Raw genomic sequence first — 71,700 nt, 5'->3', positions numbered from 1 at the left:
TATATATATATATATATTGAGAGCAACCAATCATTAAGAACAAACCCATCCTTAATATTATGTAAGGTTGATGATTATCATAAGCATTTATGTGAAATCTGAATTGTTTCTGGAGATATTTATGGTAATATCAGGTTATGAAGTTCGACTCTGTCATATCATCTATGTATGTTCTTTCGGTTTCTACCATATTTTGGAGCATCAAAATTGATTTGCATTCACTTAATTTAAAAATATTTGAACTTGGGACGGGTATAGGATTAATCTTTGCTTCGTATGCTGATTGGTACTGATGGCAGCTGCTGTCATCTTGTAGCATAATATTCACCCTGCTCTGTAGTTTAATGATGGTTCATTATTTCAATGATTTTGTCATATTAACAATGGATGTTGGATTAGATTATTTCAATTGGATCAAGCTGTGTAATCTAGCATTCAAGGTAGCAGATGCCTCGAGTTCCAGAACAGCTCCTTGCGGCATAAATCTATGAGCCTCACCAACTCTGCAATTACCCGAGACAGTTTGGAAAAGGGAAAAAGGAAACAAGTATTTGATTTCATATGACTCTTTTTACCTTATGTAGTATTACTCTTCACTGATTATGAAGCCGGAGAAGGGAGTGCAAACACGACAGTGACTTTTGCTAAATGTTATGTGGAACCGAGATATCAGTTATCTTTCATGTTTCTCTCCGTTTTATGTGGAGAATTTGGTTTAGGTGTCTGCTTAATAAAGAATGGTAAGCGTATTCGCCACCCGATGAGCATTACAAACTCGAACTGAACTTTGTTTCCTTGCTGAAGGACCTCACTACCATAAGACAGTAATCGCATCTTTCGCAGTTCGGCTTGTATCTGCATGTATTTCTTGTCGTGTTGTTTTTGTAGTATGTAACTATCATTTTCTTTCAAAATAAAAAGACCGACCGGCTTGTTCTTATCTTTTCTGCAGATTAATACTGCCACTTTCCTGCAATCATGCTCTGAAATTCTTCTCCCTTTGTCACCAATTACTTTCTGCCGCTTTCTAAATCCGCAAATTACCTCCTCTTCTTTTCTCCGAGCTCGTTATCTTTCCGGTTCCGTCCTCCTTGGCCCCCGTAGCTGCCCTAGATTGCCAACTTAAATCAACCAGTACCAGCTCCCTTTTTTTTTTTTTGGATAAAACCAATACCAGCTTAAAATAATACTTTTTCCCGAAAACTTTTGATTCCCTTGGAGCACAGCAGCTCCCCCACCAACCACTTTCTTCCTTTCCCTTTCCGTCCGGCTCACCGACATTTTGTTTGGTGCGTTATCGTACCAAGAAAGAAAAATCCCTGTTGGTGTTGGGTTCCTCTCCTCTGCAAAACGGCCAAGTGTCAAATTCTTTTATATTTTTCTTTTCCAATATTAATAACTCTTTTTTTAAGAAAAAGAAAGAGTTAAAGCGGATGGCTTTTTTCCTCAAATCTATGATGGTGCCTTAGGAATATTGTCTTCCCCGCATGCTGTTTTCACATCACAAAATCCATGCATAAGATGCGTTCTTTTGCTATGCCTTATCTTCTGCGAAAATAATTCTTCTTCAGCGCAGTACCACAGCAAAAGCTTTTGATGCCAAACTCCCGCGAGATCACCACCTGGTCGGGCTGTTCTAAACTTGTGTACATCTCTCTCTCCGGCAGCCCCCCTTCCCAACAAATTAGATGCCACAACATCTCAATATGAATTTGCTTGTCATCTTACCTGATGACTGAAAGTTACGAATACTTTAACAGTCGTGCTGCTTATTAATACGTACATATACATATATATTTATAAAATATATTTGTATTGGTGTCTCTAATTCCTTCAATTGCGAACTATAAGTTTGATTGTATTCTTGTTGCGACGGGACTTCCTTATCATTTCGTGGTTATTGACAACGAGATGAGGAAGCCATCACGGGTTGCAGTTGTTAGTTGCACGGGATAAAAGTAGAGTTCTAGCTGTCCGTACCTTGATCTGTTATGAGGATTACAGTATGGAGGGATGAGGATGAAGCAAGTTTTTTGGTCTCAATCTCTGTTGGATCTTTCGGGGATGCGTGAAGTGTGATGCTGTAGATAAAACATGTTATTGCATAATTGCTGAATATAGAGTATGTATTAAATGTTCATCTCTTCATGTCCCCGATCATAACTTAATTTTTCCCAGTATGCTCTTGCCGGTCTTGTTAGCCAATACTCTGTCGGCTTTTGTATCATCCCCCTGAGTGAATGCTTTCTAAATGTCATGGTGCCTGCCCATCGCACTTACGAGCAAGGTACAACAGACCGATAGCAACTGCCTGCAGGATTACTCGCTTATTAGCGATTATGTGTCAGTGCAACACCTTACCAATTCAAAAGAAAAAAAAAATGTCATAACGAAAGAGTAATGTCCCAGTTGTGGCTCCTCGGCCTAGCCAACTATCCCAAGCTAGCAAGGTCTCCGACAACCTAATCGATCTCCGGCGGTGTTGGTGGTTGGCCAATGAGCCATGAGTCCATATTTTACTTTCTTGGTCCGTCTTGTACAAGAAAGTATCTTCTTCTATAACATATGTCGCATGATTTTACGGGCTAATGCCAAAAATGCATAATGATCTACAATCACCGCAACTAAAAAGTAATTGAACATTTGCGCCAAGGATAAATTGAAAAAAGGTTATATCTCGAACTCATGTATAGAATATATTATATTATATTCAAAACTAACGTAACTCTTTAGGTTTTTTCTTAATATATATCTTGTTACTTGTAGCATATTCTCGTCAATCAATATTTCTCTGTAGCTCTAATACTTGGTAAATAGACGAACAGTATGATCCTATATGAGGATGAATCAAACTTTGAATTGAGCAAATACACCGTTTCTCTAAGCAATTGTTAGAAATCATAAATGATCGGTTCTCCATAGCTCTAATACTCCTTACCGTTTCTCTAAGCAAGAGGTAGAACTAAATAATAAAATGGCAGTATCAAAATAAGTTTCATATAAAATTTAGAACTACATAGCTATAATTTATTATAATATATAATTTATTAGCATACATTATAAGACAAAAATATGACTATATAGATTTTGCACTATCACGTGTCAATTTGGTGTTTCATTATCGATCTCAAGATACTACCACATTATATAATCCCGTTCCCTTGGAAACCTAAATACCCCAAATTAACAAGATTGAAATTAACCGCAAGCCTTTTCTTGCATTCAAATAAGTTGCTATAGTTATTACTAATTGGCCATAAATACCGGTGATTTCTATGTAATTAACCCTCTATTAGATGTATCGTGGTCTATAAGCTAGGAGCCACAAACTAATTGGCTACTAACCCCTTAATTTCTGGTTCTACATCAACATAGAGAAACTGTCAGAGAGACAGTGAAATGTGGTCATTCGATTGTAATTTCAAGGTCTTGAAGTTGTCCCAAAATTTATTTGCTTTAGAACTAATGGAACAAAAAAAAAAGTTCCGAAACGTCCAGAACTAAAAGTGTGCTTTTTTCTTTATTTTTTCGAGGTGGGGTAATAAGTGTAGGTCCGTTCCTCCTGTTTTTGGTTGGACCTCTCCTCCTGGTATGTTTTATTAGACTGTATTGTATCCCAAAAACCTGTTTCGCGTAAGAGAAGAACATATTCCCAAAGCGGACTTCATGGACCGAATAGTCATGGAATCCCTGGCCCAAAAACTTGAATTTGCCCTTCTTCTATTTGGAGTTCTTTTCTTTTGAGTCTTTAGTTTTATTTTCCTTAGTTTCCATCCTTCCAAAATTTATTAATAAACTTCCACATCCACAACATGCTCCTTTAGGACTTGTGTATATCTACGTCGAAGTCCTGCGGTCTCTAATTTGTTGGAGAATAGTGAGGCCCCCCTGACAGAGCATAGGGAAAAAATCACTATTGATACAAAAAGTTTCAGAAAGTGGTCCGATTGGTTCACCAAAAGTACAAAAACTTTTGAAAACGTAACACTTTAGTACAATCTGTCAAGTTTCCACTAATACCGTTAGTCTCAGTTGAAGCTGCTGATGATATGGCACATAGCTGTTGACATGGACAAAATTGAACCCAAAAGTCGAGTGACGGGAAAATTGTTGACTTATCAGTGGAAGGGTTATGGAGCAGTACTTTGTGGTGTAAAATATTTAGTGTTGTGTAACACAATGGTACAAAAAGTTTTAAACATATAACTTGTTTGTACAAAAAGTTTAGATAACGTAACTTGATCACACAAAAAGTTTTGAGGGAGTAACTGGAGGTACACATATGTGGGTGTGGCGGGGCAAAAAAAGTGAGCTGGTAGTTAGAAGAGTGGTAGGATAGGAAGGGATCCATCTGCATCTACAAAAGTGAGAGGCAAGAGTGGCAAGAGGAGTACTAATGCAGGAGCACCAAAATCCTTCAGTGAGTAGCAACCTAGTAGAAAGGCAAAGGGGAAAAATGGTTATGCATCTAGGCCTTCTAGTCAACCCTCACCCGCAATCAATTAGGTCATTGGATTGTGATGATGGTACTAATGCAAACCTATTTCATTTTGTGATCATTGCGGAGTGTTAATGGAAAATGAACACGTGCATTCTGACCATGCGGAATGATATGTAAATGTTGTCATTCTTATGAACAATAATTGTCTGATTCTTTTGAAGACTATTTAGAATGATTTTTGTAAATGTGGTCATCCTTTTATTGTTCAAAGTTATGGGCTCCTTTCATTTTCACAATCCCATCGCCTAAGTATCTCTCATTGGTGTGTGCAATTTCAAATCCAGTCTTAATCCAGCTCAAGCAGATAGATGCAACTTTAGTTTCTCCAACATAATCCTTCCTCAAACTCTGTAAACCCATGTAACAATAATACAATCTTTTAAACAATGTTGTACCTAAAATGTGTACCTCAAGTTACTCTCTCAAAACTTTTCGTATGAATAAATTATGTTATTCAAACTTTTTATACTAACAAGTTACATGTTGAAATTTTTTTGTACCATTATATTACAGAACGCTAAACATTTTGTACCATAGAGTTACTGCTCCAAAACATTTCCACTGACATGTCAACATTTTTCCCGCCACTCGACTTTTGGGTTCAATTTGGTTTCACATAAGCTACCACATCAGCAGCCATATCAGCAGGCATGTGCCATGTCATTTGTCACGTCAGCAGAGACTAACGGTGTTAGTGGAACCTTGACGGATTGTACTAAAGTGTTATGTTTTCAAAAGTTTTTGTACCTCTGATGACAAAACAAAACTTTATGTACAAATCAGGCCAATTTCAAAAAACTTTTTGTATCAACAGTGAATTTTTTCCTCACGGCATGGTAACCCTACTTTTATATAGAACTAGTGTAAATAGCCCGTGCATCGCTGCGAGTTTATTTTACAAAAGAAATTAGACTTTGAATCAATTGAATTCATAATTAGATAATAATATTTTCATTATCATTATATTTCCTTTGTACTTTTTGTTATCTCATCGTTTTAGTAAATTCTTCTTAATATATTTCTCATTTATTATTATTTCCTATATGATTTATATCAAATTATTTATAATGTATAAATATTTTAATTAACTCGTAGATATTTTATCTAGATCTAGAATTTAACAAAAAATGATAATTAGATAAAACAAAGCATTATATAAAAATAAAATTTTAAAATATAAATAACATAAAAATTGAGGGAACTTCCAATGATGTAGCTATCTAATAAATGAAATTATGACGAACTAATTAGAAAATGTTTCACTGAGTTCTTTGGCTTGTCAAATTTTAAGGTTTGTTAAAATTTTAAAATTTAAACTTTGTCAAATGCCTTCAATTCGGAATTTGCTCTTCATAAGTTAACTGCTTGAGACTTATACTTACTATTTAACTAGGAACACAATTGGAATATCAAAAACAGAATTAGGAATGCAATATTAGAATTAGTATTAAATAAATCAAAATTTTATGATCAACTTGTGAAATATGAAATAAAAAAGTTAGACAATATTATTTAAAAAAAAAAAAAAGAGTAGACCTTGTTGGGCCATTGGTGTCAAGTTAAGGGAGAATATTTCTGCTTTAACTTTGCTGTATAGGCTATATAGGGGTTCAACTTAAATCATAACTGTTTGATCAAAGTTTTAGAGAACGATCTTTACTGGCAGAGCGAAAATAACCCTTTTTTTCAAATAATTATTTTATGCTCTTTTATGACATGTGGTCATTGAGTAGACTATCTAAAACAGCGAGAATTCCCCTTGGTATGCATTTCCTTTTTCAGTTATAACGGATCAAATTCCGGTAAAATATGATCGAGTGAAGTATAATAAGTTTGTTGAAAAAATTTAAAAAGAGAAGAAGAGGAGCTAGAGAAATTAAATTCAAATTTATATTAGAGAAAAGTAAAAAAAACCCCATTGTAGTTTGGAGTAGAGACAAATTGCACCATGTGTTTTTGTTATGGACAATTAGTCCTATTGTGGTGTACTCCGTTAGACATAGGAGATTACGGCGTTAATTTTTTTTTTTACATTTTCAGTCCGATATCTTTAACCTTTTAATCATTTTGATTCTAATTCTTTTTCTTTTATCATTCCTATCCTAACTTTTTATTTTGTGTCATTTTAGTCCTATAAAAAAATCGAAAGAAAAGGAGGGGTTGGGGCCGCCGACCGAGGTCACCCGTATCCACGGAGGACACTAGAGACCTCAGTGGAGGGGTCGGGGTCGCCGATTGGCGGCCCCGACCCCTCCTTCCCTTTCGATTTTCTTTGTAGGACTAAAATGAGATAAAATAGAAAGTTGAGGGTAGGAATGATAAAAGAAAAAATATTAGAACCAAAATGATTAAAAGACTAAAAATTGAGGATTGAAAATGAAAAAAAAATTAACGTTGTAAACCCTATGTCTAATGGAGTACACCACATGAAACTACAAAAATACAAGATGTAATTTGTCCCGACTCCAAATTACAATGTGGATTTTTGTACTTTTCCCTTTATATTATTCAACTTAAAAATGGATATCAAATTATAATATAGTCCCTAAAATATTAATTTTTTGAATATTAAAATATGAGATTAATTAATTTTCTATAATATAAAATATCTCTAATGCTTATACATATACTCAAGTAACTAGACCATTTTGTCTTGGAAAACGAATTCGATGGAAGACGTTCTTGCAAATCGTTCATCAAAAGTCAAAGGCTCCACTCTTCTTATTTCCATATTTCAAGAAATACAAAATTGACCCGATTGTTTTTATTCTTTAAAACTGACCTCAATTGTGTGTGTGTGTGTGTGAGATGTAGAGGAAATATTTCAAAAATTAAATGCGACATGAATCCAACATCATAAGAAACACCAAAAAAAAAAAAGAGAGAGAGAGAGAGAAAATGCTGAAGACATATATATTATCGTTTTCAAGAGAATGGAGAAACTCACTACTTCTCGCCCTCGGAAACAGAGTAACGAAGCCGCGTGAATTGAATATGCGTATCCTAAACTTTCTATTCCCTTTTGCATGGAGACCCCCACCCTGCCCCATACATTATATCGTAACAAATTACTAAATAAATCAGTTAACGTTGAAGCTCAGCCGTATCAACTTATTATATATTATCTCAATTATGCCTCGACCCATCCCAGATATTTTATCTTTGAATTCTTTTCCCCAGTAGAGAGAGCAAAAAAGAAATTTCGGTATATGGTGGAGACAAAGGAAGGTGGCACTAGGGGTGGAAATTCCCAATTTCTTTGACTCGTCTAATTATTCATAAAAAGTTTTTTGCAACTTTATTCTTTTATAAAATTTGAAAGTTCACTACCCGTGTCATAACATGATAAAAAAAAATGATAAAGTTATTTCATAATATAAATTTAATGGTTCATTATCTACGTATTAATAAGCACATACATCTATTTGCCAAGACTTTATTTGAGCTTCGTCACTTATATGCCGTAAGATGTTTAGAATGATTGAAGAATTTCTCTATTCAATGGGAATATGGCAATCAACTGACTGCGTATTTAGTAAACTTATAGACGGATATATATTTCCAGAAGTGTTCCCATAAAAGGGTGGTCGAATAGAAAGCCTCTTTTTAATAATTTTGGTATTCTGATCGAATGAACAAATTTGCAGCGGTTCAAAGTATTAAATGATGACATCCTAGTTTAGACTAGTGTTTATTAGGGCCTTTCACGTCGTATGTAATTTAATTCACTCGTAACAATGTTGTTAGCTAGTAAGTTATCAACATTCAGAAATGAGGTTCTTATCTCAACACCTTAATTAAAATAAGAATAGGGTATCCGGAAAGAGAGAGAGAGAGAGAGTAGGAACTCAACCCTTTTGAGGGCTTCATTTTGTTTCTTTTTTTCCTCTTGATAATCAAAGAGGCTTCATTATTGAAAGAGGTAATGCAATACTGCGAATCAATATATATATATATATATATAGAGAAAAAAAGACCATTTTGGTGCTATGTCTATATATATATATATATATGTTTTATTACGATATTAGTATAAAATGGACTAGCTTAAAAGACTCATCAGATTATATATTCGATTTTCAGTAGTGAAACTTTTATGCTTTTTATAAAAAAAGAAAAATTCTCATCTTAGATTTTTTTTTTTGGGGGGCTGATAGTGAAGTTGTTAGGTCTATATAATTGTAATATAGGTGAACCATCCATTTTGAATGTTTAAATGAATCCGTGTACTGTCAGGTTTCTGAGCCTTAGCGGACAAATTGTAATTGCTTCAGTCGGGCTGGGTCAAGGTTGACAACGAGCAATCAATGCCCCTTAAGGCCAACTTGACCCAAGTCGTCCAACAATTCAAACAAGTATTTGCATAGTATGGAAATATCAAAATACCAAAAACTTGACACCATTTTATTTGCATGCTATGTTCATATAAAAGGATTGGTCGAGTTTAAATATATCCTTTCTTACTGCCTTACTATTTTTTTTCCTTTTTTTCCACGATGGTAACGAGAATCTTGTAATTACTTAGAAAAAGGATATATATATATATATATATATAATTACGAGATCGAGAACGTTGGAGAGGGATCCTTTGAAGCAAACTACATTAGAAAGAAGAAATAGATTATAGAAAAACCTAAGCAATAATAATAATGGTTTAGTGAGACACAGTTTTTCATTTATCTTTTCTTCTTCTTTTTCTTTTTCCTGAAAGGCAATTCATCTTACTAAATCTGTTGATTTGTTCAACTTTATTTGGAATATCAGAATTGCAAGATGAACGACGGATAGTAGGTATGTTAAATTTTTTATGAGAGTGGGTACCAATTTATGTCAAAGTAGAATTTGTTTTGTGTAGTCAATTTTTGTTTATTGAATCATTACTTAAACCGATCACTCCTCCAATCTCTTCTTTTTTCTCCCTCCCTCCCTCCCCTTCCTCTCTACCTCCCATTCAATTTTCTTACTAGATAGTCATTAGATATTATCTTCTATAAACAAAGGGATTGGAGGAGTGATCGGTTTAAATAAACTATGAACAATTCGATTCAAATATTCTCATTTCATTTTTTTTTAGAATTTTGTATATATTAGTTGAATAATGGTTAACCCGTATCGACACTTGTTATTTATCTGCATAAAAGATTACGAATAATGTTTTAGATTTGCTTGCATAAAAGATTACAAATAATTAAGAGTTAAATGCACTTTGCCCTCGACTTATCGGGTGAAATTAGGTTTGCCTTCCGACCTTAAAAATTTAGTAGAGTACCCCCTCAACTAATTCGAAATAAGCGACGTGACTCCTAGATCGAATTCCGATCAGAATTCCTGCAAAAAAATGTCACGTGCCGTTCACATGTCAATTTAAAGAGGGCAAAATTGTCAAAAAAGAAGACTATTGAAAATTAGATTTTTCTAAAAATTAGGGCACATATCGTCTTCACCCCTATTGTATACTCATTTTAGCACTGGTTCCGTTCGAGTAGAACAGCGACCTCCCGAGATGAACTTCCCCACACCACAAGCACCACAGTTACGGTGGTCAAATTCTTTGTTAAATAGCTTAAGCTTAGTAATTGTTCAAGCTTCTGGCCCACTATCATTTTCCATTCCACCGCCATACTTTAATTTCAACATTATGTGGCCTAATTTTACATAGATAATATTGTTTTATTAATTTTTACATGGATAACATCGAAAAACAGCGTTGAAGACGATTTGTGGCCTAATTTTTAGAAAAATCTAATTTTTGACAAATTTTCCTCCTGTGACAATTTTGTCCTTTTCAAATTGACATGATCATAGCATGTGACATTTTTTATCTATAATTCGGTGTAAGAGTCATGTTGCTTATTTTGAATTAGTTGAGGGGTACTTTGCCAAAATTTTAAGGTCGGGGGACAAAATGCATTTAATCCAATAATTAATTACCAAAATTTTGGAATTAATTTGGATTCCATAAATAATTAATCAAACAGAAACAAATAAATTAAATTTATATTTCTTGTTGAAACCAAAAAAAGAAGAAGAAGGAAATTTGCCATTATATTTTCAGTTCCGCCATTATTCTACTTCATTTTGTTTTCGTTTCTAGACCCCGAACCAAACCGCCTTAAGTTTCATCTATGCAACTTTTTTTTTTCGGTTACAATAGGAAGCTCATGGCCTAATACAAGGTAATGGAAATGAAATCTAAATAAAGGGGCACGGATAGTCCCACTGATGAAAATCGAATCCGAATCCTTTAGGTTATCAGGTGAGGGTGTTACCCACTGTACTATATCCCCTTTCTCTTCATCTATGCAACTTTCGTTGTCCCGATGATCTTACCTTCGCAACTTTTGCTCCGATAAAAATGGGAAATTTTGAAATGAAGCACCCCGCGGTTGGGGCCACTCATTATCTCTAGCAAAGCAAAGCAAGCCGAAAGCTCCATACCAGCTCCCCCCCTCCCATTCACCCTTCCCGTCAAGATCAAACATCCTCAATTACATCAACAACGTGGCATCATCTCAGGCATGGGCCTCCGCGGGTCCTACCAAGAACGGACGGCTCAGATCCACTGACAAACGCTCCATTCATCTCCCTCTCCACCCTCTCTCTCCGCGGTGTCTGTGTCCCTGCGTTCTCTTAAATGCCTTGCCCATATTCTCTCCTTCGTTCTCTCAGTTCTCACCCTGTCCTGACCTCTCTTCCCCTCTTTGCTCTGTTCCCCCTTCGCTCTCTCTCTCTCTCTCTCTCTCTGAAGCGCTGATTGGGAGTCAAAGGAGAACCGACAGACAAAGAGTGGAAGCACAGACTAGTTTTGACCAATGCGGGTGTCTGCTAATTCGAAGCGTAAGTGGAGCTGAGCTCCCGGGCTTCCATTTCATCGTTGTCTGCTTATTGGGCGATTATTTTCCCGACAATTTGCGAGAACATGCTCCTAACTTGCATTCTCCATGTCTGCAGCATTAAGGGGGTGAATGGAAGTGTCGTCTGTTCTGTTGATGGCTGAAGCTTAGGTAAAGGTACCATCTTGTCCCATGCTGATCAGTCTGAAGTGGGTGGTGCGCTCTGTTTCACATTGTCAAAAAGCCTTTTCTCCTCACCTTTTCGTGTCGAAGGATGAGTTGCGAGTAAAATCCTCTACTTTCTGTTCCCAATTTCCAGAAAATGGTCGCCTTTGCAAAAAAACGTGTTTTTTGGGTCTCGTTCTTGTCTTTCAGTTCTTCGTGGAAAGTTCTTTCTCCTCTCTCTCTCTCCCTCTCTCTAATTAAGGCTTGAGATAATTGAGAATAACACGCCGAATACCTGCGAAATTGGCAAAGCAATTTCTCAAATTCACTTTTGGAGGTTAGCCATTTTTGTTTTCCGCCTGTTATGTCGATTACCGAGTGTTCATGTTCCCCTGATGCCACTGGCCAGTGATCATCCATGGCGAAAAAGTGGTCCTGTAAAAGTTCTGAATGGGGCAGAGGCCACTGCAAGACCAAAAAAGTTGTCTTGAAATCCTTCTATTGGTAAATGAAACCAAAAAGCTCCTCCACTATTTTTTTTTTCTCCATGCAAATTGAAAATTTCACAACTTTACTAGCTTCCCATGATCTCATTATAAACGATACTTAGAGAAAAGAGTGACGCGTTAATCACATTATGACCCATTGGATGAAAGTTCTCTAGTTTAACTTAGTTTTACTTCACCTATTTAAAAAAAAAAAAACTTACTCCTCCTTCCAAGATGAACATACCCTTTTGGCATGTGGACTGTTTAGATCATTCAAGAAGATAAAGTGAAGACCCCTTTGAGGGATCCTCAAAATCTTTACAGTTTGATCCTTCTGGTGTTTAAAAAATCCCTTTTTTAAACAAGGTTTTACTCGGTTTGAAGTTGTTTACACACTGGGAAAGACAATGACCTGTGAAGTTCTGCAGAAAGCCGGGCATTTTTCTTATTTTTCTTGATTTTATCTGGTGAAAAGAGAGATGGGGAATTGAAAACTGGGGGTTTCTATGTCTTTTCAATGTTTTTCGTCAAGTTATTAAATACCCAGATGGGAAAAGAAGATAGAAAACAAGGTTCTTCAATGTAATGATACATACGATACGCCTAGCCTATATTATCGCTTTTTTATTTAATGGAATCATGATAATAGATTCAACTCATATCCAGGGCTCGGAGACCTTTTGCAATCAATTCTGCTTTCCTTCCTAGACGAATCTGTCACCCTGTCCTGGAGGAGGAAGAAGAAGAAGAAGAAGACAAGAACAGAGGCCGCAGGAATAATGATCATGATGAGGAGAAGACTCATTTGCTGCACACGAGACAGAAAAATTAGCTTCGACTTCGATGAGCAAGACAGTAAGATATTTCTCCTTTTTGTTTCCCACCACTCCATTTTTAATTATTATTATTATCATATTTTGGCAGAATTGCTCAAGCGGTTTTGTCTTTATTTGATTTGGTTAAACGATTGTTGAATTAGATGCTTATGTATGTTATATATTTACATCATCTTCCGTGATTGATGCGTATCAGTCACTGCTTGGTCCGTCCTGTTACAATACCTAACACATGGGACATTGGACAAGCTAGTCGAATTTAAAACACATTATTATTCAACCAATAAAAAAAATAGATGAATAAGAAACACAGTGAGATCTTGAATTAGAGAGAAAGATGTTAGTTTTTTTTTTTCCTATTTCTTTTATTGTTCAGGCTGCTCATTTAGTCAAACAGCTGCTGCTACCCTGCCAATTTTCCTCATTTTTTACTATTTTTCTTTTAAATTATTTTCCTGCTTTCACTGATCATAGTCATGCAAGACTTGTTTCTGACACTGAAAGGTTAGTGTGTAGTCTGCATTTTCTTTCTTTCACTATGGAGGGAGTCTATATTTAATCAAGTCCCAACGACACTTCTTAGTGGGACCTAATGCCCATAAATTGTAAATGTAGAGAGTGGAGACCTGCAATGCGTTCGTGGAGGATCCATTCACTCCAGGGCAGAAAATTAAATGTGCTCTTAGCAGATGAGAGTAATGCCCGTGTCCTTGATGACAATTGACAAGACAGGACCAGTTCTTCGTTTCCTAGTCAAAAAAGCCTTTAGAAGTCGGGTCTCAAGGTTTCTGTTCCTTCTATAACTTGAAAAACTACCTGTCATTAGTGGGTTTAAAAACAACAGCTTAGGTTGTTCCGGCCTAATTGCAGTAAAAAACTTTTGATTACTTGCTAATAAACTTGTTAGTACACCAACTGCCAAGTTCTGCTTCAGTCTGACCTCAATATCCTATTTTTTCCCCTCCTCCCTTTTTTTTTTTTCCATTTAGGTTTTTAGTCATTTTGCAGGGAAAAAAAAAAGAAAAGAAGAAAAAAATCCGATTAGTGTAAAGGAAACAGTATGTTCCATATTTCAAAGTCATGAATTACTGTAGGCAATACATGAACTTGACTCGGGCATACCCAGATCTGATTTGAATACGAGACATTAGCTTTTTACTTTGCTCCTAAATGCGTAGCAAATTTCAAAACCTGCATATATATATAAATATAGATAATATTTTTTTCGCCCCGTAAGTCTTTCCATGTCCTAAATCGCAGTATTTGTGCATAGGAAGATCTGCACATGCATCATACATTTTTTTTTTCTTGTGGTGAGATTCCAAATTGGCGAAAAAGTCTCGTGTTTTGAGGTGAATAATTGCTGAAAGGAAATGGAACTATGGACTAACTGACCTTCGGATGGATGTGTTTGGGTGAATTTTGCTTATTTGATACTGCGACAATAAAAGTACGAAGGACCCATCAGTCCTATCGGCTAAGTATGTGTGTCTCAAGCACATGGTGCTATATGCTTTCAACCTTCTGGGCTGGCATTTTCACTTTCTATGACATGGAAGGAACACTAGGAAACTGTTGCAGAATCTTGGGATTTTCTGTTCTGAACAAAGATGGATCATGCTTAAAAGGTGATGGAAGAAGGTCCCCGCCATTACTAGGACCCTGGAAAATCGCATGATTATGTTGATTGAAACCCGTGGACCCTATTAGTAACGGTACCACTTACATTCATTTCCGCCACTCGTATTGCACTGGAGCTGACAACAAATTAACTTCGTGGGAACTCTGTATGTCATTTTCTGCAGGACCTTGTTCCTGAAAAGCAGTAGTCCAATATTTTTCTTTTTTGGTACTGCCTTCCTCGAGTATTTTCATAAATAATTTTTTTATTAGAATTTTTTGTCCGCGAAAAAATTCTCTTTATCTCTCAGCATTTAAAAGCAAGTTTATATGTCTGGTTATCGGGTATAAATGAACAGTTAATGTTGATTCTGTTGGATATTTCAATGAGAAAGCATTGTCGGTGCAACTTCTGGGAAATTTCCCTCCCAGTGGTCCAAAAAATGGCCTTTGGAGCTTCTGTTATCGTTTATGCTCCTTGCAATTTGCACGTATTTGATGACTTTCTTAGCTAATCATTGATATCTAGCTTGTCATATGCGTAACATATCCGATTCTTTCTCCATATCTTTCGGAGAAATCAGCGTTAAGACGTAAACAGAAATGGAAGGAAACTTAGAGCTGACTATGTTTGCTAAAATTGTTCAAAAAGTGGATGCGCATATCTTTACATTCTTGCTGTAATATGATTTGCGTCGGTATAATAATTTTTACCTAACTTGTTTGATAATTCACCATATGAATTCTAAGATCCATTATGATTTTGCTCTGAGAGTTCTGATGGAATAAAGATCGAATTGACTGACAGGAGTAATGACATACAATGGCCTTGAGACTTGCATCCTTAACAACCAGTCCTATGAAAACGAGAGCAGGGCGAGCAGGGCAAGCTGGGAGGACGGGTTCCCCACTGATTTATTGGACGAGGATGACTCGAGCTGTTCTTCCAGCAAAGATGCCTTTGGTTCATTCTCATCGAAGTGGCTGAGCCTTAAGAGGGACAATCATGACCGGGAGGATGACTGGGACCTCGCAGGAAGCTCCCAGCATTTCTATGTCAAGGAGAAGCCAGCCCACTTGATTAAATCTTCTGATGTCGAGACGATGAAGGAGAAGTTTGCGAAGCTGTTGCTGGGCGATGATATCACGGGAGGAAAGAATGGGCTAAGCACTGCACTCGCCCTGTCGAATGCTATCTCGAATCTAGCAGGTATGTCATAAGATTGCTCTCTGTAGGATCCTTCAGAATGTTACAAGACTTCAGCATTAACATATATGTTTGATCCTTGGGCTTCTACTTGATCAGGGTCCGGGATGGGATCGAGCCCAAACTCATGTCCAAGCCCGTCCATCCGGAATAAAAATGTTAAACACGAAATCATCATTAATTAATACTTAAAGTAGAATTAATGAAAGTTAGAGACGAAGAATTGCACGATTTTACTTATTTATTTGTTTGTTATTATTATATTGTATATATATTATTTGTTTTGAGCCAGACAACATTTTACTGCTTCTGGCCAACTTTTATTTCTTGACTAGGCCAACCCCAAGAAACCTTTTATCGTTGAAGCCCGCCCAAGTTCAGTCCAAGCCTCTTGGGCTGGGCAGAGGCTCTTAATCCATTTCCAGCTTTTAGTTAGGTGCAGAAGATCATCCAGCCTAGCAAAGGCACTTGAATAATCTTATTCCCAAGATTGAGCTGAATATTTTGTTGATCATATATCATGTCTCATGGATTTTTGGGTCATAGAGTATATACTCGAACGTGTACCTGGCTGCCTGCATTACTCTATCTAACCGTTCTAATTCAAAATTGCATGTATTACTGTAGAGTTTCTTGAGGTGCAAGAATGTCTAGTAATGTTATATATTTTATATTAATGTTCATGTGATTTATATGCAAAACAAACCTGCAGCATCAATTTTTGGGGAATTGTGGAAGCTTGAACCTCTGTCTGAAGAGAGGAAGAGCAAATGGAGGAGAGAGATGGACTGGCTCCTGTCTCCGACGAACTATATGATCGAGCTTGTCCCTGCCAAGCAGAGTGGTGCAAATGGCTGCACTTTGGAGGTAATCTTTTTTCTTTTCGTGTTTTTCCTGAGATGGTTAATATTATCTGATCCTTGCTGATGCGGGATTAACTTTGTTGTTTTTCCCCTTAATCTTGGAGCAGATCATGACTCCAAAAGCCCGTGCAGACATCCACTTGAACCTTCCTGCACTGCAGAAGTTGGACTCTATGCTTATTGTAGGTGGATTGTGACCTCTTCAATTACTGAGTTTCCGAATCCATATGCTCTTCTTTACTTCTGGACTAATCATCCTTTGACGATTAATTTTTCACAGGAGGCTCTGGACTCGATGGTAAACAACGAGTTCTGGTACGCTGAGGGGGGAAGCCGAGCAGAAGGAAGGAGCAAGGCCGAAAGGCCAAGTAAGCGGTGGTGGCTTCCATCTCCTCAGGTCCCACGTTTGGGCCTTTCTGAAAGTGGAAGGAAGAAACTGATGCATCAGGGGAGGATCATCCACCAAGTGCTGAAGGCAGCAAAGTCCATTAACGAGAATGTTCTGCTCGAGATGCCTGTTCCAACCATCATTAGGGATGCGCTGCCTAAGGTAAGTCCGACTATCTGTGAGCAACTATTTTTGGTTTTAGAAAACACTGTATCTTTATGATTTTCTTTTCTTGAATAACGCAAAAAAAGTTGACAAATTTATGCTTCCAACTATGAATTTTACAACATAGCACGAAATTTTTTTGTCGAGTTCTAATGTATGGATTGTGCTTTATACTGACAGTCGGGAAGGGCAAATTTGAGTGATGAGCTGTATAAGGTCTTGACTTCGGAACCAAGCTCACCCGAAGAAATGCTGAAGTCTCTGAACTTAAAGTCAGAGCACAATGCCCTTGATTGCATCAATCGGTTGGAGGCTGCGGTGTTTGCTTGGAAAGAGAAGATCATGGGACAAGTGAGTGGCAAGTCCCCGATCAGGACGTCATGGTCGTTCATTAAGGATCCCATGTCTGAGCTTGATAAGACTGAGTCACTCTTAGACCGAGCAGAGATCCTCATTCAGCATATCAAGTACAAGTACCCAAACCTTCCTCAGACATTTCTTGATGCCACGAAGATCCAATATGGAAAGGTAAATTCAAGACCGTAGAAACCTAGAACTTTCGTTACACAATATAGGTACATCTTCTGGAAAATCGGGAATCGATCTCTACAAATCAGGCTAAGACTGATTCAATTTTATGCAATCAATGACTGCAGGATGTCGGGCATGCAATTCTAGAGGCATATTCCCGAGTTATTGGGACTGTAGCATTCAGCATACTCTCTAGGATACGAGACATACTGCAAGAGGATGCTTTGAGCAATCCAAACTCGCCGGCAGTATCATGCTGCTTTCCCGGGATAAGGTGCAGCGATTTCTTGGAGAGCCCTGGGATCAGTCACCGGGTTAGGCACTCTCTGATGGATCAAATGAATAAAGCAGACAGACGGTTCAGTGACCCCTTCACGAACAGCACATCCGACTCGGAGACTTCATCTAGTGAGCCAAAGACGAGCTCTGTGGCAACGACACCGAGTCGTAGTCGGGTCTGGTGTATCGGGAAAGACGCTCGTGTTAGTGGTTCCCCCAGGAGTCCTCCTTGATGGGCTACTACGAGGAGTTTTATTGTATATGACTTTTGTTTATGCATGATCAGATATGGAAGTAATTTTGACTGTGCCTTACATCAGATGGTACTCTAGATCATCACGTGTGATCCTTAAACGAGCGAGGAAGAATTTGTACGCAACAGCTCGAACTGGATTCCTTGTGCTGTCATATTATCGAATAGAGGAAGAGCTATTGACGTGGACGCTGCATCTCCATCATCCTCCGTTCGATATCGTATGATTTAATTCCCATCCGAGGTACCAAAATTTCAACCACATGATTCAAATGATTTCAACCACAATTATCTATGGGAATTACGGGTCGCTCGTCGTGTAACGAACTATGATAGCTATTGCATCCTTGCGCCTGAAGGATTATTACTTTAAAAAATTCGTTTTCATTTTCATGTAAAACGTAAAATTTGCGAATTTTCAAAGGCCCAGGCCCAGCCCATTAGACGAAAGAACTCCTCGTCTGGATCTCATCTTCTCCTTCTTCCTTCGCCTCAGCACATTGCTTCGAGCCATCAACCGTGCTTCCCCGCGCGTGTGAGCAGTATCTGATACATCATGGGTCTACCTCGGTTTGCGCGGCCTAAGGAAGGGGCCGCCGGTGTGCGGAGCCCCAACCTCTTCGTGGCCAATTGCGGCCCGGCTGTCGGGGTTTCGCAAGACGCGGTTGAGGCCGTCTTCGGCCGCTTCGGAGAAGTTAAGGGAGTGTACGCCGCCGACGAGAGCGGCGCCCGCGTCATCGTTTGCTACGGCGAGGTGAGCTCTGCTGAGGCGGCGATGGAAGCTCTCAATGGCCGTCCCTGTGCCGAGCTCAATGGCCGATCTCTGCACATCCGCTACTCTGTTCATCAACCAGCTTCTCAGGTGAGCGAGCATTTTCTCAGTTTTGTCAAGGAAAACTTGAAGATTAGGTCACAAAGCTTAATGCTTTGCCTTTGCAGGTCAAAGCCGACAATTCGGTCCCAGTTTCATTCGATGTTTCGGAGCTGAACATTCCCGGTCTTCACCTGGTGCATGACTTCGTCAGTGCCGAAGAAGAAAGGGTCGGTATCGTCCTCGTTATTTGCGAGATTTGATCTCCTCCATGTGCATCTGCTGTGTTTTGATTGATTTGCTTTCTCGAAAAGAATTGGACATTGCACTTAGTTTATATGCTACTTGTTGAACTCACCAGGAATTGCTTGCAGCAGTTGATGGCCGACCTTGGAATGGCCTCGCGAAGAGAAGGGTTCAGCACTATGGCTATGAGTTTTGCTACGATGTGAGTATGACTTTGATGTTTATACCTGTTCGGAGACTCCACATTAACTGGGGATAACATTACACATGCATGTGCATTTTTGTTATGTGAAGTATATAACCTTTGAAGATTAAAATAATTGTCTGAGGATTTCAATTTCAGTATGTTCATGCTGTCAAGTCCTTAGTAAATCGGGTTTGTCGAGCAATTGCAGTATGATTGCTGAATGTACATTATCCAATGTACCATATGACATTCAAGCGGTTGTGAATTTCAATTTCTTAAACCTTTCTTGACCTTCTTTATAGATAAAATCAGTATTGCGGAAGTGTTCTGTGAAAATTTACCTTTTTGTAGAATTCTCTAGTAGATCTTGCAAATCTATGCTAATATAATTTATTGATCCAGCGGTTCGAGAGGATTCTCGACACTTATTATCTTTTCTGTATATGCAGACAAGAAATGTTGATACAAGAAAGTGCTTGGGTGAACTTCCATCGTTTCTGTCTTATGTACTTGAAAGGATCTCTTCCTTTCCAGGCACCGATAGCTCCTCGAGCTTAGATGTAGACCAGCTGACGGTAATTAATTTCTATTACTCATGGCAATTAGTTCCGAGTAGGAGAACTCAAAAACTTTTTTTTTTTTTTTTTTGCTGAATGAACTCAGAAACTTTTTAATGCAGCAATTTTGTTCCATAACAAGGTTAGTCTTCCGAGGGTATCTAAACTAGGAAATCTATGATTCCGTCACAGGTGAATGAATACCCTATTGGGGTGGGATTATCACCACATATAGACACACATTCAGCATTTGAGGGGTTTATATTCAGTCTTTCATTAGCAGGACCCTGCATCATGGAGTTCAGGAGATATTCGGACGGTATATGGCTTGATAGAAACCTGCCAGGTGCTGAAGTAAAAGACGGCAGTCTTGATCATTCGAACTATGTTAGGAAAGCGATCTATCTTCCTCCTCGGTCCATGCTATTGCTATCAGGAGAGGCACGTTATGCCTGGCACCATTACATCCCTCACCATAAGGTACAGAATGTCATTTATATTCACTATAGGAAGTTCCATACCGGCAATCTTAAATGTTTATACATGAAGTTCAAGCTTTGTCACCTATTAAGCTGGGAGCAGACCATGGTCTTATTTACGTTGTTTGTGCGTGCTTCCAATCAGCTTAAGGTTTTCTTGTGAAAACATGGTCTTTGTTTTCTTGACTAGCTCTGGAATGTGATGAAGTGGAAGATTTGAATTTGAATATCGTTTTGCATTGTGAAAACTATCATAGTGGTCAAAAAGACGGTCTCAATTTGCAGATTGATTTTGTGGGGGAGAAGGTGATTAAAAGGAGCCCAAGAAGGGTGTCTTTCACATTTCGTAAGGTACATACTTCTAACTCAGGCAACAACCTGTATTCATCTCAAATTTGTTGGAAAATGTTGATAAGACAAAATAATTTCTTTTAGAAACAAACCGATCTAATCTTCGTGATGTTGCAGGTCAGGAATGGTCCTTGTCAATGTGAATTCCCGCAGTATTGTGACTCGCAAAGATGAGATGGTTGCTTTACAGATGGTAAATGTGAAGTCAAGAGCATTCATGGTGAAGGCGATGGTCTAGCGGGGGACGAAATGTTTTTCATTATTCATAATAGTCCCTTATCTTTGAAGAAACTAACCTGAGGATTTAGGCAGATGAGATATTGTCCAATGAGTTCGATTGGTAGTTTATAGTTATACGCTAATTCTCAATGACAAAGGTACCAAATCACCACACCCCAGATTATTGTAGGTCATCAGAGAGCATGAAATAAGATCGGCTTTGTTGATTACTGTTCTTATTTGTAGGATGGCAATTCTTTTGGTTGGAAAAAATTGTTTTTTTTTTTTAACTACTTCATGATAACAGTAATAAGTATTGTTCTCCAAGACATTCAATTCAGTACTAGATGTTTACCGTACATGAATGAATTGTATAAGTTTCTTGTCTGTGCGGTGTATTCAAATAGTCGTTCAGAGCATTGAACGAATTGTACTAAGGTATGGTTTTTGATAGGTAATTTTTCACGATCCGTGAATAATTTCAACTTGAAGGATCTAAACATCAGGGTGCTCACTAGGGTTGAGGATGTGGTTGTGGCAAGTCGGGTTGCAGGGGTAAGGGCAGTCAATCTTCTGGAAGGGGTTCATGTCATAGTACCAGTCTCCCACTGCCTTTGCAATTGTCTGCAGAAAAGTTACCGTTAGACTAGAAATTGCTTACACAGCCTCTGCTCGAATGAGGAAAATTCGCAAATCTGCTTTATTTCTAATACAGAAAATTTGAAATCTCGAAAATATTGTCCTTGTGACAGGATAGAGTTGAAAATAGAGGAAGGTCATCTCACTGTCTTAGCTAATTCCGGGGAGTCGTCCCTTAACCAAGTCTCTTGTGTTTCGGATTGGCAATGAGCGTAACAGGCATCTATGAACATCCCTGTGGATGGAGAGCTACCGACTCCACTCAATGCATTCAGAAATTCCATCCGAAAAGCTGGATATGTATCGGGCAGAGACAATACAGGTAAACATGGGATGGTTAATTGCAAAACTGTAGTTCTTAGTATGTATGAAGCCATTACTACCTTGCATGATTTTGAGCTGGTCCGGTGAACACTTCTCGATGTCGAGCTTGCAGCTGTGCCAGGTTCCATGGGGATCGGCAACACCTGGTGCCAAAATATTCTTGATCTGGAACGCAAAGAACAGGTTTCTTTCATATTAGGACTGCAGCGAAACTACGAGAATATGCTGAAAATGCAGTTGTTTTCCAATTCTCCTGTTAATCAACAACATATTTGGAGAACATGCCTGATTGCGCTCTTGATTAAATAAAGCCTCGTGGATCGTGAACCGAAATCCAATGGGAAACAGTTTTTCCTAGTTTTCTCATTTCCCTATCAAGATAACAATTCGGAATTCTTTTCCAAGGTTTTCTAGATTTAAAGAGAACTAAATGTTGCAGAGAGCTAGAGAAGCAAAAAGCAATTAGCTGCAAATATTTGACCAATATAAAATAGCTGCAAACAGTTAATTGAGATCATAAAAAGGTCGTGGGACAAGTATTTGTGATCTTCATAAGATTTTCGGATACCAGATATAAAGGAGATTAGAACCCAAAACTGCAGAATGCTTATCTATACAGAAAATTTTCTAAGTGAAAATGATAAGAATGCTGACCTGCCACGAATCGTATGCAGCATTCAGAAGGAATATTGGTGTCTGAATTTGTGTGACTACATTTTGCGGGAAGAAGCACTGTCATTTTGGTTCCAGGATTACCCGTAAGTATGGCATAACTGAGCTGACAAGAAACACAACGAAAAGCAAATATAACGATAAAGCAAATCCCAGTCACTTACCAAACCTGGGTTCAATCTTGATGTGCAGGAAGTTGGTAGATTCTTCGCTGAGCCCTGTGAAATTTGATCGAATTAAGCGATCAGATAGCAGACCAAAAGACAGGAAGGAGAAAAGTGGTAGAATGGTGAGAATGAGTACATGTGTTGCAACCACTTGACTGTAGAATTCTTCAATATGCGACGCTCCCGAGACATCCTTGCTGATGCATAAAAGGAGAGCACTCGATATGTTAAAACGAATTTAGGAATGAGCAAGAATCAATTAACTAACTAAGGATTTACTTTCTGAGCTTACGCGTTGATGAAATAACCTGCATCTGCAAGGCATTTAACTTTTGTACTCGGTGGGAGAAGAGCTCGGAAGCGGTCGCAGTGCAATATAGAGGTCAGGCCACCCGCAGAACATCCCGAGATTATAGCCTGTCATGATTCAAATATACCATCAGAGCAAGCAAATTGCAGAAAAAGGAACACCGATCAAGGCAGTTGAGAAAAAGGTGGACTAAATGGACCAATTTGTACATTTTCAGCATTTTTCATCCCTCTTGCTAGCAGATTGTCGATGATGGCATGGAAAACTCTGGCCCCTCGGAAGTGAAGATTAGTCGCCTGATCAAGATTACCCAGGGAAGGAAGATTACTTCAATTCCAGACCACCATGAAAAATGTTAGCGGATGCTGTCACGAACTTACAGGGTCGACGGCTTCCACATCACCAGTGTAAGAAGCCCCATCACAGTATCTGACCTTGATTCGGTTCCACTTGTAAAAGTCTACAATTTCAGAAAGTTGTCAGCTAGGAAACTCAAGTTCTCTTTCTTTTTTTTCTTTTGTTTTTTTTTTGGCGGAAAGTTCTTCAGTTTTCAGTTTTCTGCTCTTTTTTCAAAAGGCATCAAAAATACGAAGAAAAGTTTCTTGATCTGCCCATTTTTCAAATGTTCTTCCAGAGAAAAACGAGGAAACTTGTGGAAAACTGAAACAGAACAGGCCTTCAGGTGTGAAGATATTCGGTGTAAAGCTGGTGTTCACACAAAAGAGAAAAGAAAATAACACATCTCGAAGATATTCATAGATTACCTGGATTGAGTGTCTGTTTATTACTTAGTATCCCCGAGAATGCAACTACTTTCAGCATTTTTCTAGAGGAACCTAATCTCGTGTCAGTACGGGAAAGGCAAGTCGTGACATTGTTGCACCAACCACCTCCCTATCGTGAAAAATCATACAAGTACTCGCATCATAAAAACCTATTACAGAAAATATCAAATTCAGGTGGAAAAGAAATGATCTTGGCAACCAATTTTACATCTTAATCTGTCACACTTCATCGAAATTTAAAACCGGAACCACAGCATCTTACACAATCCCAAGAAATAAAGAATTATTATCATGGCCAAGTTCAATCTATGCATCAATCCTGATTTGGTCATGCTAACAAGCTGAACAATCAATCTACGTATCGGTCTAATGCGGAAAGAAAGAGACAGTACTCTCCCATCAATAAAAGTAATTAAGTAAACTGATCTTCGCAGGGAAAGAAGAGGAAACCTCGAAATGAACAAGCCAGTTGTTGATCCCAGCGCCGGAGCCCGCACTGAAGTGGTAAGCTGGAGGACTACCATCCAGACATACTGCAAACGGGTGGTTTAAGTTTCAAATCCACAAACTACTAAAATAAGAAGACAGATTGGAGAAATGTCATGCAGTGTAAATGAAGGGGAACTGAACCCACCAGCTCCTTTGGCCACAGCTTCTGTGACATAAGTGATTCCCACATTGATGCCTTCTGCTCTGAGCAGTAACACCAGCAAGCTCGCGACGACAAACATCCGTTGGCCAAACATTCTTGCATCCCCCATTTCTGTCAAATATCAAGCAGCAAGCACGAGTAAATTCAGAGGAAGAGAGACATTTGCAGGCAAAATTGCTCAAATTCCATATAAAAGGCACGTAAGATTGGCGAATGTAGAAGAAGTGCCCATCAAGAAAACAGCTAACAACATTGTGCATGGACTAATGACAACGCAAAACAGAGAAGCAAAGCAAGGACAAATTCTTTCTTGAGGAGGAAACATGCAGTCAATGACAGAGAAAGTAGCAGCCCGATAGAGTGAAGACCCACTTCAGCAATTCCTCCAATGGGCTCGTTGCGATGGAAGACGGGGTAAAATCCCGGCTGGGTAATGGCTTAAAGCTTCTTTAAAGAGAAGCAAGTGCCTTTTTTTTTTTTTCCGCTTGATCTTGACAGGGCAATGGGGAGTAGTTACTTTACTAAAGCCAGAGAGTTGAAAAACATGACAAACGAAGAGACGTCTATGAGGAGAAGCCTTACCCGAGACTAGAGAGAGAGAGAGAGAAGACAAAACGCTCAACAAGAAACAAGAGAAGAAGAGGATAACCGCAAAGATACATACAATTATAGTAAAGAAAAATGTCGACGGACCCATGAAATGCATTGTCTTAATAAATTTGTCTGTCAGTACTAATGCAAGTGATCTCTGTCTCTCTCCTCTAGCTGCCCTTTTTTTTTTTTAATAATGAAGATAAAATCATAAATAATTAATAAAGAGACATTGATAATTCCACATAATTATCATGCCTGTAACCTTTAAATTAACAAGGGATCTGCTTTACGTGGTGAAATGTAATAGTGTGGTAGGTATCGAACTTACGACCTCCAGATCAACAGGCGAAGGCGTGCATTACTACACTATACTCTCTTTTTTGACGAGACAAGTAGTTTTTCATCGCTAATCATCTCAATCATCAGTTTATCCCTTATTATATGTAAAATCTCCAAAAAAAATTAAAAGGGGGGGGGGGGGGGGGGGGGGGGGGGGGGGGGGGGGGGGGGGGAAGCGCCTGAAAAAGGAACTTTAAGGAAAATTATCAGGGAAAATTCTGCAGCACCAGTGCACTACCTTTTATTATCTCTTCTCATATTGTCATCCAAAATTATGTGTCTCGTTCGTAACTGAAAAATCAATAAGGGAAAAAAAATGTCTGAAGGGGAGTTTTAAGAGAAATTATCGATTCATTACGTCTGCATGCGTTTTGCTTTCTCTTCTGCTCAGAGTTCAGTTATAGTGATCCTTTATCATGGAAAGAACTGTTATGAGTTGTCAATTATTGTGCTCGGATACACATTTCATTTTCAGCTACGGAACCAATGTCAATGTTAGTTAGGAGTGATCGCAATTGATGTGTTGTCAAGAGATTATTGATGTATTTGTGGCTTGGGAAAAGTTCTCTGTGGTCCTTCTCGCGCGCTGTTGTAGAGCTAGGGATGGTTGGTGGCTCATTTCGAGATGGTGAGGTGGTGGTGGGGGCTTGCTTGCGACTCATTGCTACGAAGATAATTGCTTTAAAGAATAAATTGAGATTCAATTGAAAATGGTTAGTTAATTGATTCTACGCTTGTTCCCTTAAATAAGATTTTGATTTGAATATAGTTAATGGAAAAAATTCTTGCCTGCGAGAGTTTTATTCTTTAATGGCCGACTCGGCTAGATTGAATATTAGTCGAGATTTATTAAACTTTCGCTTACAAAGGAAGTTTAATATATAATATAATAAAAGAAAAATTCTAAATAATTAATAAATTGACACAAGTAATTCCACTATGTATTAAACTTGTGACCTCTAGGTCAACAGGTGGGGCGTACATCATTACGCTATACCATCTTTTAAGACTTATTGAATTTTCAGATATCACGGTATATACAGAAAAAAAAAAAGATTTAGTGAAGTGACTCACCTCATGATCCAACGATCACAAATTGCGTGCCATTGTGACACCATGTCACTGTATAAATACATGTAGATCGAGGCCTTGCTTGACTTGAAAGTCTTCTCGATGTGTATTACCTAGTATAAGAAAGCACAATAGGTTTTTGAAAATGCAGGTCGGGTTGGCCTATTATAAAATAATTTTTTTAATTATAATTTTTTTATTTATAAAATTCAAACCTAAGATTTTTTTATTTTTTTTGGTATGTGACTTAGGGGTTGAAGGCCATCAAATCTATTGTTAACCGAACAATTCGAAGGTCAATCGGAATAAAGTTCTCACAATGTGAATTTTTTACATTTATAAAAATTCGAATTCGAGAACTTATTTTAGCGAAATAAGCGTTCATTTGAATAAATCCCTATTACTGCCTGTACTGAAATGTTAGATCGTGTAAATTGACGGTGGTCTGCAAGAGTGGGGCCCGTTGACTTATGCCCCATGCACTGTGTCGCCTTTTGCTCGTATTATTGATTTTTAGCTGTCTTCTATCTTTAGGCTTCCTTTTAGTTCCACCAAAAACCTAAAGGGTAAAGGCAAAATCTTTATAGGTTTCTAACTTTGAATTGAACATGTCAGCTGTCACCCGGTAACGATTTTCCAATTTTCAGATCAATTGAAGGAGATAAATTTTCTATGTGATGGAAAAAAATTTATGGTACAAAACATTTTTTTTTTTATATAATCACTTTTTAAATTATTGAATTATAATTATAGATGAATAAATAAATAATTTATTAATTTGACGGTGAAAATCCCTACGACCGAATAAATCATAAGCAAAATACATCTAGGCAACGACATTCATGGAAATTAAAAAATCTCTCTCTCTCTCTCTCTCTGAAATTTATATGTAATCTTTCATATCGGCTGAATACAGCTTTTCAATTTTCTGAGGACCAAGCCCAGGAAAATTTCTTGAGAACTGTATTACTTCAAACAAGTGCACGCAGGCACCTTTGTCTCCATCATATACATATATATATATATATATATATGCCAAACCTTAGTCTCACATCATTAAAACAAACTAAAACTCTTGTATATGTGGACAGGTGTCAAGTTATTATAATTTTGCCTTTCTATTATATCTATATAAAAAAGGTGAATTAGATGCCTCAGACAAAATCAAAGGGCGTGGCTGGGTGTTAAGATCCCTTTTGCACTTATTTGATGGTCTTGAGTTCAAGTCCTTCCATTCACAATCATACATTTTGCCTCATTTATTTATTATTTATTTTCACATTTGTTTTATTTTATTTTTAACAATTAATACATTTTTAGGTGCCAAAAATACTTTTAATAAACAATCCACAAAACTATTTCAATCCATGCACTTTTTGTCGATTTCACAACAAGTTTTCAAACTACTGCTCATTCTTTTTGCCTCCCTTTCTCAATATGATATCAATTGGAGAAGGAAGTATTTTTTTTCACAATAAACACATAAGTCTAGGTATTTAGATAATTGAGAAATATATATAGCTTATTCTATTAGGCTATACTAGAAGAAAACCCACACATTGCATGGGAAATGTTTCTAATTTTCTCAATTAAAATAATCATGTTATAATATTATATTGTGATAATTTAGTTTGTGTTGGGAATTATTGCTTTTGCTATGCCAAGTGAAAACAAATACGTTTAATATAGGCTGATCAAGGTTCCAAGTTGCAATCACATAATCTAAAATGTTATTTTAGAAAAGCAAGAACAATTGGAAAATGTATATTTAAATTAAAAAAAGAAACAAAATTTAAGAAATTAGCTTAGGAAAATAAGACATATATAGAGTATTTATAACTTGCAGTTTGATATATATATATATATAATTATTATAGATTGTAAAAAATTGTATTCAATATTTAATGGATAGTGTACATTCGGAACTGTATATCTTTAACTTCATAATTATTAACTCTCGATTTCTTGGATATGATGTCTAGCGCAAAATAAAATTTTCCAAAACTATACAATATCCAATAACACAAAATAATCATCAATTCAAAATATCAAAAATCAATATTTCAATATATTTATATAGTATCTCATTATTATGAGAAAATTATTTGTGAAACAGTTAAATATTAAAATAAGGAAATTTTGTCCTTTTATTGAACAAAAATCCAATAATTCTATAAAAAAATAATTATTTTAGATAAAATAATAAAAAAAATTGATATCTAGTTGTTCATACAATAATTTTTTCATGTGACATAGTTATAGATATTGTAACAACCCTAATGAAAATTTGAGGCGTTGATCAAAACTCCTAAGAAATATATATATATATATATATATATATATATATATATATTATTGGATCATCTCTTATATAAATTGTTCTGTCTCATTGTAGGGTAGCATTTCTCGCTGTTCATACAATAATTTTTCCATGTGACATAGTTATAGATATCATAACAACCCTAATGAAAATTTGAGTCGTTGATCAAAACTCCTAAGAAAAATATATATATATATATATATATATTATTGGATCATCTCTTATATAAATTGTTCTATCTCATTGTAGGGTAGCATTTATAGAGTCGATGGAATTCCTCACCACTTGAATCTGGAATGCGACTTGGGGAGCTTCAAACATGGTGGAGAAATTTGCATGTCAAAATTCATCAAAAATAAAAAAGGAGAACGACCTTAATTAGAGAACCTACTATTTATTCTTGTCAAACACAGTAGAAAAATATGCATGTGACAATGCATCACAAAAAAGGGAGGGAAACGACCTTCATTAGAGAACCTATCGTTTATTGAATTTATAGTGAAGAAAATCTACATGTGACAATTCATCGCAAAAAAAGGGGGAAACGACCTTCATTAGAGAACCTATCGTTTATTGAATTTATAGGATCCATCGAATCCCTTATCACTTGATTCTAGATTGGGACATGAAGAGCTTTGATCATAGAGGAGAAAATCTGCATGTGACAATTCATTAAAAAAGAAAAGAAAAGGAGAGTTAAAAACAACTTGAATTTGGAGTGCTACTCGGGGAGTTTCAAATATAGTCGAGAAAATTCGCATGTGAAGATACGTTAAAAAAAATAGGGGAGAAGCAACCAAGAAACCACCATTTGTTACTTGTTGAAAAACTCGAGTAGTATAAAACACATATTTATAGTCAACTAAAAAGAAATGTCTAAATTTAATAAAATGAAATATAATATTTAAATTACCACAATAGTATATACATAATTGGAATAGATATATATGCATATAATATTATACACTTTTTGTTGATTCTTCGTGCGATATATTTTCAAAAGTTGAATTAAATAAGGAAACTTTACATACCCATACGTTGATATGTTGATTCTAACTAATAAGGAAACCTTTTTATATATTTTATTGACTTATACGCGTATAATTCCTATATTCTATTATTACATAATTAATTAATCAAATTAAAAAATGACAATTTTTTACGTGTTAGATTTACTAATTAATATATATGATTTAATTTACTTAAAATATATTATAACATCCACATAAATAATTGGCATATCTTCGCGGAGGCATCGCGGACACGGTCCTCACTAGTTCTCAATTATTATTGATAGATACTTGCATTAATTTTGGAAGCACAGCTTAGCTGGCTGAAAAGAACCTTTTGGAAACCATTTGTGCATCTGTTTCACCGACCGCAATATAAATCTTTCACGAGATCTATTATTAGCTGAAAACATACAATGATGCATGCATGCGCTTGTCTTGACACCAAATTGGAAATCAATTATGAAAAGATGTTCATGTTCTCAAGGGCTAATATAGAAGTTCAATACGGGACGATACCGTTACCAAGTACGGGAAGCAAGTCACGATTCTTTTCTTACGCTTTAAGTCTTGGCTACATGGTATTTACTTTTTCTCAGTAACAAACAAGGCGATAGGATTCACTTTTCTTTATAGAAAGAAAGAGCATGTTCACTTACTTTTTGTAAAGGGCTGGGATGCCGATCCAAAGTGTCGACAGATAGCTAAGCACAAATTCAGCAACACGAAATTTGCATACGAGTCATGCAAGTGTAGACTTTTTTCGGAGTGTAGTCTGATATTCGAAAGCTCGATGGCCCAATTAATTCAGTTCGAGCCTAATCATAAATTTATTTTATTTATAAGATTCAAAATCTAATATTTTATTTAAAAAAAATAAGCACCGAACCTTTTTGAATTAATCCTTATTGAAACATGCAGACACTTTACATTGTCATAGCGTGACTTGAAATTTCTGACCTCCCATTTCAAGGCACTATGCCTCCCGTTTTTAGTGGCAGCGATGTGATTGCACTTCTAATTGTTGCAAATGGCAAATTATAATTAATTAATATTTCAATCCACCGACAAAGAAAACAAAAAAGAAAACTAATTATTGTACGGATAAGATTAAAAAAGAGAGATTTTATTGGTTTAGAGTGTGAATTCCCACATAGTATTGTGATTCTTAAAGGCGAGAAGGCTTTCATTATAGATGCCAGTCCCTAATTTGCAAAACTATCCCGAGGTTTCAATCACCTTATTCAAATATAGAATTGACAGTTAATTACGACAATCATCGAATAATTTCAATATATGACGGATCTAAACTTCAGAGAGTGCATCAGTATCGAAGTTGCGGTTGTGGCATGTCGGGTTGCAGGGATAAGGGCAGTCAATCTTCTCGAAAGGTTTCCTATCGTAGTACCAGTCTCCCACTGCCTTAGCAATTGTCTGCAGAAAAAAGTTACCGTTAGGAGGGAAAGAAAAAGAAAAAGAAAAAAATATGTATGTATATATATATATATATATATGTCTGCGTAGCCCGGCGGCTCGGTTAAGGAAAATTGGCAAATTTTCGAACATGGATTAGTTGAGACCGTAGCAAAGTAGAAAATAGATTAAGGTTCTCTCACCGTGTTAGCTAACTTTGGCGAGTCATCCCTTAACCAAGTCTCTTGCGTTCCGGCCTGGCAATGAGCGTAGCAACCGTCTATGAACATCCCTCTGGACACGGAGCTACCGACTCCCCCAAGTGCTTTCAGAAACTCCATCCTAAACTCTGGAGATGCACAAGCATGAGAGTGTTAAACTTCAACATCGTAATTCCTAGAAAGCATTAAGCTATTGCAGCGTACCATGCATGACTTTGAGCTGATCCGTTGAACACTTCTTGATGTTGAGCTTGCAGCTGCCCCAGGCTCCATGAGGATCAGCGACACCCGGTGCCAAAATATTCTTGATCTGGAATGCAGAGAGCAGGTTCTTATTTTCATATTAGGACCTCCAAGAAATTATGAAATATGACGAACATGCCTGATCCCACTTGAGATTTTCGTATACCAACTAGAAATGAGATTATAACCCAATCCTATATGTGCAGAAAATTTTCAAGTGGACTTCGATAAACGTGCTAACCTGCCACGAATCGTATGCAGCATTTAGAAGGAATATTGGAGTCTGAATTTGTGAAGCCACATTTTGCGGGAAGAAGCACTGTCATTTTCATTCCAGGATATTATTGTTAGGTACTATAAAACCGGGCTGAAAAGAAGCACAATGAAAAGAAAATATAACAATGGATCATATTTGGTGACTTACCAAACCCGGTTTTAATCTTGATGTGCAGGAAGTAGGCAGATTCTTGGCTGAGTTCTGAGAAAATTGATTAGATTAAGGAAATCAAGAACGAACTAAAAGATGGGAAGGAGAATAAGAGATAGAATGGTGAGGATGAGTACATGTGTTGCAACTACTTGACTGTAGAATTCTTCAATATGCAACGTTCCCGAGACATCCTTGCTGATGCAGAAAAATAGAGTACTTGATAAGCTAACTGAATTCAGGAATGAGGCAGAGTCATTCTTACTTAATCAAGGATTTATGTTGTCCACTTACGCGTTGATGAAATAGCCCGCATCTGCAAAGCATTTAACTTTTGTTCCTCGTGGGAGAAGAGCTCGGAACCGGTCGCAGTGCAATATCGTGGTCAGCCCCCCAGCAGAACATCCCGCGAGAATAGCCTGTGGCGAGTAAAATTTATCGTCAGAGCAAGCAAACTGGGGAAAAGAGAAGGGACGATTGATCGAGACAGTCGGGAAAAAGCGAACAAAATGGACCAGTTTGTACATTTTTGGCGTTTTTCATCCCTCTTGCTAGCAGATTGTCGATGATAGCTTGAAAAATTCTGGCTCCTCTGAAGTGAAGATTAGTTGCCTGACCAAGATTTACCCAAGAAAAGAAAATTACTTCAACTCAAGAACATCTTACATTTTATATGTCAGTACATGTTGTCACGAACTTACGGGGTCGACAGCTTCCACATCACCAGTGTAAGAAGATCCATCGCAGTATCTGACCTTGATCTTGTTCCAGTTGTAAAAGTCTACAATGTCATAACAAAGTCAAGCTGTTTCGAATCTTAAGTTGAGAGCTGAGGAAACTAGAATTCTGTTCTTGGCAGAAAGTTCTTCAGTTTTCATTATAAACACATGTCCGGATATTCATAGATTACCTGGATTGAATTTCTGCTTATTACTAAATATCCCAGAGAACGAAAGCACCTTCTTCATATATTTGGAGGAACCTAATCTTGTGTCTCTACGGGAAAGGCAATCCGCGACATTGTTGCACCAACCACCTCCCTGTATACGGATGAAATCATATGAGAACTCGTATTCAAATTGAAACTATTAAAAATAATACCAATCTTAAAAACCGCAACCACAACATCTAACACAATCCAGAGAAGTAAAGAATTTTTTTAAGGCCAAGTCCAATATATGAACAATGATCAATCTACATGTCGCTGAAAAAGAAAAGACAGCACTTTCACAATTTTTTTTTTCAGATATATTTTCCTCTGATCAGCAAAAGTAAGAAATCCGATATCTTCTTAGAGAAGGAAGAGACAGGACCTCGAAAAAGACAAGCCAATTGTCGATGCCGGCGCCGAAGCCCTCGCTGAAGTGGTAAGCCGGAGGACTACCATCCAAGCAGACTGCGGAAAACGAAGTTTTAAGTTTCAAATTCACAAACCACTAGAACAAGAAAACAGATTGGAGAAACATAGATTTAATTAATGATAGGAGTAAGGATTGGTGAAGGAAGGGGAACTCAAACTGACCAGCTCCTTTGGGCACAGCTTCGGTGAGATAAGTGATTCCGACATCGTAGCCTTGTGCTCCGAGCAGTAACACCAGTAAGTTCACAAGAACAAACATCCATTGACCTGACCTTCTTGCGTCCCCCATTAGTCTTCTGCACACTCTGCAGGCAGATTTGCTTAGTATTTTCTATATCTAGAAAACAGCCTTCCAACACAATGACACATGATTAAAACAGGGAAACAGGGGACAAAAACTATCATGAGGAGCAAACAGCAGCTCAAACAAGCATGAACCTGTACGAGAGAGTATCGTAGGATAGCTCAAAAAAGACAGGAAACCCACTTCAGCTATTTAACCAATGGAGCTGCAATGGAAGACAGAGAGCCGGAGAACCCAGGTGGGCAATATTGGGTTAATGGTTTTATAAAACGGAAGAAGGTTTTAATTTATACAGGGCGACGGGGGATCTGATTCCCTTGCGAAACTGAGGTCTCGCTTGTCAGTTACCTTGTAAATAATAAATTGACGCCACAGTATTCAAGAACAATGCGACAAAGGCTAATGGTCTGTGCCTGTAGTATCTTTGTCTGTCTGATCAGTTCAACGATCACGATTTCTCAAAGTCTAAATTTAAATTCAGAGTTGAAGGGAGTAGATCACTATTAAATCCAAATATTCCCAACCTTCTAAATAAGATATGCCAACTTTTTTTTTTTTTTTCTGTTATAATAGATGCCCAAAACCTAATAAAATAAAAGAGAAATAATAAATAATTAATATGGGGATGGGTAGTCTCATTGGATATCAAACTTGCGTTAATAAGCGAAAGCGTGCGCTGCTGTAATATATTCTCTTTTGATTATACTAACCTAATTAAAACTTAAACATCTCTAATTAAATATTCTATTTATGGGTTAAAATATTTCATCTCCCATTTTCACTTCACCAGAATCCCTCTTTAAAATATCCAATATATGATTATTTGCACTTTGGATTTCTCGAAACCTACTTTTCCTAGCTGCTTTTCTTTTAAGGTTGCGTTCGGTATTTGCCAGTAATTAAACTGCTGGTAATCCACTTTGCCACAAGATAGATTGCCACTATTTAAATTATCGGTATTTCAACATTGTCATGTTTGGTATTTCAATCAACATTACTGGTAGGTAGGGTTCGTTGTCGAGAATGGCAGTGACACTGGCAGCAGCGCTGGTGGTCGGAAGTGATGGCAATGACAGTGGTAATGGCTAGAGGGCATGCTAGGAGTGGAGGAAGAAGATGGTATGAGAGGGATAATTTCGAACTTTCAAAATTTTAAGATTGCCATGAAGGTGGGATTCACTTAGACACCTTGCATGGGGCAAAACTATTTTTCCAATTTGGTGGTAACGTAGATTGTCATAGCAATCTAGATTACCAGTGATATAGTCCTACTAAATATGATAATGCTGTGGACCAGACAATTTAAATAAATATTAGTGATAATCTAGATAGACCGTTAGCTATCAAACGCCTCCTAAAAACAATTGATAGAATATGACCATATCAATCAAGAAATTACATATTTAATTTGCATGACATATGTGCTATTTTATTATTGACTATTAAAATTAATTTTTATCGCACTCGTAATTAAAAAAAAAATCATTTGCGCGGTCGGACATTGTTTGGGACCCGTGAGATGATCGTTTTCCAACCAGTGGGACCCACACTGAATACGGTGCCAGATAATGAAATCTATGGGAGTCTCTGGTAGACCAAAGAAGTCTAGCCTGTCCTGACCTGACCAGAAGCTAATTTAGATCGTCGCGTGGAGGATCGACGGTGATCTGCAAAAGAGTGGGACCCTCCGGCATGTGCCCTACGCGCTGTGTTGCCTTTTCCTTGATTTTGAGCGTTTTCCTTTATCCTTAGGACATTTCTAATTCTCATGACTATGATTAAAGAGTGTATATACATACATACATACATATATATATATATATATGTTTATATAAGCTGTCACCCGACAAGCAATTTTAAAAAAAATTAATATGAAATGATTTAAACAGTTAGACACTTATTCATCTTAAATAATGTCTTGAATTTAAGTATTGTGAATGGAGAAAATCTATGTTGAAAGATTTTTACACTTTAGTAAATCGATCCGACACGACTGTATCAGTTGAGGATTGATTGAGCTTTCGAAAGCTAGAGTAACATCGAAAAAAATTAATTAAAAAAACAATGACTTTTTCGATAGTGGTAAAAATATAAAAATAAGACGAGAGTTGCGCCACTGCATTATTAACCAAATGCTTAAAAGTTTATCTACACGTTCAGAGTTCAGACTTTCAACTATGGCAAAATAATGCTTCTCAAATTTCAAATTTTTGCTAATATGGAATTCTTAGGAGCCATTCTCCTTCATCTGCTTTTCTTAACTCCTATTGTTTAACTTAGCCCAAAAAAAAAAAGAGTATATTGTTTAGATATGGATATATTTTAAACGGTCAGCTTGGCTCCCGGTGAGCTACCAGGATCTCTATTAATTACAATCACCATCATTGTCTGCTGTGCCTTGCGGGTAGCTAGTAATGAGCTGCGCAACCACTCTCTTTATAACGTCATACTATGAGTAACGTTATATTTCCAATTTTTAAAAATATTTGTAGTTTTTATACAATTTTAAAGATCCTTCTAATACTCACATTTGACAAAATATCGGTGAAAGTTGATATATGTAATTACATCCAATGGTAAAGTTGATTAAAAAAACAATGTTTTATTTTTTAAAAAAGTAACAATGTTTCAAAAAGAATATGTACCATGCAAAACGGAAAGATTTTAGAAGTATGAATCTTTTTTTTGTTTTTTTTTGTTTTCGGTGGTTCGAAGTACGAATATTTTCTCGTAGCAATTCATATATATTGTATAGATTTTTAATTGCCCATAAATATTGACTTTTTTGCGCAATTATCTCTCTTTTTTCGGTAAGGTACGCAATTATCTCTCTGATAGATAATAAAACACAAATGTAACGTTTCACTATTCAAATGTGCCAGGTCAAGCTCTTGCCACTCCGGGTCAATTGCCGAACTCAATTTGCAAATATATATATATATATATATATATATATATATAGATGGAGAAAATATCGTCACAATGAAAAATACTATACAATGGAAATTAGTTATTTCATATTTGAATGGGTGATGCTATAACGGTCGGTATCCAAAAATAATTACCGGGATTGTTTCATTATCATCCGTTAGATTTAAATAACATATTTGAATGTTAGTCTACAGACATTCCCTTTCTCTCCAATCAATTTAGACGAACAAACAAAACAATCCTCCTCTGTTGGTCGTCGTCTCCAATTTGACGGTCCATCCCTTCTCTCCGATCGAGCTATGATCATCACCGCCCCGAGTCCGCCCAACCTTCTCGGCTCTGCCTTCGGCTCCTAGCTCGACCAATCCCCCCCCACAAAAAAAAAAACACGGTAAAGGGTATCAGGGAAAGCTCCGACCCCGACTGCTCGCTTCCTCCCTGGCTGCCCCTTCCTCCTCGACCATGGCCTCAGCCCACCCGTCGGAGCCTTGTAGCCCCCCTTCATCCGGCCCTAAACATGAAGAACATGTTCCATTCGAATGCTTAATTTCAAATTTCTCCATGTAACGATGCCTAATTTTATTAATCTCTTGGTGTGGTTCATGGTGTTGATTAATAGTAGTTTTGGAAAAATTGATCAATTTATTTGGGATTGTCTTGCTAGCAGATTACTTAGAAATTCTTTTTTGTTGATGCTGGTTTAATCGGCTGATGTTGCGGGAAACGTTCTGCTGGTAACGATTGAACGAAACGACACACGCCGTGTCAGCATTGATGTTGTACATTTGGTAAGCATATTGCTTGCACTTCCATTTCGAATTCGAGAGGTAAAGTTGTTGCTCTTAGGATGTCCCTGTTGAGAGTTGAAGAGTAGGTTGAAGTTTGTCATGCTCTAGTAAACTTTTCTTTGACATGAATGTCGATGGATTAGCAGGTCCATGTCAAGGGAATATCTTCAATGGCTGCTTAGTGCATCGGGGAGAAAAGAGCATGTGTGTGTTTGTCTCCTTTCTCCTTTCCTTAGCCCTGCCTCTTTCTTCCCTGCTCTTCCTCCACATCTTCCTCCTCCCTTCCTAGAATCTTAAAGAAAAAGAAAAAATATATAGGACACTTGTACGGCCGCGATCGCATGTCACTTAATTCGACGGCCGAAAATGAAATAGTCGTGGTAATTGTTTTTGGATGTGAACTGTTGTAGAATCTCCAATATTTGAATAGGGCAAAATACACCTTGCACCACTACCGTGGCAATTTTGTTTTTGTGTTACCTTGTTTGACAAAGATTTTTTTTTTTAACTCTACTATACTCAATTCCATTCCAACTATAAATAATTATATTTATTTGGAATTGTAATGATTGTGTTGTTGAATTATTAAAAAAGTGAGAAAATAATAATGAATATTTGAGATAAAATAATGATTGTATTGTTCAATTCTGAAAAAAGTATTGAATAATTGATAGAATTTAGTATTAAAAATTTAATTGAATGGTAGTTAAGATAAAAAAAATTGAATAAAAATGAAAAAAAGTAATAATTATATTGATGAATTGAAAATAAGTGGAGTATAATTAAAAAAAATTTCTATTTGCCAAACAAGATTGCTTTTCAATTTTCAAGCCAAGAAAAAATATTTTCAGAGAATGACGCAAGTGCATGCATGCACCAATTGCACCTATTCCCAATTACATCTACTTCAATTTTGTATTTGTGTTACGCCTTAGTCTCTCTCCATTATTATCGATAGATATATACTTGCATTACTTTCGGAACAACCGCTAATAATTAGCTTGGCTGAAAAGGACATTGCATTTGGAACTATTTGTGCATCATCGGTCCTGCATGCAGTGTAACTTTTTCAACGACTGCATGATTCTTCCTCCAGATCTACTATTAGCTGAAAGAGCACAATAATAAATAATGCATGTTGCCTGTGGAACTGTGTTGAGATCAAATTGAAAATCCGATGCGTGCAATTAATAGATGTTCTCAAGGGTAACCTAGAATTTCAAGACCGGGAGTGTAAAAAACTGTTAGGTGAGATTAACTCAGATACTATGATATGTAAGCAATAAAATTAACAGAAAAATTGATGTCATGTTAATATTCATATTAAATTGATCGTTTTTGTGTATTTCCATGTAACGAAAAATAATTCATGCTAATCTCTTACCGTTTAATTTTGTTTACTAAATTCTGGTCTCTCTCTCTCTCTGTTATTATCCAAGGATGTTCTTGCATTCCCCCAAAAAAACAAAAACAAAAGGATATACCTTGCATTAATTTTGGCACAACTGCTAATTAGCTGGCTGAAAAGAACCTTTATTTGGAACTATTTGTTCATGGATCTTGCAAGCACTATAAAATCTATAACTTTTTCACCGACTGCATCATTAATCTTTTGTGAGATTTATTATTATTTTCGATTTGCTCCACCGGTATCCGAAAGTTTAATGAGCCATGATTAATTTCAGTCTGAGTCAAATCAGCTTACGAAGGGGTAAAACTATTTCAATCGTGAATATTCTTCATTCACAAGCTTCGAAAACATTACTCAAGAAGAAAAGGTATCGGACCACACCTGGATCAATTCACATAATGATGTCGTTTGTGCTGACATAACATCAAAGTGAAAATCCCATACATTAGGGTATAATCTAGAATTCCAAGACAGGGAAAAGATACCAGGGATTGAAAGAAACATCATGATTCTTTTCTCACACTTCCAATCGGCTCGGCATAGTAAGCTTGATTTTCCTATAGAAAGAGCGTGTTGATGACTTATTTCTGCCAAAGGGCAGTATTGATAGTGCCTATATTTGAGGGTCTACAAACAGTACATGCAGCGACACGATCGATGTTCAAATATTGTTCGAAATTATTGGAAAATATCCTAGAAACAAATTAATGTTTTGATGAGATCGAACCTCAGGAGGGCCGGAGCAGTGGCCGAATTTGATGATGAGGTCGAACATTTAGGAGCGGCGGAAAGTGTCCGCAAAGGGCGGTGGGCCGACAGTGGTTATGCGGAGCGGGAGAAGAGAGAGACTGGCCCAGGGGGCAGGGAGAGAGCGTCCATGACCATCTGCCCGAGAGTTGGGCTATTTGTATGGAAATAGCGATGATCATTTCTCTATTTGGAGCTCATTTCTATTTATATAGTAAACTTTTGGGCCCTGTCCTCATGCACCAAGCACATCCCTTTATATTATTCATTATTGCTCTTGACCATATCATCAAATGCCAATTCTATATAAATGTCCGTAATTAGCCCTCAGGTCACTGCATTAGAGCAAAGTCCCGCACCTCCTTTAAGTATATCCGTTTATTTCTCATGGTGGATGGATCATCGAGTGATAATGAGGTAGACATTTTTTAAATGTGAAGCAACCATATGAGTCTTACTGTCTTGTACTTTACTTTTACTATCTTTTTTGACTTTGAATTTGGAATCAACATCGTCTCTGTCTTCTCCGAATCTGAATTCGGTTCCGTTGTTGTCTCCAACTCATCTCCCCTAAGGTACAAATCCCCAACGGTTCATACATAGGCACCTTAAGATTTCGCCAGGAGGAGTGGAGGACTTGATTCTCTCGGCATGTCGCCACCCTACTTTGGACTCAATTTCTATTTATGGACAATTTTTGGCACTTTAAATCGACTTAGCAGATGAAGAAGGGGCCGCCGGAAAAGGAGGAGACGTTGCAAGTGCAGCTCCCACCAGAGTGATGTTCCTCTATGGGCCAAGAATGGAAATTATTATTATTATTATTATTATTATTATTATTATTATTATTGTTATTATTGTTATTGTTATTTTTATTGTTATTGTTATTATTGTTATTATTGTTATTGTTATTATTATTGTTATTGTTATTATTATTGATATTGTTATTATTATTATTGTTATTATTATTGTTATTGTTATTGTTATTGTTATTGTTAATAATAATAATAATAATAATAATAATAATAATAATAAATATTATTATTATTATTATTATTATTATTATTATTTCTTTTGAAGGGCCAAGAATGGAACTGAGCGAATGGTTGGAAGTCCTCCTAATACATAAATGTTAAGGTAGTTTATGAAAGCCATTAGCTGAAATCGGGCTGGGAAGCATGCTTGCTCGAGCATTGGTATGTAGGTCGTCAGTCATTTGCATTTAGGATTTGTGCGATCACTGAAAGAATGAAAGTAAAGCCTTTTCAGTTCTGGATTTTTGTATATTTCTCTTCTCAGGTTCTGTGATTTACGGAAGATTTGGGGAATTGTGGTCATGGCAGTGAACTGAACTACATTCTTCCCTGTTCTTGATCCTCCTTTACACTTGCCCAACAATGACTGAGGTGAGATTCATATTGGTGTGTCGGTTTAATTTGTTGTTTTGTGATAACTGTAACATTAATAGGAGCTTCTAGTTTCTGAATCCGAGGTGATTTAACATTGAGTTACCTTGTTGATTATCTATATATATAGTTATTTAAAATACTCTCACAAGAGTCTCCCATTTGACTGATGAAGAGCTTTCAAAAGTCTCCAAATCAAGTGATGAGGAGCTTCCAAAAACAATCCTCAGCTCGTGGTTAATTATCGATTTACGTCCATTATTAATATATATATAGGCCTTACTAAATAATTTTACATTTTTTTAAACCTGCATTTCTTGAATATTCAAATAGTCTTCTTGAACAATGAAATAAACTTGCTACAAACTGTCATTTTATTATATTTCTAACTTATGTTACATAAAATATTTAATTAAAATTTATAAATATAATAGTTCCGCGCATTTAAGCGGACTAGTTTCCTTGAAATTGAATGTATTAGCTGTGTCAGTAATTTTCTCCAGCCTTTTCTTTTTGGCTAATGAAAGAGTAGAATGATATTACCAACTAGAAATATATTGCTTCTAGACTGAATTTTTCGACATGCTATTTTAGGATGCTTCTAAAATGTCTTGGGGATTCATATTACACAACAAGGTAAGAGAATTATCTGGCTTTGTTGTCTTGACTTAATAGTCATATCAGACTATACTATCTAATTCTTGGATCCGTGATTTTTCTAATATGTTGTAGTGGCTCGGTGAGATATTACCGCGTCCCATTTCCATTCATGCTCTCGTAGCTTTTTTCGGCGGCCTTTTTTTTTTTGGCTGCATAAGAAGTAAGATTTTCAGGGCATTTTTTCAGTACAATGTACTGTTTACAAAGTAAGATTTAATATCCTTCTAAGAACCGCTGGCTTCTAGTTTAGATAACTTGATCTGTACCTAATATTTCAATTTAATATTAAAATTATTTATTATGATTATTTTAAAGTAAACAAGCTTATTTGGCCATAATTTATGGGTTTCATATACGGCTTTAGATGTTGATGGCTTTTACATAAATTAAACGGTAAACTCCTTCATCGATTGTCAAAAACTGTGTGAAATTATCAACATGGATTGTGAAATTATCAACATTGATTGGTTTAAATGGTTCAACATTTATTCTCTTTAAATAAAATCTTGGAGGTTTGAGTTTTGTGAATGAAAAAAAAAAAATTCATGCTGAAGAGCATCATTCTCTTAATAAGCCAATCCGGTTTAAACTGTATTAGTAGGAGTTTGTTGGGCTTCTGAATATCATTGTACACATTGAAAAAAATAACTGTGTGAAATTTGACACCATATGTTATCTGTTTTATTTACCCAATCATTCACTGTATCAAGAGAAACTCTTGTATATAACGGATATATCATGTGGAAGTGTCACAAACTAATAAGGGATCAACAATTCCTCTTAGTTTTTAGAAATATCACAAAAAATGGCTTAATTATAAAAATGGTCCTCTAAGGTTTTCTTTTTTTGACATCGAGTCCTATAAGTCTTGTTTTGACTTTTTTAGTCCTAAACGTTTGCTCCGTTAGACACTTATGATCCAAATCGTGACTGATCGTTAATCGATACTGACATGGACATAAACGACGTTAAATGTTTTCCACTTGTATTTAAAATATCTAAGTGAAAATTAAAAGAATAACAGTGATAGTCCTAAAAGTTATTCATTTTTTAACCATAGGCCATTTGGGGTAAAAACCCCTTTCAAAATGTGATAGTTTTGATCCATTTCGCATCAATTGTTAACGTACAATGATGTGGACTTAATGCCATGAAATTTTTTTAAAATTTATTTTTTCATTTAATTTTTTTTATTTTAATAAATTAATTAAAAATTAATTTTTTTGAAAAAATTTAAAAATAAAAAGTTTCTAAAATTTTTATAAAAATAGAAGAAAAACTAGATTAAATTAAAAATTTTAAATTAAAAAAATTAACTAAATTGTAAAAAAAATATAAAAAAAGGAGGGGATTAGAAAGGGGCCCTTCCAACCAAAGCCTCCGACGACCTTGCCCTATTCTATATATTGGTAATTACCTAGTCCCTTCTCATCCATGACGAGTTTGAAAATTATCTTCTACTTTTTTTTTAATTTTATATAGTTATTTATTCATATTATTTTTCTTATTTATTATTTTCCTAACATTTTAATTTTTTATTTAATTTTTTTGAACTTTTTATAATTTTTTTTATTTTTGTTTTAATTTTCTGATTTTTTTTGTATCTTCTTATATTGTAAAAAATTTCAAAATTTTATGTAAATTTCATTAATTTATGTAATTGTTCTGAATTTTATTCTATTTTTCTAAAACTTTTAAATTTTTTAAAATTCTTTTCGAATTTTTTAAAATTGGAAAAAATTAAAATTTTTGAATTTTTTTCCTACTTTTTATTTAATTTTGATTAATCTTATTCAATTTTAAATGTTATTTTCTAATTTTCATTTTTTAAAATCCTTAAGAATGTTCTGAAGTGGCATGCAATGATTTGTCCACGTGTACCATATTAACTGCCGGATGTAAGCTCTTTTATGGAGTTAAGTCCACGTCATCGTGCGTTAATGGCCGGTTATGGAATGAATCAAGACCATCACTTTTTGAAATTATTTAGGATTGTTTTTTTTTTTCCAAATTTGAACTTATAGGACTCAACTTCAAAAATTGAAAAACTTTTAGGACATCGTTGTAATTCTTTTGATTTTCACGTTGGCATTTTTAATATAGGTGGAAAAGATTTAATCATGTTTACGTCTACGATAACACTGGTTAACGGTCATTCACGATTTAGACCATAAGAGTCTAACAGAACAAACGTTAAGGACTGAAAAAGTCAAAATGAAACTTATTAGACTCGATGTCAAAAAAGGACAAATTTATATGACCATTTATGTAATTCTTCCCAAAAAAACTAATGTTGACAAAAATAGATTTTTTTTGTATGTCTGATGACATAGCGCCACATTATATGCACATTATTACCTTCTCCTGTATCAGAGCTCATAATTGAATTGCTCTAACTAGGTAAAGTTTGATTACGAACCACCAAATTGACCGGTGGATACATATATACATATGTTCTAAGAAATAAATGATCACTACTTATATTATAAATGATACGGATTTCTAGCATATCCCGTGGCTAAACTTTCAATCATCCAAAGTACGGATTGTTGCACTTTGAAGAAAAATATTTTGCACTAGTGTGGAATGCTAGTACAAAAAGTTATTCTTCTTATGCGATTTTTTTTTGCACAAGAAGTAAATGTTTCGTACAAGAAAAATCGTATGTCTTAAATGAAAGAGTAGTTGTGCGAAAAGTTTTTGTACATTGATTCAAACATCTCGTATAACAAAGATTTTCTCAACTCAGTATGTAAATATTGTTATTCATGCGTGAAAAGTTTTGTACATAACATCTTCTTTCGTACGAAACGTTATACTTTCATTACGAACAGGAGGAGCCAGAAATAATGTTCACGAGGGGCAAATAAAATTTTTTGGGACAAAAGTCAAATAATAAAATAATTTAGGGGGGCATTGATTTTTTTAGGGGCAAAAGTTGAAATTTTTACAAATATGTATGTGAAATCTTCAACAAATGAAAAAGTCAAGGAGGGCAATTGCCCCCCTGGAGCCTTAATGGCTCCGCCCCTGATTACAAAGATCTCGTATGGAATTTATGTGAAATTTTTCACACTTGTATGAAAAACATCATTCTTCAAGTGCAAAAGGATTTCGCACTTGGGCGGGTGAAGGTTCAGCCACAGGACACTAGAAATTCCATAAATGATAAGTAATTGACATCTGTAAAGCACGTATGCGCGGACACATATGTACATATATGTAATTACAATATGCTTCATTTTGCAAGTTCATCATGAACACAATATCTGCTTTTCAGAGAATGAATAGAATATATAAAAAAAAGTGTTTTAAAACAGAGGAGCTACATAAAACATAGCAATTACTCTACGCTATTTATGAACCTTCTACTGAAATATATATATATATATATATGTATGTATATGAATGTATATAAGACATGCACAATTTTATTCATCACCACATGAGAAATATAGAAAGAAAAAGGCAAAATATGAGATCACATAGAAATGGCTGAGGAACTAAGGAATTACTACTGGAACTGAGAAGTAAGGATCGATACTCATCACTTCTCCAGACGATAATTTTGGATCATCATAGGCATCGCAAACAGCTCATTATAGAAGTTGCCATATACCAAAACCCTAATTGACGAATGTAGGGTCTTGACCATTGCGGTCGTTGTGTTTCCCCAGTCCCTCGGAGGCACTCCCGATAATTCTTCCTAGGACTCTTCTTTCTCTCTGTTACGTCTCTGCTTCTGTTTGTCATCCTACTTCTCTTTAAATAGTTCAGCGGTCCCGAATTGATAGATACATCTACTCCATGTTTGTAGGATGAAAATGAACGAGAGGTTGGCTGAGATTTGATTCTCGAGTCACAGCTGAAGCGCAACTTTGGCGATTTTGAAGGTGTGGATCGACTTTGGAGCTTTGGAAGGGAAAGAAGGGGAAGCATATGAAAGCCATTAGCTGAAATCGGGCTGGGAAGCATGCTTGCTCGAGGATTGGTATGTAGGTCGTCAGTCATTTGCATTTAGGATTTGTGTAATCGCTGTGAGAATGAAAGGAAGCCTTTTCAGTTCTGGATTTTTGTATATTTCTCTTCTCAGGTTCTGTGATTTACGGAAGATTTGGGGAATTGTGGCAATGGCAGTGAACTGAACTAAATTCTTCACTGTTCTTGATCTTCCTTGATTACACTTGCCCAACAATGACTGAGGTGAAATTCATAATGGTATATAGGTTTAATTTGTTGTTTTGTGATAACTGTAACGTTAATAGGAGCTTCTAGTTTCTGAATCCGAGGCGATTTATGATTGAGTGACCTTGCTGACTACCTATGTATATAGTAATTTAAAGTACTCTCGCGAGAGCCTCCCATTTGAATAATGAAGAACTTTCAAAAACCTCCAAATCAAGTGATGAGGAGCTTCCAATCCTCAGCTCGTTGTTACTTATCGGTTCCAAGTCCGTTATTAATATATAGAGAGAACTTACTAAATGATTTTACATTTTTTGAAGTCTCCATTTCTTGAATATTCAAATAGTCTTCTCGAACAATGAAATAAACTTGGTATAAACTGTCATTTTATTATATTTCTAACTTATGTTACATAAAATACTTAATTAAAATTTATAAATGTAATTGTCCCGCGCAATGCACGGGTAAGCGGACTAGTTTCCTTGAAATTGAATGTATTAGCTGTGTCAGTAATTTTCTCCAGCCTTTTCTTTTTGGCTAATGAAAGAGTAGAATGATATTACCAACTAGAAATATATTGCTTCTAGACTGAATTTTTCGACATGCTATTTTAGGATGCTTCTACAATGTCTTCGGGATTTATATTACACAACAAGGTAAGAGAATTATCTGGCTTTGTTGTCTTGACTTAATAGTCAGATCAGACTATACTATCTAATTCTTGAATCCGTGATTTTTCTAATATGTTGTAGTGGCTCGGTGAGATATTACCGCGTCCCATTTCCATTCATGCTCTCGTAGCTTTTTTCGGCGGCCTTTTTTTTTTTCTGCATAAGAAGTAAGATTTTCAGGGCCTTCTTTTCGGCACAATGTACTGTTTACAAAGTAAGATTTAATATCCTTCTAAGAGCCGCTGGCTTCTAGTTTTGATAACTTGATCTGTACCTAATATTTCAATTTAATATTAAAATTATTTATTATGATTATTTTAAAGTAAACAAACTTATTTGGCCATAATTTATGGGTTTCATATACGGCTTTAGATGTTGATGACTTTTACATAAATTAAATGGTAAACTCCTTCATCGATTGTCAAAAACTGTGTGAAATTATCAACATTGATTGGTTTAAATGGTTCAACATTTATTCTCTTTAAATAAAATCCGGTTTAAATGGAATTAGTAGGAGTTTGTTGGGCTTTTGAATATTATGGTACACATTGAAAAAACAAATGTACGAAATTTAACACCATATGTTATCCGTTTTATTTACCCAAACATTCACTGTATCAAGAAAAGGCTTATGTATAATGGATATATCATGTGGCAGCGTCACAAACTAATGAGGGTTCACTAATTCCTCTTAGTTTTTAGAAATAACACAAAAAATGACTTAATTAAAAAAAATGGTCTTCTATGTTTGTCATTTTTTGACATGGAGTCCTATAAGTTTCATTTTGACTTTTTTAGTCCTCAACGTTTGCTCTGGTAGACACTTACAGTCCAAATCATAACTGACCGTTAATCGGTGCTGATATGGACATAAACAACGTTAAATTTTTTTCACTTCTATTTAAAATATCTAAGTGAAAATTAAAAGAATAACAACGATGGTCCTAAAAGTTTTTCAGTTTTTGAATTTGAGTCCTATAAGTTCAATTTTGGAAAAAATAGTCCGAAACCCTTTCAAAAAGTGACAATTTTGATCAATTCCGTACCAGCTATTAACGTACAATGACGTGGACTTAAAATCGTGAAAATTTTTTAAATTTTATTTTTTTCATTTAATTTTTTTTATTTTAAGAAATTAATTAAAAATTAATTTTTTGAAAAATTTAAAAATAAAAAGCTTCTAAAATTTAAAAAAATTGAAGAAAAACTAGATTAAATTCAAAATAGTTTATATTTAACAAAATTAACTGAATTTTAAAAAAATTCTAAAATTTAAAAGTGGGGAAGGGGGGATTAGAAAGGGGGCCCTTCCGGCTAGAGCCCCCGATGATCTTGCCCTATTCGATATATGGGTAATTACCTAGTCCCTTTTCATTCCTCAACGAGTTTGAAAATTATGTTCCAATTTTTTAAAATTTTTTAAAGTTACTTTTGAATATTAATTTTGGTATTTATTATTTTCCTAAATTTTTATTATTTTCTATTTTAATTTTAATTTTCTGAATTTTTCTATATTTTCTTATTTTGTAAATTTTTTAAATTTCATTAATTTATGTAATTGTTCTGAATTTTTCTTCTATTTTTCTAAAACTTTTAAATTCTTTTCAAAATTTTTAAAATTTTTAAAAATTAATTTTTTGAATTTTTCTACTTCTTATTTAATTATGGTTAATCTTATTCATTTTTTTATTTTTTATAATCTTTAAGAATTTTTTGAAGTGGCATGCAATGTTCGGTCCACCGCCATATTAACTGTCGGATGTAAGCTTTTTTATGACGTTAAATCCACGTCATTATGCGTTAATGGCCAGTTATGGAATGGACCAAGATTGTCATTTTTTGAAATTATTTAGGACTGTTTTTTCCAAATTTGAACTTATATGACTCAAGTTCAAAAAATGAAAAACTTTTAGTACCATCTTTATAATGCTTTTAATTTTCACGTAGGCACTTTCAATACAAGTGGAAAAGATTTAACCATGTTTACGTTCACGTCAACATTGGTTAATGGTCAGTCACGATTTAGATCATAAGAGTCTAACATAGCAAATGTTTAGGATTGGAAAAGTCAAAATGAAACTTATAAGACTCGATGTAAAAAAAGACAAATTTATAGGACAATTTCTATAATTCTCTCCAAAAAATCTAGTGTCGACAAAAATAGATTTTTTTTTGTGTGGTGACATAGTGTCACATTTTATACCTATTATTACCTTCTCCTGTATCAGAGCTCATAATTGAATTAGTAAAGTTTGATTACGAACCACCAAATTGACCCGTGGATACATATATACATATATCTATATACATATGTTCTAAGTAATAAATGATAACTACTTATATTATAAATGATACGGATCTCTAGCATATCCCGTGGCTGAACTTTCAGCCATCCAAAGTACGGATTGTTGCACTTTGAAGAAAAATATTTTGTACTAGTGTGAAATGCTAGTTCTTCTTCTTATGCGAATTTTTTTTTTTGCACTAGAAGTAAATTTTTCGTACAAGAAAAATCATATGTCTTAAATGAAAGAGCAGTTTTGCGAAATGTTTTTGTACATTGATTCAAACATCTCATATGGCAAAGATTTTCTCCACTCAGTACGAAATATTATTATTCCTGTGCGGAAACCTTTCGCACAAGAAAACCAAAGTTTTGTACATAACATCTTCTTTCGGTACGAAAATCTTTTATGGAATTTATGTGAAATTTTTTCACACTTGTACGAAACATCGTGTTTCAAGTGCAAAAGGTTTTCGCACTTGGGCGGGTGAAAGTTCAGCCACAGGACGCTAGAAATTCCATAAATGATAACTAATTAACATCCGCAAAGCACGTATGCGCGAACACATAAATGTACATATATATAATGACAATATGCTTCTTTTTGCAAGTTCATCATGAACACAATATCAGCTTTTCCACCTGAAAAAAAAGGAGCTACATAAGACATAGCAATTACTCTACGCTATATATGAACCATCTACTGAAATATATACACATATATATATATGTATATAAGACATGCACAATTATATTCATCACCACATGAGAAATATAGAAAGAAAAAGGCAAAATATGAGATCACATAGAAATGGCTGAGGAACTAAGGAATTACTACTGGAACTGAGAAGTAGGGATCGATATTCATCACTTCTCCAGACGATAATTTCGGATCATCATAGGCATCGCAATACAGCTCATTATAGAACGCCTTTGCCCTCCTCAGTATGTGCCTTATAGAAGTTGCCATATACCAAAACCCTAATTGACGAATGTAGGGTCTTGACCATTGCGGTTGTCTTGTTTCCCCAGTCCCTCGGGGGCACTCCCGATAATTCTTCCTAGGACTCTTCTTTCTCTCTGTTACGTCTCTGCTTCTGTTTGTCATCCGACTTCTCTTTAAATAGTTCAACGGTCCCGAATTGATAGATATATCTACTCCATGTTTGTAGGATGAAAATAAACGAGAGGCTGGCTGAGATTTGATTCTCGACTCACAGCTGAAGCGCAAATTTGGCGATTTTGAAGGTGTGGATCGACTTTGGAGCTTAGGAAGGGAAAGAAGGGGAGTGACCATATTGAAAATTGTTGGACGTGCAGATTACGAATTTGGACCTTTGTTTTAGGATACTATGAGAGTTCCTCAAAAGCGAAGTGCAAAGACTAAAGCGGGTTTATATAGCAGCCGAGTGAGCATATGGTGTTCTAAACTCTTCTAAGATTGGCTCAAATTGTAGTGAAGTTAGTTATCGAATTGATATGTGCATGTGAATTGTAGGGCCTTTGTGTCTAACTAGAAAAATTATGTTGTCAGCTTCAATTACCATTTTGATCAAAAGATATATTTTAGTATCGTCATTTTCAATCTTTATTGGTGGTTATTATATTTGATTATGGGATTGTGAAAAGCATCACATTTCCTTTGGCTTGATTTGTTACAATTACATCATAAAATATAAGATCAGAAGCGGTAGCGAACACTTTTTTTTTTTTTTGAAAACCATGGATATCTAATTGTTAGGTATATATGCATCCTTTTTTTAGCTTGATTAATTGACTTTCATCAAACCTAAAAAGAGCCAAAAAAAAAATTTAAGAACATATTTGGTTAATTTGAAGAGGATCAACACCTTTTTTTTTTTCTTAAGATAATAGAGGAGCCACATACCTTAACTGTTCAAAATTTCAACTATTCATTGCCGATTTTACCCTTCAAAGCAATAAAAAAATATCCAACTTATTAATGGTTAAAATGGTAATTTGGTTCTCCAATTTTCCTCTTCCATATTATTATTTTTATATTTTGTCTCATGGTCAAGGATATCTTGAATTTTTTTTGCTAATCTGAGTTTTCACTCGCAGATCGCTCCCTGCCATTCGACAATTCATGTTTTAGCTCTCTGTTTTTCTTTTTTCTTCATTCATTTTCCGGTGGATATAATTAGGGATAATCTTACTATTATAAAGGGAAAGTCACTTTTCATTTCCCAAAAAGTCCTTAGCAAAACAACTCTAATTAACCTAAACCAGAAGATAAAGATTGAAACTGCAAATGTTACAAATAACTCTCTTTTCCACTCTCTCTTCCGTTTCTTGGCCGCCCATCATCTATTTTTCCCTCTTCTTTTTTTTCAAAATTTTATTCATCAGTTTTTTTTTCAGTGAATATTAATCAGTTTTTATTTGTTAGATGTAATACTTGATTTAAAAAATTAATTTATTTACATGAAATTAGATGAACATTGGAGTTTTATCTATTTAAACCTATTCATTTATATATTTATTTTATTTAAAACCTATAATGTAATACGAAGTTTTATTGTATTATTTTCACGCATAACTCGAGAGTGTCACTAGCTAGTACTATTATAAAAGGAGGACATCCTTTGGTCTCACTATCTATTTCCCAAAATATCCATGACAAGTAACTCTAATTAATGTAAACCACAACTCAAGGAATACAACTACCTATCCACTCCTCTATTTTTTTTTCTCCTTTTCTCTTTTCCACTCTCCACCTCTTTTTGCCGCCCACCACCTCCCTCTTTTTTTTTTTTTCCAAAATTTTGTCCATCAATTAATATCAAAAGATTAACATATTTCTGTAGAGGATTCACTGAAGTATCATTTATTTGCTCTTAATTTTTTATATAGATCTGTTATAATCGGAAATTTTAATTTTTCTTATATTCACGCAGAATGCAGGGTCGTGCGTCTAGTTTTTATTTATTAATTTGTGAAGAGAGGTGACTTAGTTTGTGATATTATTTTTGAACAATGTATACTAGAATCATTTTTGACTGATTTACTTCACGCTTAATTGTTTTTACTTGACAAGTATTACAAGTATATATTTCCTGTGCTATGTGGTTGTATTGCAACCAAGTCCTCCTATCTTTAATGAATTCATAATCTTGAAACTTCAAAGGATGTAATACTAGAATCATTTTTGACTGATTTACTTCACGCGTAATTGTTTTTACTTGACAAGTATTACAAGTATATATTTCCTGTGCTATGTGGTTCTATTGCAACCAAGTCCTCCTATCTTTAATAAATTCATAATCTTGAAACTTCTAAGGATGTAACAGGTATACATCGACTAATCGGACATCTCAAAAGTTACAACACGAACTTTCCTGATGAAAAGGCTTGAAAGCTGACTTGGCTACCAAAATAGAAAGTCTTCTTGGGACCTCAAAACCAAAACAATAGCAGCGATGGGGACACATTAGCTTAAGTTCACATCTGCCTTTCCTTTCAGTACGAACTGACCTCCAAGTCTTTCTTATGTTTATTATTATTAAGAGCCGGCCTTACAATTAGCTCTTTTTGCCGACAATGGTTCATATTGTTACTGTGCGTCCATTTAGAATTCCCATGAATATGTAGTTGAACCCTAATAATATAAATGAATTATTATAAAATTAACGTGAGCTGGTTCAGATGATTCAATATATGTCCTTTTAAGCATAGTCTCAAATTTGAGTATTGTAAATGAAAAAAATTCACGTATGGGAGAGTTTTATACCTTGTAGGCTGACCTAGTTCTAACCTAAAGTAGATGTGGTCTATTGAACTACCGGATAGTGAAGGATACACTATGAAAAAAGTAAAATCATTCTATACAATTATTTATTTAGACTAGAAGGAACACCATGCATTTCTCATATTGGATGGATTTATTTATAAAGAAATATGTTTATTTTTTATCTTTGACAACAAATTATTCGTTCATGCGAAATCTTTATATCTTTTTGTTTTTTTTTTGTTTTAATTTATACATTGATCAGTTAACTTAAATTGAAAGCTAAATAATAATGCTTGAAATAATGCAAAAAAATTATTAAATTTTATTATTAGCATTATCTTTGAAGTCTCTTAATCTCATAAAATTTTCCATGATTTTGAAAAGTTTTTAATTTTCTTAAGCATAAATGATTTGCTAATTAGCTTATCTTCTGATGAGACTAAAATTACTTTTTCATCAATACAAAAAAATTAAGCAACTATCAAGCACAATAACCATTTCAGAGGTTGGATTAATGTAAGCCTTCCAGGTAAAATTCGCACAATGCAGGGAGGAAATAGCAGAAGCAGTCGTCCCGTCCCTAAGTTTCTAAAAAGCATCCTTCGATATTGTTCACTGATTCCTTAAATAAATGAATTCTATATTTTGAGAAACTTCTTTTACCCATTTGAATATTCTTTAGCTTGACTTTTGTAAACAAAACATAAATTTATATGTGGAACAATTTATCCCGAATTCTTTTAGATTTTTCTTTTTTGAGTTTTGGTATTCTTAATATTGAGACTAATCATGTTCAGATATCAGCTTGGCTCTAACTAGAAAATGCTTCTAGTTAGTTTCGAACATTTGTACTAAAAGTAAAATTTGCCCAGTGAAAGTTCAATTTGCTGTGAAATCATACTCTTGTGGTTAGTTTTATATTTTATTGTAAGAGCTGAAAGTACTGAATATTAAAAAGAAAATTATCAAACCATTCTCTATGATACGTCATTTAAAGGAAATAACCAAATAAATTTCTGAAAACCTTTGTATTGCTCGTACGCTTGAATTAAATTTTAGGTGAGCTAATCTATTCCATTCATTTATTTTGTTGGTGTGTACTAGAGTTCTTTTAATAAGACACGCATATTTCGTGCTTCAAATTAATTTGAGATGAACAATGATCAAACTAAATAGTCCTTCTCTCGTTTATGGGCTTATCATTATCCATCAAAATTTATGTTACTTTTATATCTATGGGTAATAATGCCTACTTATAAGACCTTGTAAAAAATGATTTTGTCACCACTAAATTTAGGGGAAAATATCCATTTATCAATACATCCTTTATTCTTTTCCGGATTAATTCTAACCAAAAGTTCTTCACCGTGGTCATGATCACTACTTCTGGCATATCTTCGCCGTGGCCCCAGCCCCAGCTCAAAGTTTCTGTTCCATAATTGCATAACGTACCGTGCTTGTATGGTGATATATTATAAAAGACTGGGCCGATGGCATACGTCCGATTTGCTGTCGGAAATGTAATGCACAGGCCACATTTGATTCCCTTTTGTCAGTACAGTTCTGGGCAGGCCATAATTGAATTTGATTGTGCTTCAAGACTTTGGCTTTTACTTCAATTTATCTATTTCTTTTTTCGGAGTCTGCGTTCTGGATCACAAATCAATTTAATTTTTGTCTCCTCTTCCTGGTCTTTTAAATGATTTCTCCTTTTTTTTTTCTTTGTAGGGTCTAATGATTTGCTTTCAATTTTCCTCTTATAATTAAAGAGTTTTCTCTACTAGCATTTCAGAATTTTTACATATCGATTTCGTCCTCGCTTCTAAACAACGGATGATCTTGGATTTTATATCAGCAATCTGCTTGATTAACACATCACTTTTGGCTCTTCTTTGCTATTTAAGCTATTCTTTTTCTAGATTATAGAAAAAAAAAAGAAGAAGGTAAAGTCGGGTTGTTATAGATCACGAAGGCTTGGCTCAGTGGCATACTTAATTTTCAGTTTACGGACTTTACTTGCATTTTAAGGGTTCAAAGTTTGCTAGAAATATCTCATAACCGGGGTAAAGATGATGTCCGAATTAATTTAGTTTCAACCGATAAGATTGAGGTTACCTGTGATTGAAAAAAAAAGAAAGGAAAACGGTCAGTTTGTTGTATCGTTCTCTTTTCCTTGTTATATGTCAATTTAAGAATGAATCTACTTTCGAAAATGATGAATTAGAGCCAGCAATGATCATATCAGAAATCCCCTAACCATTCAGTACTATACTTAACGAAAGGGAAAAGGAGGCCCAGAATTTTTATCCTATGCTTGGGGGAAAGGAAAATGAAGTGAAAAGGGAAATGAAGGGAGAGGGACCTCCCAACCCACCGTTAAAATCAATGGAACAAACACCCTAATCCGAACCCAAAAAAGAAAAAGAGGGGAAAAAACTAGGACTTAACATTTTTCTTTTGTTAATTAATGCTCTTCTTCATGAAGGAAATTCAAAATTGAATTGAAACTGCTAAACAAATAAAGTAAGATCTGCTCATGTAATTTTATACGTCATTTATCCTAAGATATTTGGGCTGTTAAATTAAGATTTACGACTTTTACAATATTTATTGGATGTGTAATACCTGATATTCAAAAGTCCAATGAGCATCCAAAGAAAAGTCCAGTGAGTACCGACTAATCTAAGTTCGAGCTGAGTCAACCATTAAAAGGTAAAATTTTCCTAATTATAAATCTTTTCCATTCACATGACTTGACTGAAGATCTTATTTAAAGATAATAGGCGTTGAATTGTGTGAACCAGACTTCTACAATATTAAATTAACATCTAATTTGATTTTTATGACTCTTTCAACGTGGTCATCCCAAATTTATTTGGCATAACACTGAAAATTATCATTTTTAAATAAGTGGAGTGATCTTCATTTTCTTAAAGGTAGTATGCCGCACAAAGAAGTTTACTACTCATCCAAGAAAAAGAAGCAAATCTTATCCAAAACAAACAACATTCTACTGCCGATCGAGGAAAATGGCAACATGGAGCAATCTCGAGAGCTGCTTTCGAGATAGATAAAATCGTCATCCGAAGAACTGCAAGAAATTCCTTAAGTAACATATATAGCAACATTTCTGGACTTCTCCTGAAAAACCCCGAAATTTCTCTCAAGCCAAATCTTGTGTATATAGATGTCCACAGGAATTTCTATGCTATAACATCAAGGGGCCTCTCCGTCAAAGATGAGATCCGTCGAAAGCTCAGATTGGCAACTCAAGGGAATATCTGGTGGAACCAACAACTGCACAGAATGCTCCTCGACATCACACCAGTAATTCTAAAATTGAACAACCAGCAAGGGAAATGGATCTAACGTCACTTGAGGTCGTGAATGAACCCGATTTATTTACTAGCAGGGGAAATTTTGATATCCTAGCAGCTAAATTCATAATTTTCTCAGATTGGGGATCTACAAACGCAGATCATGTACTTCTAGCGGCCAGTGCCATGATCTGTCCATGGGGACACTCTACCGACCGGCTCATTTTCATTTACTGTAGGGAAACAATAGAATCCGCTAGTACTTGATTTGTCTCAATACTTTTGCATCAATTTAAATTAATAGCGCAAAAGAATGCAATATTTTTTTCGGTGGATAAAAAAAAAAGAATGCAATTTCGACCCCACAAATTTTCTTATTCACTTTCAAATACAACTATAATATTCATGGTCAAATATGCAAGAAATCTCAATTTAATTTGGGCCATTTTAATCTCTTTCTTCCAATCCTCACTCTTTTACAAGAAATGGTAATATATATATATATATATATATATATATATGTATATGGACCCTTGAAAACTCTTCTCGATTTCGAAACTCGTATTCCTATTTTATCTTTTTCAAATCAAATATTGTTTCACCTTCAAATTTGGCTTGTTATTACCAATAAACGTAAAATGTTTACTCTTTCTAATAATACTACAGTTGAGTGTTCATCTTATAAAGTATTTTACGTGATACTAACTATTTATGGAGAGATTATCCGGTGATCTCATCTCGCCACATGGCGTGACGAATCACAAATTAAATTGCAATAAACTAAATAATAAGTGATAATCACTCGATTAATTGTGGTAAGTTTTCTTAATTGAAGCAAGTTTATTGATTCTTCCTTACTACATCATTATGAGGCAGGATCATTTAAAATTTTCTGCTATTTATGCATTTGCCTTTCAGTAAGCAACTTCTTATCTGTTTCTTTAAGAAATGTGAAAAGATTGCACATTCAAGTGAGGAAATTATTGATGATAGTGATTGAACATGATATAATTTATATATACAATGATTTCAAACTATGAATCATATTGTAAATATTTTTTTTTTCATTTTTGAAATATTCACAACTGTTTTATTATCAGTTTGGTTTTTACTGTTATCTTATCTTATAGCTTATACTATTATTAATCGAAAATCCAATGTTTACTTTTGATTTTATATAGCTTCGATCGCAAATTCACCCTTCGAGGTTATTTCATTGTCGAGATCTGACTTTTAATTCATTGGCCGACCTGCTCACAATTCGATCCGGTAGTTTTAATTTTCTACTTTGATTACGTGCTCTAATTAAATCAATTTTTTTCCCATTCTTCGATTCTAGTCACCAGTAATTTACAGGATTCAGGGCTATACAAAAGGAAAATGCCATTTGATGAAGTTCAAAGAAGAATAAACTTATCTTGAGTCTTCAAATGAATGTTATCGATCATCACCGATGGATTACATACATTCCCAGTTATTACGTTATGTTGGGTTCTACTTACTATTTAATGATACTGGCGTACCATCTTTTCTTTTAATATACTAAAACTCTCGTACATGAAGCCATGTGACACTCTCATAATTTGTCCATTTTTATTTTCTACTATTTCTTGCCACAAATATAAAAGGAAAGTGGTGGGGATAAGGGTTTCTTCTTTTTTCTTTTTAAGCCAATTTGATGTGATGGAGAATTGTGTCTTGTGAGGTACGTAATTGGGAGCTTACCTTTAATTTATTTTTTACAAAATTGACCATATTTTTTGTGGATAAAATAAATTCTTGTGAGGAACGTAATTGGGAGGTTATTTTTAATCTATTCTTTTACAAAATTGGCCATATTTTTAGCGGAGTAAATAATTTGTTGTCGAGAGATTATTGAGTGATCATACCTCGCCACATGGCATGAGGAAGAACCAATTAAATTGCAATAAACTAAATAATAAGTGTTAATTACTCGATTAATTGTGGTAAGTCTTCTTAATTGAAGCAATCTTATTGGTTTTTCCTCACCACATCATTATGAGGTACGATCATTCAAAATTTTCTCATTGTTATTTTCACAATAAGCTTGACTAATAACATGAAAAATTTCCTTAAATAATAAGAAGATATAAGATATAAGACAGATACTAGCTTTCCCGACCCGTTTTGCGCGTAAATGAGACTACTTCAAATTTGGTACTTCATTTTTTATTTTCAAAGTCGACAATTTAAAAAGCGCCAGCAAGCCAATTGTAGAGGAGATTATGGAGGCAACATGCTAATGAGATTATTTTTTTCATTTTCTAAATTGTCAAACCAAACTATTTGTTAAACCATATGTCTAGATTATAATTATGCATGAAAAATCTACTCGGTCCAATTATGTATTTTAAATCATAAAAAAGATGTGATTTCTGGTCCCATTTTAGGACCAGCGGGCGAGCTCCGTGCTTTTTCTTCCCCCTTTTAATTCCACTTTTTTAAATTTTCACTTTCTATTATGTTTCTTCTTTTTCAGTATTATTAAATCCAATCCAAACAACGCAGTAGTGTAATTCGATTGAACTACCGGAATAAATGATCCCAACCTTATAGTCCGATCAGCATCCTTGCGACTGCTTTATCTCTTGTAGTTCCTATTTTTTAATTTTCACATTTTTACCCTTTTGTTACTATTTTAAATTCGACCCGAACAAGTAGCAGGTTATCCAGTCGACCAATCGGATTAAACGATCAAGTCATTATTGTCAAATCAATGACTTCCAAAAAAAGTTATCCCTCAGCTTTTTTTTTTCCTAGAAAATTAGAAGAAATTTCGTATCGAAAATACTAGATATACAAATTCGGATATGCAAATTTTTTTTTTCAAAATTTAGGTTGCCAGTGAAAAACATTTTGCCACTCTTGGGAGTTTATTTTTCATGGACCCATACATGAACACTCCAAACTCATTATCTTAAGATTTTATCGTCATTAATAAATAAGCAAGCGTAAGAAATAATAATTTCTTGAGAGTACATTTATCTAATAAATCATTTGAGGCAATTTTTGGATACGCGGTGAAGCGCGGGCATAATGTCTAGTTTTTATAAATTAAAACTTATGTTTCTTTTCCCCCCTCCATTATCACTCCACCTGTCCCGTCGTCAATTTTTTTTCCCATTTAACGATCAATGGCCTTTATTTCAATTTTTCTAATAAACTTTTAATTTTTTTTTATTTATATCCTTCTCAAATCATATATATGTCTTACAATATTTTGGTTCAATATACTGAAAACTGGGACTTGGAATTCCAAGGACGCCATGCATCATGCCATTGAATATATGTAACTTCCCTTTTTGTTTTCAACCCAAAATGCTTACGCATTTTAATTTTCTATAAGAAATTACAGTTGAGTGAATAAAGATAAAGCTTGCTATATCACAAAACTTTGCGATGAAATTGGTGCAAGATATATTTTTTGTCTTAAATATAAATAAAGATATGAAATTAATCCATGTCCACCTTCACTTTTAATCTTTTTCTTCGGGAAAACCGGGCACGCAGTTTTATACTATTTTATTAAAAAAAAAAGTTAGTTAAAATGATAAAATACAATATATGTATATCTGCATATATTATTCTATTTTATTTTTTCCTTTTAAAATTCTCATTCTATTCTGAGAATTCCATTGATTGTTTTCTTTTTTGTCATATTTGTATGCTAATTCATTTTATCCTTAGAGGAGCGGTTACGGATATAAATATGCAGATTTAGTTATTATAAATCACGTAAGAGTTGAGAAAATATAATTTCTTGACTTTTAAAGTCTAAATAGCCAATTATCAAATTATAATTAATCAAATAGCAAATTATAATTATAATTGGTCCCTTTTTTTATCTCATTCATATTGTTCTTTTGATTTATTTTATTCCGTTTAGTGTCATTTACATAAATAACCTCTAAAAAATATTACGATTGTATTGCAAGCAATTTCGCAGTGGCCTTAAAGGGGCCGGAAGGAGATTGCTCTGTCTGCTCTGTCTTGGTCTCATGATTTCAATGCGTTCGGAAGCTGTGACTCCGCAACACCTCTGTCGGCGAAAGCGTCTCCTCCGAGTAAGTCTATACCTATTAGCAGTTCATGTTAGAAAACCGAGCACATGTGCAGCGGAAAAGTTAAATAATGTAAAAATCAATTTTTTTTTTTCGCGTGCTCGTTTAGTCAAAACTTCAAGATCACATCTTGACATAAGAATCGCCTTCTAAACAAATAGATAACATCACATAATGAATCCACAAGAAAAGTTACGAACTTTTCACTAATCTTATCGATTCGGATCGATCAAATTAGCCGTCCAAGTGTCCGGCCTCTAGCTCGTCCACTCGAGCACGTCTCCACCGAGATTAGACTCCTCTCGACCCGTACACTCTGATCTAGGTCACCGATCTCGAACGGAATCGTCACGGAATGAAAGGATCTCTTTAAGGACGTCAAGGACAATACCGAAACACCGAATTGGAGCCGAGGAAGACTCCAAATTGCCTCGGAAATAATGTGGTTGAGCTGTTGTAATTTTTTACCTGAAGCCTCCTCTCTTTCTCTCTAATATATCGGGTCTTATTGATAGATCGCGCTCTTGGGTTTTCTATAAGAATATATCTATATATATCTTTACCCGAGGGACTAAAATGTAATTATTAATTAATCCACATTAATTAATAAATCATAAATAAGTCCTCACAAGTTAAGTCATCCAATGACTTGCCCTTAAGTTAGAAAGAAAGATCAAACAAGTCCTTGACACGAGTTTCTATCAATAGACAATGTATTTATAGAAACTCTCCAAATAAGGAAACTATCATATTTCCTTAATTAGATTTACCCTTGATATTGAACTCGGCTTCAGGATGTGCTAGCACCCTTGCAACCACATTGCAAGCCTCGTTCGATAAGTAATTTCTAATTAACTTCCTTAATTAGAATTAATTCTTTTCTCGGTTTGGACACGCTCAATGTGTATGACTAACTAGGTTCATCATCAAATGGCAATGGGATTATAGTATCAACTCATTTGACACTACCAGAAACTCTTTATGTAACCAAAAGCATAATTCCCAAAATACTATTGGTTCCCAAAGTGGAAATAGACATGATGTGACGATTTATTTGGAGAAATAATGTCCAATTAAGTCTCTTATGATCGTGAACAGTTTAAAGATATTCTTACCGAATTACTTCGTCATTCATATTCTTAACTCTTAAGAATGAAGCATTCAAAATATCTTAAGGACTTTATTCTAATAAACATAGACAATATACTAATAATAGAATAAACTTTATTGCCATAAAAGGAATTATCCAAATACATAAATCAAGCTCTAGGGTATATCACTAACAATCTCCCACTTGCACTAGAACCACTCAGTACAGTATCTAAGACCCATCTTCTCAAGATGTTTCTCTAGCTGCTGCTGCGTCATGGCCTTCGTGAGTGGATCGACTACATTATCTGCTGAAGCTACTTTCTACACAGCTATATCGCCTCTTCCGATAATCTCCATGATAATATGATATCTCCTCTCAATGTGTTTGGACTTCTGATGTGACATTGGTTCCTTTGCTTGATCAATCGCTTTAGTGTTATCACAGTACAGCTCTACTGGTGAAGATATAGAGGGAACAATACCGAGTTCAATCACAAAATTCCGAATCCAAACTGCCTCCTTTGCTGCATCAGATGCAGCAATATACTCAGCCTCTGTAGTAGAATCTGCAGCCGTCTCTTGCTTAGAATTCTTCCAGCTAACTGCACTTCCATAATAGGTGAATATGTAACCGGAGATAGACTTTCTATCATCCACATCTGACTGAAAATCAAAATCTGTAAACCCGTCTAGTCTCAACTCACCTTCTCCATATACCAGAACCATATCCTTAGTTCTTCTCAAGTACTTAAGGATATTCTTGACAGCAGTCCAATGATCAGGTCCTCGGTTGGATTGATACCTGCTAGTCACACTAACAGCATACGCGATATCCAGCCTTGTACACAGCATAGCGTACATCAGGCTACCTATAGTCGAAGCATAAGGCACATGTGCCATCTTTTCTCTCTCTTTAGGAGTCTTGGGAGACATTGCTTTAAAGAGATGGATACCGTGTCTCACAGGGAGCAATTCTCTTCTAGAATCTTGCATATTGAACCTCTTCAACACCTCATCTAGACACAGGGCTTGGGATAGACCTATTAATCTTTTCGATCTATCTCTATAGATTCGAATACCCAAAATGTAGGTCGCTTCTCCCAAATTTTTCATGGAGAAAGTATTAGACAACCAGACATTTACAAAAGTGAGCATACCAACATCATTACCCATCGGTAGAATGTCATCCACGTATAATACAATAAAGACAATCATACTCCCACTAGCCTTCTTATACACACATGGTTCATCTTCGTTCCTGATGAAGCCAAAGGACTTTACAGCCTCATCAAAACGTCCATTCCAGCTCCTCGAAGCTTGCTTAAGACCATAAATGGATCTCTTAAGCTTACACACCTTGGACTTATCATTGGATTCAAAACCCTTGGGTTGGTCCATGAATGTCTTCCTCAATGTATCCGTTGAGGAAGGCGGTCTTAACATCCGTTTGCCAAACCTCATAATCATAGTGCGTAGCAACTACTAGCATTATTTTGATAGACTTCAGCATGGCTACAGGCGAGAAAGTCTCCTCATAATCGACTCCCTACTTGTGGTGATAACCCTTCGCCACTAGCTTAACTTTATAAGTCTCTACCTTTCCATCAGCACCAATCTTCCTCTTGAAAATCCATTTGTTCCCTATAAGTACTATACCTTCAGGAGGGTCAACAAGATCCCAGACTTGGTTCTTGCACATAGAGTCCATCTCGGACTTCATGGCCTCTAGTCATTTAGAAGAATCTATATCTGATATAGCTTCCTCATAAGTGGTAGGATCATCCCTATGATCATTATCTCCATGAACGAACAACTCTTGTACGTTCTCATGGAGATTAAGGTATCTTGTGGGAGTACAAGTTACCCTACCAGACCTTCGAGGTTCTATGACATTCTCAATCTGAATAGGTGTCTCAACTGGTTTATCAGTGTCTATCGAAATGGGCGCCTGATCGGTCTGTGGCACTGATGACTCCTCATCAAGTACTATCTGCCTTCCCATGCCACCTTCCTGGATAAACTGTTTCTCCAAAAAGATCGCATCTCTACTAATAATAACCCTTTGCTCAGTAGGGAAATAAAAATAGTATCCAAGGCTGTCACTTGGATAATCAACAAACCTGCCTTTCTCGGACCGGGTTTCCAACTTATCGGTCTTCTGCTTCTTAATGAATGCAGGACAACCCCAAATCTTAACGTGCTTAAGACTAGGCGTCCTACCATTCCATATCTCATATGGAGTGGTAGAGACCGACTTGCTTGGAATTCTGTTAAGCAAGTAACACGCGGTTTGCAGCGCATATCCCCACATCGAAATGGGGAGATTTGTATAGCTCATCATCGACCAAACCATGTCCAACAAGGTAAGGTTCCTCCTTTCAAAAACTCCATTCAACTGTGGTGTTCCTGGTGGAGTAAATTGAGAAACAATACCGTGTTCCTTCAGGAAATCACCAAACTCAGTACTCATGTACTCTCCTCCTCGATTTGATCGAAAAGTCTTGATGTTTTTCCCTTTTTATTTTTCTACTTCAGCTTTGAATTCCTTGAACTTTTCAAAGGATTCGTATTTATACTTCATAAGATAAACATACCCAAAATGAGAATAATCATCGGTAAAGGTGATGAAGTAGGAATATCCACCCCTAGCCACTTCACTAAATGGACCGCACACATCACTATGTATGAGTTCTAAAACTTCCTTAGCCCTCTCCATTTGTCCCACAAATGGAGTCATAGTCATCTTGCCTTGAAGACAAGACTCGCAAGTTGAATTGGGTTCAGAACCCAATGGAACTATAAGTCCCATCTTCTCCAATTTACTTATCCTATCATCTACAACATGCCCTAGTCTAAGGTGCCAAAGTTTCTTTAGACTTGGAATAGATTCGGATACGGTGTTAATCTCAATCGTGTTCGGAATCGTTTCATTTCTAGCTCTAAGATAATAAAGGCCATTGTGTAAATAACCAACGCCAATAACTTTATTACCATAAATGTTGCAAATATCATGTCTAAAATCAAACAAGTATCCACTCCTAGTCAAACTAGAAACAGAAATAATGTTCCGATAGGCGTTTGGTAAAACTAAAACACGATATAGAAATAAAACATGTCCATCCAGATGTAATGAAATCGACCCCACAGCTTTGGCCGCAACACTTGCTCCATTGCCGATCTTTAGGCAAACCTCATTCCGAGGACCCTACTGCTTGCTAGCCCCTGCATAGAGGTACAAACGTGTGAGCTTGCACCAGTATCAAGAACCCAAGCTGTAGATGAGCTATATGAACCATTGGAACTAACATAACAAGAGATAGACATACCTTCTAAAGGTTTCTTTCCCTTATTTGCCTTCAACGAGGCGAGGTACTGCTGATAGTTCCTCTTCCAATGTCCATCCTTGCCGCAGTGGAAACAAGTTCCCTTATCCGCAGCAACCTTTGCCTTGCCCTTATTCTTGGACACCCCTGCTGACTGCTGAGGAACATAGCCTTTCTTGGACTTCTTATTCTTTTTCCCAGTCTTACTGGAAGAAGTGTCAGCCACAAGAACGACTTCCTTATCCTTCCTTTTGTTGTTCATAGCATTATGTGTAGTGACCAACATGTTCAGCAGCTCAGACAACGAACATGATAACTTGTTCATGTGAAAGTTTACAATGAACCCTGAGAAAGAATCTGGGAGAGACTGAAGAACTAAATCCACACGGAGTTCTTTGTCCATCTGAAACTCAAGCTTTTCAAGCTGCTGAATCAGCCTGATCATCTTCTGCTCATGAGCCGCGACTTCAATTCCCTCTTGCATTCTCGCACGGAACAATTCCTTCGATATCTCATATCGTGCGATCCTGCTATTCTCCCCATATAGCTCCCTGAGATTTTTCAAGATCTCACGAGAACTCTTTATGTTCTCATGCTGCTTCTGCAACTCATTGCTCATGGAAGCAAGCATATAGCAGCGGACCTTTGTGTCATCAACAGAGCACTGATCATATGCGTCCTGCTGATCACTCGTAGCATCCCCGCCAGGGAGTTCAATCTCCTGAGTCTCCAGGATATATCCCAGAGCCTCCATGTTCAAGACAATGTTCAGGTTACGGAGCAAGTCTGAAAAGTTAGGCCCAATGAGCCTATTATCATTTAGTATGTATGAGAGAGGATTCATAGATTTCATACTTATCATGACTGTAGAAAATAACAAGATTAAATTAATGAATTTATGTATATATAAAACCATAATGATCATGGACTTTCAATCAAAATGGTCTCCCACTATCTTTTCGAATCCTACACTTCCAAAATGGGAAACGGGAATCCTAATCGGTAAAGATTCCTAGCGGGTAATTGAATTCTCATAGAATACTAATTTCCTCAGGTACCTGCCATTATTGAAAACAAGCATTCTATAAGCGAACAACACTTTGTTCAGTACATCTCTATGTACGGCTCAATCAATTCGGCTCCTAGTACTCTGAACCTCAGGTGCCTGCCGTTATTGGTCCATCATACATAGTTAAGTCTGACCCACCAAACCCTAGATATCAGCTACCTCAGGTGCCTGTCGTTATTGGCAACCGGCAATCTAAAACATCACTTGTTTTAACATTTATGCAAAAAGATCTCTTAGTCTGTCTCATGCCCCCGTGTGTCAACGACCGACAACGAAACAAATTAAAATTCTCTGGAGAATGCTTTGGTGGAGAGCCATGACAGAGGTTCGCAACCTCATGCCATTCTCAACTTAATATTTTAATTTGGAAGATTTTCTTTTAGGTGACCTAATTACTATTCGGTTTCACTTTGCACATTATCCGTATTCACACATCACATGCATAAATATGTACTCGGAATCGATAAAAGTATGATCATGGACTTACTATTAGCCTAATCCTAGAGCCGCAAGAATTAAGCAAAATTTTCCTAAAGTCCATAATCACACACCATGCTTGGAATTTATAAAAGGAAACTAATAGCATAAAAGGAAATAAATTTTGTGCCAATTTTGTAACTCTTTACAAAATATCCAAATATCTCATATTAGGAAATTTCCAATTTTGAAAAATATACAAGATATCATATATCTAGTGTATCTTCAAAATTCCTTTTTGATATCAAATATCAAATTTCTAATCTCATTAGAATAGGATATCAAATATCCAATTTCCATAAAATCAAATTTTACGAAAACAATTTTGGTAATTAATTGTTTCAAAAATCTTATTTTTGAAAATATCGAAATTGCCCACTACGCGACGATCACTGGGTCGGGACAACCATATCTAGCCGCACGCCTAGTCGCGTCCAGCCGCAACCAGCAGCAGCAGTAACCTGCGACCAACAGCTACCTGGGCGTTCAGCAACCAAGAGAATCAACCGGTTTGAATTCTCTAGAGCCGACTACGAGAAACAATTTCTCGTGCCCAATTCGATACCGATTCATTAAATACTTTAACAAATCACAATCAACACCAAAATTAGGCACAAATCATGTATCTAATTGTATAGAAGGGAGGCTTTGATACCACTGTTAGAAAACCGAGCACATGCTCGTTTAGTCAAAACCGAGCACATGCACGTAAAAATCAAATTTTTTTTATCGCGTGCTCGTTTAGTCAAAACTTCAAGATCACATCTTGACATAAGAATCACCTTCTAAACAAATAGATAACATCACATAATGAATCCACAAGAAAAGTTACGAACTTTTCACTAACCTTATCGATTCGGGTCGATCAAATTTGATGTCCAAATGTCCGGCCTCTAACTCGTCCACACGAGCACGTCTCCACCGAGATTAGACTCCTCTCGACCCGTACACTCCGATCTAGGTCACCGATCTCGAACGGAATCGTCACGGAATGAAAGGATCTCTTCAAGGACGTCAATGACAATACCAAAACACCGAATTGGAGCCAAGGAAGACTCTGAATTGCCTCGGAAATAATGTGGCTGAGCTGCTGTAATTTTTTAGCTGAAGCCTCCTCTCTTTCTCTCTAATATATCGGGTCTTATTGATAGATCGCCCTCTTGGGTTTTCTGTAAGAATATATCTATATATATATATCTTTACCCGAGGGACTAAAATGTAATTATTAATTAATCCACATTAATTAATAAATCATAAATGAGTCCTCACAAGTTAAGTCATCCAATGACTTGCCTTATAGTTATAAAGAAAAATCAAACAAGTTCTTGACACGAGTTTCTATCAATAGACAATCTATTTATAGAAACTTTCCAAATAAGGGAACTATCGTATTTCATTAATTAGATTTATCCTTGATATTGAACTCGGCTTCAGGATGTGCTAGCGCCCTTGCAACCGCATTGCAAGCCTCGTTCGATAATTAATTTCTAATAACTTCCTTAATTAGAATTAATTCTTTTCTCGGTTTAGACACGCTCAATGTGTGTGACTAACTAGGTTCATCATCAAATGGCAATGAGATTATAGTATCAACTCATTTGACACCACCAGAAACTCTTTATGTAATTAAAAGTATAATTCCCAAAATACCATTGGATCCCAAAGTTCACGAGTGACACCTAGCAGCATATCGTGGTAATCCAAATGATGACGAATGTATAATTGAAACATTCTAATGAACCTCTAATCGTATATACCATGCATTGAGTCCCTTCACTACAAGATCCCGATCTAGTCAGAGCTACGGTAAATGCCAAACTCTATAGCCGATTACATGGACTCTCTAATTTCATTCTTAAATCTGTAGTACTTGAACAAAAACTTTTTTCTATTCGAGTCTATCTACCCTAGCCGAGGATTTCTCGATCCAGGACAAAACTCATATCCATAGGATCTTTTCCCTGTTTACTCAGGTTAGCGAATCTCATCTTAATCGGACACCTAACTCCAAGTATAACTAACTAGGACCACTATCTGCTGAGTAATCATGCTAAGCACATATATATTAGCAATAGCAAATCTTTATCACCTATACTTGAGATAGCGTTCCATCTCAGGTCTAAGGACTATATGCACTAATACGATCCAAATAACATTCATTGATATTAGTAAATTACCATATGAATATTATTTGCACGTCACGTTCGACTACGTATCATATAAGTATTCACATATCTGTCATGATAACAGTTATCAAATAGCATGAGACTCACTACTCCATCTTCATTAGTATCTATATACTAATCATGGAAATAGACAGAGGTGACGATCTATCTGGAGAAATAATGTCCAGTTAAGTCTCCTACGATCGTAAACAGTTTAAAGATATTCTTACTGAATTACTTCGTCACTCATGTTCTTAACTCTTAAGAATGAAGCATTCAAAATATCTTAAGGACTTTATTCTAATAAATATAGACAATATACAAATAATAGAATAAACTTTATTGCCATAAAAGGAATTATCCAAATACATAAATCAAGCTCTAGAGCATATCGCTAGCAGTTCATCCCGTGTTTCTCATTCCAAAGTTTTTTATGTTATGTTATGCTTTGGGGTTCAGAACCAAAGGATCGAGTGATCATTTCATATCTCTTCTTCGTCGCCGGACTATGAGACTCGATGGTGGCTCCTGCTCGGTTTATGCATGCCATGTGTTTGATGATACTCCTATTCCAAATTTCAAGGCATTTCTGTTTCCACTGGACAGCTTCTTTGGGTGGGGTCTGCTCAATGTGATTCTAAAATAATGTTCACAGACACAAGCTGTGATATTGATGATATTTTGGTTGCTAATTCTGCTGCCTCGACCATTCAATGATCGTGCTTTGTTTATGTGGACGATATAGAAGTTGAATTGCTGGATTTGAAGGGTTGCGCAGCCCTGGTTCAATGGTTTTTGTGTTCCAGATAGAAAAAGGAGGAGCAGAAAGGAGAAAAAAATGTTTCCGGAGAGGTTGGAGAAGGCCGTCAACAATAATAATTTTTTAAAATTGCTGGAATATCAGTTTGTTGGTTTTAAAACTAAATTGCATTTCGTGGACGGTTAGGTAAGTGTTCTTTAATTCAATGCTTTACCCTAATTTTTCTTATTATATTACATTCCAATTACTTACTAACATGCACGGATTTACTAATGTCAGCTGAGAATTATATATGATAGTCATACAATTTTTTCTTTTTTAAAACTTTTTGTGTGTTCAGATTTCTCTTCAGCTGCATATAAAATTGAATTTACCTAAATTGTCAACCCTCCATTCGTCGGATCATTATTAATCAATATGTGTTTTTCTTACTCCATTGATTTACTTATAGAAGCAAGACGATGGGTAATTAGTATCTTAACTAGAGGACCAACCTCTCTTTTCAGGCAATCCCTTCATTATTTCGCTTAATTTTGGTTTTTTTCTCATGTATGGACTGAGTGGGTTAATAGAGGGCTGGGGTTAACGATGCACAAGCTGTTGACTTGGTTCGTTCATACATAATGCGAATATGGTTTCTGTCGTTCATTTCGTGATTAATTAATGTACTACGGTGCTTAATTCTCATAAAACAGAATTGGCAGCTCAAAGCAATTCTTTTGGTTCTTTTTTTACTGTTCTGACCGTCATTAATTGATTTATTGGGCTTATCAGTGATCTAACTGTTTCATCTCTTTTACAGTTCTGTAGCATGACATGGGAAATTATAGAGGATATTTAACGTGGATGATCAAATAGTTCTAGGTATTTCACACTAAGTGTAAGTTGTTTATCATTAACTAATGGATAGTTTTGGATCTTACTTTGGACAATTTCCAAGGAGATTGAGCACGAAAGATGCCGAGCAACACTTGAATTAGCTGTTCAAATCAATAATTGTAGGTCTTCTTGGCTGTTCATTTATTGACATATTAATCTTATGGAACTCATCATTTTACTCTTACAGGTTGCAGCCCATGCCACAGTCAATTGACAGTAAATAGCTGCACCTCGACTTCCGAGAGAACCTGCTATTGTTTTAATTTTGCTCGCTTTTGATCTTAGCTTCGATTCTTTTCCAGGAACTTAAGTGTGAAAGATCACGGAAAGCAGTCAAATCTGCTATTGAAATTAAAAAAGAAAAAGGTCTTCAAGACCGTCAGCTCTCGAAAAATATATTCTACAAAACTTACCATCTTACTCTTACAGGTTGCAAGCCTAACTGCGTATGGGCAAGGAGCGAGTGGGGATGCTTCTGATATGTGCTACCACCAAACAGGACATTCAGCAAGAGACTGCCCAGAACTCAAATCTGTCCCTCCAGCTTATGGAGGGAGTTATGGGACGGTTCCTAGGTAAAACATTCCGCAATGCCTGCTAGTGAAATATTTGTCCCAGATTTTTGGGTACTTTGGCTCCTTATTTTGTAATTATTAATCATCTGGCAGTTCGTCTTTGTTTGGAGCTTTGGGCTGATAGATGTATAAGTTTTTGGAACCTTTATGTGTAAATTTCTAATGATGACCAAAATATCGTACTTTCTCAATTGTACTAGTTTTGATATGTAAGGATGATGTTTGAAGTACAAGTAAGCAAAGCATTTCTGTCTTTATACTTGGATCGAGGTATACTATTCTTAATTTCTGTTGGGTTGCACAAGGCACCTGATAGAATACTGGAAAAACGATGCCAATTTGAAGCTCATTTAGGTAGTGCTTTGTTCGGGTATTGTTAGATTCAATTTGGTTCTAATATCATCAGATTAAATGTAAATTACTGGAAAAGTAAGTCAGGGACTGTTACATTTTTAGAAGTGTTATATTATATTACGTGCTTGAAGTACATTATAATCCACACGGTAATTTAATATTATGGTAGTTGGTTAGAGAAGTACATTGATTGGAAAGACATGTAATTTTAAAACGTCTTTATTTTATTTATTTATACAAGCCCTCATACATGCACGAAGGCGATTACTCTTAGGAACAAACTCGATATTGGATTAACAGTTAAAATATTGGATCTTGTCGTTCACAATTGATTTACCAAATGTTGCCATTTCAACATGATATTGAAATGTGAATCTGTGACTTATCTAAGTGATATGTTGCTCTCTTAAGATGAATCATATCGTGCAGCCAAATTGATATAAACTATAGACTTTGTATTTGCTGTATAACATTGTTTAACAGTTTCTCTAACTTTCATGTTCTTTCAATCGAATGCATTGTATGAGCTAATTTTGCGCAATCTATCTACTATTCAAGTCAAATAACTTTTTAAGTAATAGTGACTGCACACCACGTGCAACGCACATTTAAGAAAGGGATTGTCCTCAAAGTCCTTCGGAGAAATGGATGACTCTTCACAGCTAAGCAGTTTCTTTTTTATTTTGACCTCCGTCCTTAGTAAATTTGGATATTCTCTCATGGTTGAACAGAAAATTATCTCCTGCATGGACTGTGGATACTAATTTGGATGGAATAATAATTAAACATGGTGTTGATCTGAATTGAAAACAATAACTTTTAACTGTTAGGGAGTTCAATTATTATTGCATTGGGAAAAATCTAGATAAGTAGCCAAATCCGTGCGTGTGCCAAAATTCAATTAGTTGTTCATAGGATACTCCATGCTTCGCTGTTGGCCATC

General features: G+C 35.6%; 4 protein-coding genes and 1 long non-coding RNA gene across 11 annotated transcripts; 2 read left to right on the top strand and 3 right to left on the bottom strand.

Moving 5' to 3' along the window:
- The first annotated feature begins 11,091 nt into the window (after positions 1-11,091).
- LOC116206156 (rop guanine nucleotide exchange factor 14) lies at positions 11,092-18,255 on the top strand. Of its 3 annotated transcripts, none has more exons than XM_031538941.1 (9): positions 11,092-11,338; positions 11,453-11,505; positions 12,654-12,842; positions 15,252-15,653; positions 16,363-16,517; positions 16,621-16,695; positions 16,794-17,063; positions 17,247-17,594; positions 17,723-18,255. In XM_031538941.1, exons 3-9 carry the CDS (start codon positions 12,767-12,769, stop codon positions 18,107-18,109), a joined length of 1,713 nt encoding a protein of 570 aa, XP_031394801.1. In that variant the 5' UTR covers positions 11,092-11,338; positions 11,453-11,505; positions 12,654-12,766; the 3' UTR covers positions 18,110-18,255. The 3 variants fall into 3 exon arrangements, with proteins under 3 accessions (XP_031394801.1, XP_031394800.1, XP_031394802.1); XM_031538940.1 differs by having other exon boundaries at positions 11,093-11,338; positions 11,453-11,511; XM_031538942.1 differs by lacking the exons at positions 11,092-11,338; positions 11,453-11,505 and adding an exon at positions 11,982-12,003.
- Positions 18,234-21,267, top strand: LOC116206160 (alkylated DNA repair protein ALKBH8 homolog). The gene is made up of 8 exons (XM_031538949.1): positions 18,234-18,373; positions 18,626-18,991; positions 19,069-19,170; positions 19,302-19,388; positions 19,823-19,948; positions 20,123-20,410; positions 20,695-20,760; positions 20,878-21,267. The coding sequence occupies exons 2-8, from the start codon at positions 18,686-18,688 to the stop codon at positions 20,932-20,934; spliced, it is 1,032 nt and encodes a 343-aa protein (XP_031394809.1). The 5' UTR covers positions 18,234-18,373; positions 18,626-18,685; the 3' UTR covers positions 20,935-21,267.
- A 26-nt stretch (positions 21,268-21,293) lies between these two features.
- On the bottom strand, positions 21,294-25,058 carry LOC116206158 (pectin acetylesterase 8-like). Of its 4 annotated transcripts, none has more exons than XM_031538945.1 (13): positions 24,901-25,058; positions 24,511-24,639; positions 24,327-24,409; positions 23,856-23,985; positions 23,472-23,551; positions 23,301-23,387; positions 23,074-23,198; positions 22,918-22,978; positions 22,779-22,832; positions 22,597-22,674; positions 22,002-22,107; positions 21,765-21,910; positions 21,294-21,603 (listed from the first exon to the last, which is right to left on the bottom strand). In XM_031538945.1, the coding sequence occupies exons 2-13, from the start codon at positions 24,635-24,637 to the stop codon at positions 21,475-21,477; spliced, it is 1,206 nt and encodes a 401-aa protein (XP_031394805.1). In that variant the 5' UTR covers positions 24,638-24,639; positions 24,901-25,058; the 3' UTR covers positions 21,294-21,474. The 4 variants fall into 4 exon arrangements, with proteins under 4 accessions (XP_031394805.1, XP_031394807.1, XP_031394806.1 ...); XM_031538947.1 differs by having other exon boundaries at positions 24,839-24,984; XM_031538946.1 differs by lacking the exon at positions 24,901-25,058 and having other exon boundaries at positions 24,511-24,791.
- A 5,909-nt stretch (positions 25,059-30,967) lies between these two features.
- On the bottom strand, positions 30,968-34,168 carry LOC116206157 (pectin acetylesterase 8-like). Of its 2 annotated transcripts, none has more exons than XM_031538944.1 (13): positions 34,014-34,168; positions 33,689-33,831; positions 33,480-33,562; positions 33,077-33,206; positions 32,868-32,947; positions 32,692-32,778; positions 32,461-32,585; positions 32,304-32,364; positions 32,164-32,217; positions 31,981-32,058; positions 31,701-31,806; positions 31,479-31,624; positions 30,968-31,296 (listed from the first exon to the last, which is right to left on the bottom strand). In XM_031538944.1, the coding sequence occupies exons 2-13, from the start codon at positions 33,813-33,815 to the stop codon at positions 31,168-31,170; spliced, it is 1,206 nt and encodes a 401-aa protein (XP_031394804.1). In that variant the 5' UTR covers positions 33,816-33,831; positions 34,014-34,168; the 3' UTR covers positions 30,968-31,167. The 2 variants fall into 2 exon arrangements, with proteins under 2 accessions (XP_031394804.1, XP_031394803.1); XM_031538943.1 differs by having other exon boundaries at positions 33,965-34,125.
- A 14,777-nt stretch (positions 34,169-48,945) lies between these two features.
- On the bottom strand, positions 48,946-50,334 carry LOC116202757. The gene is made up of 2 exons (XR_004156151.1): positions 49,749-50,334; positions 48,946-49,555 (listed from the first exon to the last, which is right to left on the bottom strand). It is a non-coding gene; the product is annotated as an uncharacterized LOC116202757 (long non-coding RNA).
- Between the last annotated feature and the right edge of the window lie 21,366 nt (positions 50,335-71,700).

The sequence above is a fragment of the Punica granatum genome, chromosome 4, assembly GCF_007655135.1.
Source record: "Punica granatum isolate Tunisia-2019 chromosome 4, ASM765513v2, whole genome shotgun sequence".
In the NCBI taxonomy this organism is placed as follows: Eukaryota; Viridiplantae; Streptophyta; class Magnoliopsida; order Myrtales; family Lythraceae; genus Punica; species Punica granatum.
Note: the sequence above shows the minus strand (reverse complement) of the source record. Positions and strands in the feature narration are given on the sequence as shown.

Excerpts from the sequence above, each read along its gene's own strand:
- LOC116206156 (XM_031538941.1), top strand. The coding sequence starts at position 12,767 with ATGATCATGATGAGGAGAAGACTCATTTGCTGCACACGAGACAGAAAA. Across the intron at positions 15,654-16,362 it reads TGCTATCTCGAATCTAGCAG|CATCAATTTTTGGGGAATTG; the intron begins GTATGTCATAAG and ends ACAAACCTGCAG. Across the intron at positions 16,696-16,793 it reads AGTTGGACTCTATGCTTATT|GAGGCTCTGGACTCGATGGT; the intron begins GTAGGTGGATTG and ends AATTTTTCACAG.
- LOC116206160 (XM_031538949.1), top strand. The coding sequence starts at position 18,686 with ATGGGTCTACCTCGGTTTGCGCGGCCTAAGGAAGGGGCCGCCGGTGTG. Across the intron at positions 19,949-20,122 it reads TAGATGTAGACCAGCTGACG|GTGAATGAATACCCTATTGG; the intron begins GTAATTAATTTC and ends ATTCCGTCACAG. Across the intron at positions 20,761-20,877 it reads TGTCTTTCACATTTCGTAAG|GTCAGGAATGGTCCTTGTCA; the intron begins GTACATACTTCT and ends GTGATGTTGCAG.
- LOC116206158 (XM_031538945.1), bottom strand. The coding sequence starts at position 24,637 with ATGGGGGATGCAAGAATGTTTGGCCAACGGATGTTTGTCGTCGCGAGC. Across the intron at positions 24,410-24,510 it reads AGCTGTGGCCAAAGGAGCTG|TATGTCTGGATGGTAGTCCT; the intron begins GTGGGTTCAGTT and ends ACCCGTTTGCAG. Across the intron at positions 21,604-21,764 it reads CCCCGGAATTAGCTAAGACA|ACAATTGCAAAGGCAGTGGG; the intron begins GTGAGATGACCT and ends ACTTTTCTGCAG.
- LOC116206157 (XM_031538944.1), bottom strand. The coding sequence starts at position 33,815 with ATGGGGGACGCAAGAAGGTCAGGTCAATGGATGTTTGTTCTTGTGAAC. Across the intron at positions 32,948-33,076 it reads TAAGCAGAAATTCAATCCAG|ACTTTTACAACTGGAACAAG; the intron begins GTAATCTATGAA and ends ATGACATTGTAG. Across the intron at positions 32,586-32,691 it reads GGATGAAAAACGCCAAAAAT|GCTATTCTCGCGGGATGTTC; the intron begins GTACAAACTGGT and ends TACTCGCCACAG.